This window comes from Heterocephalus glaber, unplaced genomic scaffold, assembly GCF_053883595.1.
Source record: "Heterocephalus glaber isolate CG9 unplaced genomic scaffold, H.glaber_assembly_v1.0 deba00001523, whole genome shotgun sequence".
Taxonomy (NCBI): domain Eukaryota; kingdom Metazoa; phylum Chordata; class Mammalia; order Rodentia; family Bathyergidae; genus Heterocephalus; species Heterocephalus glaber.
Window position 1 is genome coordinate 7,515,859 of NW_028258327.1, and position 65,460 is coordinate 7,581,318.

The 65,460-nt window shown below is 40.3% G+C and overlaps 2 protein-coding genes across 2 annotated transcripts; one reads left to right on the plus strand and one right to left on the minus strand.

Annotated features, from left to right (window-relative positions):
- Positions 1-31,417: 31,417 nt before the first annotated feature.
- On the minus strand, positions 31,418-39,230 carry Prdm13 (PR/SET domain 13). Its single transcript, XM_004862480.4, has 4 exons — positions 39,072-39,230; positions 37,472-37,603; positions 37,044-37,164; positions 31,418-33,649 (listed from the first exon to the last, which is right to left on the minus strand). The coding sequence occupies exons 1-4, from the start codon at positions 39,213-39,215 to the stop codon at positions 31,890-31,892; spliced, it is 2,157 nt and encodes a 718-aa protein (XP_004862537.1). The 5' UTR covers positions 39,216-39,230; the 3' UTR covers positions 31,418-31,889.
- Positions 39,231-53,165: 13,935 nt separating this feature from the next.
- Positions 53,166-53,913, plus strand: LOC101698324 (acyl-coenzyme A thioesterase 13-like). Its single transcript, XM_013078768.3, has 2 exons — positions 53,166-53,510; positions 53,596-53,913. Exons 1-2 carry the CDS (start codon positions 53,232-53,234, stop codon positions 53,752-53,754), a joined length of 438 nt encoding a protein of 145 aa, XP_012934222.3. The 5' UTR covers positions 53,166-53,231; the 3' UTR covers positions 53,755-53,913.
- The last annotated feature ends 11,547 nt before the right edge of the window (positions 53,914-65,460 follow it).

Consider the following 65,460-nt stretch of genomic DNA (forward strand, 5'->3'; position numbering starts at 1 on the left):
CAACTACCTTATGAGGTACATGGTATTATAATTCCCCCTATCAGTGTTACTGCCCATGTAACAGGGAAAGCATGGCATCGCCCAAGTCTTCCTGGAGGTCAGAGGGCACAGGGGAAAGTTCTAGAAGACATACCTTGTGCCGCGACCCAGAGGGTCAGTCAAAAGCCAATAGGTAGACATAGAATGGTCACATGGCATCCAGTCAAAAGGACAGAATGTTCCAGGCAGAGAAGTACAGCTGTAAGGTACTATGCATTGCTAGAGTTGAGAAGAGCCCTAGAGACAGTGACTACAAATAAGGTCGAAAAAAAATCACAAAAAGCTTGACCTACAGAGTTGATAAGTTTCAGCTTTATGTTTGGGGCACTGGTGAGCCATTGAGGGACTTTGCAAACAGATTATGAGATTTGTATCTTTAAAAGATCTCTCTGATGGTAGTTTAAAGGATAATAAATTCTTAGTAGACGTTAGCAGGTTATTGACTATAGTCTCTTGCTGGACACCGCATTTCTAGACTTAATCATTGTTGGCCCAGGATAGAAATTACAAGGGCTTGACCAAAGTTGTGCCTCAGCAAGCGTAGAAAACAGATTCTTAAGGAGAAGGAAGTTACAAACATTCCATGATTTTTCCAGCCCTGATGTACTCGTTGTATTTCAAATATGTTCACAATCATATATATATATATATATATATATATATATATATATATATATATATATCACAATCCTTACAACAACCCAGTGAAATAGAGAAGGTATTGTTCTCTCTATTCTACAGATGAGGAAACTGAGACTCAGAAGTTAAAGGGCTTGCCCACCACCATGGCCGCAGACAGCAGAGCCATGAATGAAATTTCCAGTCATTTTGTTCCAAGATTCCTATACATAAAACCAGTCCTTAGGAACAGGACCAAAGTCCAAAGAAGCAGGGAAACAGAAAAACACAAGGACTTAGGGTTAGCTTCCCTCTCTGCCTTAAAAAAAAACAATTACATAGAGCTATTTCACAAAATTTAGTATCCTTTAAAGGAAAAGTCCCACTGTAATGGGTGTTATAAGAATCACTAGTATTCCTTGAGCCACTAGAAGATGGACCTGAAAGAAATAGCCTCTAAGTCAAAAAATAAAAACTGGAGCACTTGCTACTCTACCCTTCCTCTGAGAAAGTCATATTTCACTTAAGAATAGTGTTTAATGATGTTTAGCTCAGTATTATCCAAAAGTATTTAACCACAGAAACATTTTTTCAAATAACATCTCTAACAACAATGCTCTACACTGAGTGGTTTATGAATAACAGAAAAATGTTTCCAGAGGCCGAAAGTTTGAAATTAGGGTGCCAGCATGGTCAGGTTCCTGTGAGAGATCTCTTCCGGGTTGCAGATTTCAGAGTTTTCATGTATTCTGGCAATGGCAGAAAGAGGCAAGAGAAATCTCTGAGGACCCTTTTAAAAGGCCACTTCGATTCATAAGGACTCTTCCTTTATGTGCTTAGTTCCCAAAGGCCCCACACTCTAACATTATCACCTTGGAGGTTCCTAGTAATCATTATTCAGGCAAATATTACTGAATATATGAACTGGGGGAAAACATTTAGAGCATTGCAGCATCTTTTAATATCCCTTAGACAATCAATTTCAATTTCTTCTTCTAGTAAATGTCATGTCATTCAGATCACCCAAATTAATCTTGTAAAACACAATTCAGTGCCATGTGCAAATGCTTTGAGTTACTAAAGTCATAAAAAGAATATATATCTAATTCAAAACTTATGCACCAGGACTAGATACTCATGGAAATTGATTTAGCTCCTGAACAGACCAGCAAAAACATCAAGTCTAAATCTGAGAGGTAGAATGAGATCTAGATCTCAGGTGATATTTGTGAAAAGGGAAATACCTCACTTTTCTTATATACAGGGCACCAATAATTAGGATAGGGTCCAAAGGAATTCTACAGACCCAAAAGAAAAGTCATATCAAAGCTGGACATGGTAGCACATATCTGTAATTCTAGCACTGTGGAGATTGAGGCAGGAGGATCACTGTGAGTTGCAAGCCAGCCTGGAATATATAGGCTGTCTCAAAAAACAAAAACAAACAAACCAAAAAAAAGTCATATCGATAAGACGATGCAAATAAAAACAGGGAGCTTGATATCAGGTTAAGGTTAAGAGTTGAGTTATAATTCTAACAAGGGAAGCCATATATGGTTTTATGGTATAAAACCATGATCAAAACTGGGAAGAAGAGAACTTCACTTAAGAGCTAATGTCAGCATTCAAAAGTCATGCCTGGGACACCAAGTTTCAGGTGAGACTAGCTGAAGTAGTGCTGAAGATGAGCAAAATAACCACTGAATCTAAAATCCATGAAAGTAGCCTAATTCTAAACTGTACAAGATGCCGGGCCAAAATTGTTGACACTTATTCCTCATCTCTAGAACAGCAACCAGGGATGGTTAAGACTCACAGTAAAAATGAGACGCATCAGTGGTTCTAACTGTAAAAGACAGAGAAAAGGAAATGAAGTAGAGGCTCACACTTTGAGAGTGCTATCTCTTAGAAAGAATTGGGGGAGGTTGCTCTGATCTCACAACCCTACTGAAAGATTAGCAGCCCTGTTTTTTCTTCCTTTCTTTCTTAACCACTCCTACTCTACCATCTCCATTGTTCCCATTCTGCTCTTAAAAGACAATGAAAAAGGAACCAAAACACAAGTTTCTCCAAAAGTATTCATACAAGGGAGTGGACCATCTCAAAAGCAATCTGACGTATACTATTTGAGCAAAAATCTCTACTCTGTGGATTCACTGGTATATTGTGTTTATCAGGTCTCCTGGCTCCACTGTCCTTCATCTAACTTAGTAATCATTATTACCTGCTTACTGTAATCTCAGCACTATAAAAGGCACATTAGGAGAACCAAAACAAGCATATAGCTCTAGAAAACTTAGTCTACTGAAGAGGCAAGAATATTTGGAAAGCAACATATAATCAAGTGCTAAATAATCTTACCATCATTGATTGTGAAGAACTAAGGAACTTTGTCATGAGAAGGAAACACATAAATCATAGAAGAGCCAGGGATTTAGCTCAGTGGTTCCAGCACCTGCCTCGAAAGCACAAGGTCCTGTGTTTGATCCCCAGTAACCCCCCAAAAAAAGAAATCATAGAAGTTACAAAAGAAACCCATTTCCTTTCTGCTGATGCATCTAGCTTTATGAAAAAAATGATAAAGCACCTTAGGTGACAAATATGGGAGAAATAATAAAAGGAAACAATCAGTTCATGCTAGCTTAATAGGAAAAAGGTTTCATGAAAGGGAGAGTTTGGGATAAGTCTTAGTGAAAAAGTAGAGGAAATTCCAACAGTGGGAGACTGACAGGGGAATTGCATGTGCATGGGACAGAAGAGATACAAGCCATTGTTTTAGAATTATAGAAATGGCAATAGATAAAACCAAAGTAGGCAGAACTATACATAGAAGCATAAGGAGCTAGGAATTGTGACGCTTCAAATTTATAAGTTCTTAAGGATAAACTCACAGAATCATTGAATCAGAGAATCTCAGGGTTATAAAAAACTTCAGAAATCATCTAACAATTTTCAACTCAATGCAATAACATTATCCACATATGGCCTCTACCAGAAAATTTCCAGAGAGAGAATGAAAATTCACCATCTAATTGTTAGAAATGTCTTATTTGCAAAGTTAAAATTGTGCTCTTATTGACCTATAGAAATATATAAAGATGTTAAAATATTATTATTTCCTACATGCCAAGCTGTAAGTGCACAAAATAAATCAGTGTTTATGGCATTACTATACAGAATACATTACAAAAAAAATGGTGACAGTCAGTTCCAAGATGATTCTAGCCCAAAACTCCAGATACACTTCAGATCAAAAGACTTCTAGAAATTGGGTCTCTTCAGTCTTTATTTTGCTGAGACAAATTTATATCCAAATCTATTCAAGTTGCTCTCAATGATACTGTGTTTGGTTTCAAGACTCTATTAATGTTTTCCCAAAATGGAACCTAACCTCAAGAAGCAAAATGTGCAGGCTTTAGCCAAAATCTACCTGATTCATAAACCATGTAATTTCTCTGTGCTAGTGAAAGAGCATGGTTCTCTTAGGAAATTTTTCAGTAACTCTGAAGCATGTCAGCACTTAGCATATTGCTTCCATTATGTTTCCCTTACAACAGTAAAAATAAATTTCTATGGTAATTTTATGGAAAAGATTTTTTAATTTTTTCCCCTTATCTCTTGTCTATAAGGAGTCCCCTTAACAGATGGAAAATCCATCTTCTCTGCAATGAATTCCAAGTTTCCTACTAACCCAATTGTTCCCAATTGTTCCCATATAAATTATTGACCTTTGGGGCAGGAATAAAATATGCCACTGTGTTGTTCCCTTTATATCAGATTGTGTTAGTCAGCTTTTCATCACTGACTCAAGTATGACAAAATACCTGAGATAAACAACTTAAAAGAAGAAAGATTTATTTTGGCTCACAGTTCAGATGTTTCAGTCCACAATAACTTGGTCCCATTGCCTGAGAGGCCGAACATCACAGCAAAGAACACGTGGTTAGTCAAAGCTATTCACCTCATAGTGGACCTGAGACAGAGAGACAGAGCTCACAAGGATGGGGCCAGGAACAAAATAGGGCCTTCAAGGCACTCCCCCAGTGACTCACTTCCTCCAGTCAGGCCCTGCTCCTAAAGTTTTCACCACCTCCCAGTAGTCCTATCAGCAGGGGACCAATACATGAGCCTTGGAGACACTCAAAATTCAAACTGTAAGACATACCAAGCAGTTTCACCATCTCAGCACTACTGACACTTTGGGCCAGATAACTCTATCATGCAGGACTGTCCTATGGATTGTACAATGCTTAGTAGCATCCCTGACCTCTGTCTGCTAGATACCAATAACAGCTTCCTCCTCCAGTCACAAAATCAAAAATGTCACCAGATATTGTCAAATATCCCCAAGGAGTCAAAATTGTCCTGGGTTGAGAATCACTGATGTAAGGATATAGTCATAGTTAAAACTTGCACTGGACTCTGCATTCCAGGCCCATCTGTAAAATGGTAGTGGCTGCCCTTTTGGCTTGCATCCACATAAAATCTGCTGTTTATTCCAGTCTCTTCAGAGGAAAGTGTGAATACCCTGTTTCTTGACAAATGACTTTGATTATTAGATTGTACCACAATGTGCATCATAGTAAAGGATGGAGCTTTATCTCCGCTGTCAAGACAACCGAAGCCTCTTCAAGCAAAAAGAAAATCAAAGACTTGTAGAATGCCAGTTGAGTAGGAACCTTAAGCCAAAGGCAAGTGCTGTGGCCATGGCTGAGCACCTGGCACTTCCCCATGAAAGCTGAATACTCAAGAAAATTGAGACTTCAAATGAGCTTCCCCCTAACAAGCTGTAATTTTGTTTCATTGGAGGGAGAGTAGAGGCTGAGTTGGGGAAGAAACCAGAGGAGAATTCAACATGACAGTCCATTTGTGAATTCAGCCAGGAGTTCAAGACAATCTTCAGAATGCCCCAAGACAAAAGCATCATTATCTGTAATTACTGCTTACCAGTAGCACAGATTGATAACAAGCTTCCTCCGCCAATCTTACCCCGCCATTATGAGAAGAGGCGATTAAACTAATTAACAAATCAACTTTTCTGTGCAACATTGGGCTCAATAGCAGAAAATAATGAGAAAAGACTAGCTTATTCTAAGAGATGAAATGAGACAAATTTAAAGCTACCGATATGGATAGGGAGCTCAAAAAACTGACAAATATACACATTTTGACTTTAGAAAATCTGATTGCACATCAGGAAATGTGAGGCTATTTGATCAAAGCTACAATTTGAATGGAAAGTGCTTTATTTGATCATGAAAAGCATCTGCAATCAATGATCGTGTATGACCCTGTATATGTGACAAATACAAATATAGAATAACGCCTTACCTATAGATAAGTCAAACTAACAATGCCTCAGTCATCTTCATGGTGGACACCAACTCAATAGGACACAAAAATTTCCTTTCAGCCATAAAGCCACTTTATAAGAAAAGAAAAACAGTTACCATTGCTACATCTGCACTCCTCTCAATTCTCCTTATGCCTAAAAAGAGGGTCGACACAGTATCTTTAACCTATCTCTAGTCTAAGGCGTTCTTCTGCATCATAAGTACTCCATATGCATCCTCAGCAGTGATAACCAGTACCCACAACCACAGGTAACCAATGAGCATGTGATATGTGGCTACTGAAATCGAGGAACTGGGCTTTTTAATCTAATTTTAATTTATTTTACTCTAAAAACTAATGTTTAATTCACTTATTAGAGAACTTTTAAATAACAACTTGGACATGTAAATCTATTTTTTCAACTGTAAATGTCATGAAATCTAACTAAATTATCTAATAAGAATTTATAATTCAGGTGCTATAAAAGTAAAATACCCACTAGATTTCAAAAAGCCATGGTATAAAAATATAAAATATATAATCAATACTTGTATAATGACTACATGTTCAAGTGAGAATATTTTTTACATATTGGGTTAAATATAATGTATCATCACAGACAATTTCACTTGTTCCTGTCTATTTTGTTTAATGTGACTACCAAAACACTTTAAATTTTATATTTGCTCTTAGACAGTGCTGGTCTATAGAGTGAATGAGGGACAAGCTACAGCAGCATATGAGAAAGCAGCAAGGAAAAACTGGCAAGGGCCCAAAATGGCATCTACAAGGCAGAGACAAAGAAAGTTAAAAACCACAACAATCCAGTCATTAAAGTATGAATGTAAAATGTACCAATAAAATACAAAAATGTAAAAAAAAAGTATGAATATATACTCCCACCCATGTTGGAGATATCTGAGTATACTTATTTATCTAACTCTTTAAATGCATATATTTATTATAACATTGTTGTGAAATATTATGGAATGGCTAAATTGAACTAATTAAAATATTTATTACCTCCCATACTTACCAATTTTGTGATAAGAACATTTCAAATCTACTCTTAAAAGTTTTTTCAATTTTCAAGAATGTAATATATTGTTATTAATGATAAACACCATGTTGTAACATGTAACTGAAATTGTATATACTTCCCATTCTCCCTACCTCCCTCAAGCCCACCCTTTCATAACCACCATTCTACTCTCTACTTTTATGAAGTCAACATCTTTAGACTCTGCATATAAGTGAAATGATGCAGTATTTGCCTGGTTTATTTCACTTTTAACATAACATCCTCCAGGTCATCCAGGTTTTTGCAAATAACAGGATTTCATTCTTTTCAAGACTGAATAGTATTCCATTGTGTACATATATCACATTTTCTTTACCTATTCATCTACTGTTGGACAGTTAGATTGAGTCTATACCTTAACTTCTCTGAGTAATACACAATGAACATGGTAGTGCAGATATCTCTTCAACATACAGATTTCATTTCCTTTGGATATATACCCACTAGTGAAATTGCTGGTAGTTTTATTTTTAAACTTTTGAAGAACCTCTGTGTTGTTTTCCAGAATGATTGTACTAATTTACCTTCCCACAAGTAGTATACGAGTGTTCCCTTTTCTCTGTATCCTTGCTAGAACTAGTTACCTTTCTTTTTTTTATTTTTATTAGTACATGTTTACAGTACAAGATTACCTCCAACATGAGAATTGGTAATGTACTTAACACAGCTTAATTCTTTTTACCTCTCCTTTCCCCTTTTCAGTCTTCCCTTCATCTCTTGGCTCCATTCCCATTTGCAAAAGATCTATCTCCCTGTTTCCTATTATCTATCTTGTATTGTGCACTTTATCATTTTTATAATAGCCATTCTAACAAGTGTAAGACAATATCTTGCTAAGATTTTAGTTTGCATTCCTCTAATGTTTAGTGAATTTTTTCACTTTTTTATTTACCTGTTTGTATGTCTTCTTTGAGATGACATACATATGTATTATAACACAAACACAAAGAAAGGCATAGTATAGATCTTGTCATTTTTAACAGTTAACAGTGAGTTCCATTTACCTTAATATTTCACTAATGAGTAACAACTCATTAGCAAAAATATCTTTAATCTTTGAGACTTCATTCAATATAAGAAAAAGTTTCAACAATGAAAGGTGAGAAGAATTAAGATGCGGTAAGACACCTAAAAAGATGAACGGTTGACTGAGAATGTGGAAAAGGATAATAATTAAGAAGGGTAAATAGGTAAGCAAACAGTTTGTTTTTGTTTTTGTTCTTGTTTTGGTACCAGGGATCAAACTCTCGGGACCTTGTGCTTGTGAGGCAGGCGGCGGAACCACTGAGCTAAATCCCCGGCCCAGTAAGCAAGCAGCTTGCATGAAGAGAATCACAAGGTAAGTAAGCAAATCAAGACAAAGATCAAATGATTTAAACCCTTTGTAAAACACAGGAGACTTGAAATTGAGCAGCTCAATGAGGAATCTATTTAGATGAGTAATAGCAACATGAATTTGAGAAAATTGGAAATTTTTAAGGGTAAGCATTAACAATTTAATAGCACAGAATGTGTACTTTGTGCTGAGCTGTTTGGTCTATTTCTATTCACTACCCTGATTTTTTTTCCTTTTTGATAGTTTATTTTCTTTTTTAAATAAAAATTAATAGACTCAGAGCCCAGGTATTATAATTGCAAGCCAGAAAAATTAAGCTTATAAAGTTAATAGCCTTTAGTTTTCATAAAAGAACAATTAAGCATCACAACTTGTTCAATCATTATCTGTTTTAACTTATTCAATAATATGAGGGTAGGAAATAGATATTAAAAAGTTTTGTGGACCAAAAAATAATAAGCATTTAATAGAGTGCTGTTCTGGGGTTTTCTGTGAGTACCTGGGCAAACATTATCCTGCATACATTAAATTATCTCCTGGTGGTTTCAGGATTACTTTCTGAGCTCTAGGGAATGAGCCCTTGTCAGGAGGGAGAAAGGAATCAAGGTTTTCTTTAATCTCATTAAGCCTCCACAGCACAGGCTGGCCTTCCCCAAAGCCCATTAGTAACTTTTGCCTTATTTTTCCAAACAGAAGATGCAAAGTAAAGAAGTCCTGGTGGCCTGTCAATTCTGGATACTCAGGCAAAGGCCCAGCTGTCACCGTGGGGATATAACTAACTTGCTTTGTAGGTCACCTAACCATGGGATATAGGCCAAGGTTCTGGACCAGAGTCACTAAAGAAGCCATGAGCTGAGAACCCTGCAAAGGCTGTGTCCTGGAGCAAGTTCTGATAGGACCAACAGTGTGTGCTTTATCAGACCCTTTGATAGCAAAGGCTAAAATCAGAAAGAATTGCTTATAGAAAATATAATGTAAAGGAATTTTAAACATTTAGCTGAATTCATCTTGAATGACATCTTTCTCAATATTATTTTATTATATAACATTTTATAGAACTCTTTATGGTTTACCCTTGGGAGACAACATATATCCTTAATATTAGATTTTTCCCAAGTCTGTTGTGTTTAAGTCCTAAGAACAAATTATTAGAGTCATGATAGAAACTACAATTCCAAACAACCATAATAAAAAAATCCACACATAGAGATGTATTTGCATTTGATTTATTTTTTAGTGCTTATAAATATTCTATCTCTTTTTCATCTTTATTTCTTGTGGATAAGATTTTGGACCTTCAAGAAGAATATACCTTTTTTGCATTCATTTAATCATCTTTTCTGGTTTAGAACTTGTTTCAAGGGAAAACCTTGAAAGAAAATTAAAACTTCTTTTGTAAAGCCCACAGCAATTTATTAATATTTTTGAGCTTTTCAATACCATTGTATACACAAATTGGATTTGTGCTGTTTGATAAAAAACAATTGTTTTATTCCCACTTCAAGTGCTCCACTGTTTTCAAGCTTGTTAATTAAATGTTTTATTTTTTAAAAATACTGTACAAGTTTCTCAAAACTTCATCTGCACCTGCTCCATTAATGAAAAGATGTCCTTGGAACAACTCCAGTTTATTAAGTGGAAAGCCATTTATTTCACCTAAGAATTCAGTCTTTTACCTGTAAGCTTTAACATGAATTAGTGTCCATTGTATTCTTTCACCTTTTATCTGCTGTCAATTAATACAAGCATTTTTAGTGTGTAGATAGAAAAAAGATATGTTGTTTGGAATTTCACTTCCATGGCTTGATGCTCCTGTGTGTGTGTTGAACTGACATCTCTGTAAAGCTATTTGGTGGTTTTCTCTTTTAGCCTGGCCCTTTTGGTCTTGCCCCACCATCCTTTTTCCCAATGAGATTGTGTAGTATGATCTGATGAGATATAGGGATGGTGTTGAGCGCAAAACTGCTACAATTTCTCAGGAATTTCAATAGCAGAGCCAAACTAGCAAACTGCTAACACAGAAAAATTAAAAATAAGGGGCATACTCATGGAGACCTTATTACTTATTGCCAAAAACATTTAAAATTAAGATTAAACACTCCTAAAGGTAAGACTTCAGTGAGTGAGTTTTGGCCATAGATCAATTTAACATGTTCATCCATCACAATTACAATATCTACTTACCTAACTAGCAAAGAAAGCTTACAGATTCTGCTAAAAGAACTGCCAGGGCTGAAAAATATTAATAATATATTGTTAAGTAAAACAAAACTAGGGCCAGGAGAGCCATCAGTGGTAGAGAATTCTTGTGTGCCATCCACAAGGGCCTGGGTTCAACCACTAGAATTAAAAAACAATTACAAAATTATGACATTAAACTCATATTTATATAAAAATCATATATGTCTATATACATGATAGAGAAGAACCTGAGAGATAACAGGGCAAAACAGGGGATTTTTTCATAAGATAAGTGGTATTTGGGGCATTTTTATGTAGTCTTTTTGTTTGTTTGAACTTTCTAATTTTTCTATAATAATTATGTTCTTCTTTCATGAATTGAAAGAATGAGTTTTTTAAAATATTGTTCTAAGGGCTGGGATTTAGCTCAGTGGGTCTGGTGCCTGCCTTGAAAGTGCAAGGTTCCAAGTTCGATCCCCAGTACCAAAATAATTAATTAATTAATTAATTAATTAAAATATTGTTTTAGGACCTGAGAGCATAACTCGTAGTAGTAAAATGGTTGATTAGTGTGATGAGGTCCTAGGTTCAATCTACACCATTGACAAAAAAATTGTTTTAAAAACTCTGAATTAGTTTCAAGAAGTGTCATGAAAAAAAAAAAAAACGGTCTATTAGTCATTAAACTGAATCAATGAAATCAATCAAGAAAATTCATTTTAGGAAGATATATATATAATTAAATAAGTACCTTTAAGGATATCCTGACAATTACAAGAAAACAAAATTTTTTAAGTATAAAAATATGTTTTATGTCTTCCTTTTCTTGATGTCATAAGTAACTAAATTTTTTTTACAACTGGACTTTTTGGTTTTTGGACTTCTACGATTTGCTAATCAAGACATCTGGTATCCCTAATACATCTTCATTTATTCTACCCTCTATATAACCCAAAGAAAATCAGGCTTCACTTTTTTTAATATTCTATCACAAAGATAGGTGCATCTTTTCAATTAATAAGGGAGGAACAGACTTCTTAAGTCAAGGGTGAAAAAACCGTGTGTGAGCTCCTTGAATTATAAACAGTAAGGTGGTACTCAAGGTAGTACTATTGATACAAGGTAGGGAACTGTACCAAGAATACACTTCAGGGAGAAAGGGAGGGGTGAGGCATCTGCATACATCACCCCTACCTCCACCCTCCCTATAGCTAGATATTATATCAGCTGCCCCTGGAACCCTCCCTCTTCCTGGTAAGAGCAGGAATAGAGCACACATTTTATGAATTATTGGCTGGCCCAGTTTGCAAGGCTAGAAGGAAGGACCAGGATAAGGTATCCCACAGCTTTATTTCTACCACATTGCCTGTGTAGTCCTACTATAAATCGTAGATGTGTATGGACAGAATAAAAATAGGCCACCTAAAGAAGTTTTATTTTTCCTCATCAAAGAAGGACATGTCTTGGCATAAGCAATTAGTACTGATTTGCCTCCTTAAATAACTATATTTGCTCCTCTGTCTGCCCAACACAGCCCATTCGGATAACCTTCAGGATGTAAATTAAGGTATGTTATATTAAGTTGGTCGAAATTATGAGAAATGGAAAAAATGGAAACAAAGACTTTGTAAATAGGGAGGGATGGAGGGAGTGAAGGGAGGGCTGGGAATGGGGAAAAAATAAGAACCAAGATACATCATGTAAAGGTACAAGTTCCAAATGAGAAATGCAAATGTATTGTATACCAGAATGTACCAATAAAAGAATTTAAAGGAAAAAAAAAGTTGGCCATGCTGACTGGTTGTTGAACTGGCAATAGATTATGCTAATCCTCAGAGATAAATATTGTTCTATGATTGATTTAATGTAATTTTTAAAATAGATTTAATTATCTTAAATAATTTAATAATTCTTTTGCTTAAAATAATTTAGATACTTTTCACGTTGATCACATCTTAAAAATCATGTCTGTATATTTAAATATTTGCTTTGTCTCTAAATATAGAGCTAGAGATATCATAAATATTTTGTAGAAATATAAAAATATAGGTATATATAGATATTGCTGAACCATTTGAATCAATTGCATACATTACAACATTTCATCCTTAGATACTTTGGCATGGATTTAGTAAGAAAAGGCATTCTTAAATAAAATTATCACTCAGAGATAATTGGACATTGATCCATTTTTATTGTCTTCTATATAATCCATATTCAGATTTCCTTAATTGTTCCAATAATGTCTTTTATAATTAGTTTTGGAGTTTTTTAATTGTTTTGTTTGTTTCTGGCTTCAATCAAAGATCAAACATTGAATTTGTTATCTCCTTAAGTTCTTCAGTCTAGAACAGTTTTTCAGCTTTTTGGTCCTTTTTAGTCTTTCATGACATAAACATTTGAGAAGACTCTAGATCAATTGATTTTTAAAATTCTGCTCAGTTCGAATTGGCCTGTTCCTCATGATTAGATTCAGGTTAAATATTTTGACAAGGTGCTACATGATTGCTGTTGGTTCCCTCTAAGTGCATCTTATTAGAGCAAGTCAGTTTGTCCATCACTGGTAGTGTGAAGTTTTTGATGTCTCTGATAGATTAGAGAGGTGCCTTAACAAGTAATCTGTGTTGCAGAACTAGGATTCTAATCCTACCAAGCTGGAACAAACCACTTTGCCCCAAAGTTTTATAATTCTATGCAGAAATTGCATGGCTCTTCTTACTGCTCCAACTTCAGTAGTCTGGTAGTCTAGCCTTTTGACATACTGTTCTGAGGTCTCCTTGAAATCCTTCATGACATCAGCAGCCCCTCACCCTCACCTCCTTATTCTTCTGCTTCTCTACTTAAACTGTCCTATTCTTCCCTTTGAGCCCACATTCCTTCACCACCAAGTTCCTCTACACCCTGAAGCTTTCATAGAGTGCTCCCAGCACTTTCAGACGTTAACTAAAATCTAGGACCCAGAACTCCTGAGGGCTGTCTCCATCAAGGACTAATCCATTTCCTTTTTCAAATGATCTAGGGCATTCTCCTATATCCTCCTGCATCCAGACAACTACACTTCCACACAAGTCTTTGAGGGCCATGCTATGCCTCTGTCCCATCTCATGATTATTATATACCAACCTCCATATCTTTCCTCTCATGCTCATCACTGATCTTGGCCCCTGATTATGTTCTTCACTTTGCACTGGTTTCTTCCATCATTCTTGGGACTTCGATTTTCTTTTTTAAAGAAACTTTTCCAATAGCGCCACATTTCTCTAACATTTTAAACCTTAAAGATTTTACTCTGCTCCATTTCAGCAGTTCACAACCATGACCACAGCTTACATCTAATCAACACCCAGAAAAGTTCCACATTTGAAATCTCAAACATCATATCCCTTCTTATACTTAAGCTGTCTCACACCTGACTATATTCTTGAATTTTTTTATTGCATCATGATCCAGCATGGCAACTCATTCTTCTTCATGACTTTGACAAACTTCTTATCTTTACAATTGCAAAACTCTCACCTCTATTTGCAGACTGAACTGTAGACTGATTGATTCATCCACTGTGACAGTTAATCTTAATTATCAAGAGTGTCAACTTCAGAGCCAGGGGTGGTGGCCCATGCCTGTAATCCCAGCCCTGGGGAGGCTGAGACAGGAGGATGGCAAGTTTGAGGCCAGCCTGGGCTACATAGTGAGTTTAGGTCCAGCCTGAACTACAAAGGGAGTCGCTGCCTCAAAAAACGAAAAAAAAAAAAAAAAGGATTATCAACTTCAGTAGATAATGAGACACCAGGAAGATTAATAAAGAATGTTTCTTGTCATTGTCTAGCTCCTCTGATCATTCAGATCTCATCTTAAATGTCAATTCTTTAAAACCCCCTCTTGGTAATCTGATTTCTAGAAGCACTCTAGTCTTTTCTGCCACATTGCTCAATTTTGCCAGCAAAACACTTAGCCTGAGTATCTTGCTCATCCACATGTTTGTTTCTGATTATTTTCTGCCACTAGAATGTAAGTTCTATGAGAGCAGGGACATTGTTTACCACATACCCACTAAAAAGTCACCTGGTACAAAGTGAACACTCAAATGTTTGCTGAATAAATGCAATGCGGATTGGAAACAAACCCAGATTTATGGCTTATTGTTTTTTCTCGTCTGTGAAGTGGATAATAATAGTATCACCCAACTCACAGAATTATGATGAAGATCAATAGATAACATATATAAATGGAGTAGAATAATTTTTGGTACACAGCTTTCTATTACTATTTGTTAAATGAAAGAAATATCAAAAATTAAAAGTGTAACCATCCAGGGAGTGCAGTAACCTTTGCCAGAATTACTACATAATGATTCATTTTAAAAATATGTATTAATTTCTTACTATTTTCCTGCAGCAATGAGTGACACTGCAGATATAAAAAACAAGACACGCCCGGGATTTAGCTCAGTGGTTCCACCACCTGCCTCACAAGTGCAAGGTCCTGAGTTTGATCCCTGGTACCAAAAAAAAAAAAAAGATAGCCTCAGTCCCAGAAGAGCTTACATTTTACTAAAGATGATATTCGTTAAAAAAGGTTTAAGAAAAAAAGAAAAGAAAAGATTTAAGGGCCAGGGATTTAGCTCAGTGGTGCCGCTGCCTGCCTCACAAGTGCAAGGTCCTGAGTTTGATCCCCAGCACCAAAAAAAAATGGTTTAAGATGTGTTCTAAATAGTATAATGTAGATATGTACAAAGTGCACTGGAAACAATTATTTCTTTTCAGGTTTTTTGTGGTCTTTGTATTTTGTTTGTGTGTTTTGAGACAAAGTCTCACTAGTTCAGAGTGGCCTTGAACTCACTGTGTAGCCCAGGCTAGCCCCAAACTTGCAGCGATCCTCTGCTTCAGCCTCCCAAGTGCTGGAATTACAAGCATGCACACCATATCTAGCTGGAAACAATTATACTGAAAGAAAATCCAGGAAGTTTTAACCAAAGAAATAACATTTAGATTCAACCACTCTTCTACACTGAGGAAATAAAGCACATTCTAAGCAAAGGCAACAGCATGAGCAAAAAGCAAAGAGCATGCCCTAGTCTCTCTGCACCCTCATCAGCCCACTCATCTTCTCACCTGTAAACCCAATTCTGCTCTAGCTCCAGTGATCACCTGGACATCAGAGACTCCATGACAGCATGATGTGTCCAAAGTCACAAGAGATGAAGCAGAGTTAAGGTTCCAGGTCGCCCACTCATTTCACGATGAATCAGGTATATGCATGTGTACCTGCCTTGGCCCCGGAGACACTGTTTGTAAAAGTATGCTGCTTCTCTGAGACCATATGTCCTGCCTTTCCACACATACACAGAACAAATGAAAACCTCCTCTATCTTACTCTGATAATAAGTCAACATCATCGCTGAGTTGAAATGGTTATCACTCCTTTTGCACTCTCTTGGGACTTTGTATTTCTGAAATACATGTTTACCTCCCAAATTGTGTGCTTCTTAGCCTCTCAGCTTGCCTTTCTGATTCTACTCTTGCCCCGTGCTGCCATACTTTCTCCATTCAGCAGCCAAAGTGATCTCTTGACCATCAGTGTATTTGCAGCTCTAAAGTCTACATGGTACCTGGCATTGATCAGGCACTCGATAAGTTTTGTGAGTGACAAATGAATAAACAAAAGAATCTACAACTGAATGAATGTGACTTTATAACATGTATCCAATTTTTATCAGTATAAGCAATACTGTCTGTACAGATGCAAAAGTATTATAGATATATATTATCCCCCAAATCTTCATCATTTCATATAAAATATTAAATAAGATTTCAACTTAGCAAAAATATTATGGTATATGACATACTGAACATACTAAATACAAATATTAATTATGTTAGCTATCTAACTATAGATAGAAGATAAAGAAAGCAAAAAGTTCATTTTTAATTCAGAGGGAAATTAGTTTTACTGCTCTTGAAATGTACAGAGAGGGTCAGAGATTTAGCTCAGCAGCACAGTGCCTGCCTGGCAAGCACAAGGTTCTGAGTTCAATCCCCAGTACCAAAAAGAAATGTATGAGACAGCAGACATACAGCCACCTGATCTTATCACTAAACAGGAAAACCAAGCTCTGTTTTATTTCGTTCTCTTCAATTTCTTGCCCTGTTTTCAAAGGACAAAGGAAGTCATAACCAATAAGCCCAAAGTAAATGGAGAAAGAAATCATGCATGTTTATATATTGTGTGTTATTATCTACCAGAGGAGTTGCAGATAATTAGAAATTGTGGGCTTAAAGCAGCCACATTTCTTTAACAAGAGCCACTTCTTTCTGTACTGCGGATTTCCACTGGTTTGCCCGACTTCTGTTTGCTTGCACTGGGTCTGCAGGCAAAGAACATGACCAGCTGGTTTCTAGAGCAATATGCTTGCTGGTCTGAAGAAGGCCTGTGAGATGTGTTATAAAACATCTGCCTCTATCTCCCCAACCAGCCAGAAATAACCTGAGTTGAACAAAACCTTGAATAAAAAAAATCTCAACTTTTCATAGAAGGACAAAAGGCAGCTATTAGGCATACCAGGAAGGTTCTTTTATAGCTGGTAATTACATATAAATTGGAAACATATAATAAGAAAAAATAATTTCCCTCTTCATTTACTTAAAATGTGATTTCTGCAATCATATAATTACTGGTAGTTTTCAGTAAGATTATTAGGAATAAATAGGCTTCTGTTTCTCAAATTATCATAATGATAAGTATACTGAAACTTCCTTATTAGAACTGGTTGTTGAGTATGTGGAAAGGAAAAATGGTCTCTCTCTTTCTCTCTCTCTCTCTCTCTCTCTCTCTCTCTCTCTCTCTCATCAATCTGAACCTTTTATGGCAAAAAGGATCAATCTTTTTCATCTCCAAAAATGTGATCCCTTCTATTTCCCACTTATTCTTACAAGTCCCCCACTTTGTTTAAAATCATCCTTCAAACTAACTCTGCTAGGACTTAATATCCCACCATTTCATGCTCCTAGAAAAACATGCCAGTGAAGGAAAAAAAAGAAAACAGATTCTTGTTTTTCCTTTGTATACTAATGTAAAAGCTTATGCAGACTTATTGTATTAATAAACTTGTTATTATAATTAAAAAATTAACTGAAAATAGAAAATATTTATTTTGGCTCAAGGCTGTGAAGGTTTCAGTGCAAGATCAGGTTGCCCCATTGCTTTGGGCCTGTGGTAAAAGCAGCACCTCAGGGAGAGACCACATGATACCTGTTGCATTGCTTACATTACACAAACCAGGAGCCAAAGAAGACAGTCCGGGGCCCTGTCTCTCCTTTGGAGACCATGCCTTCAATAACCTTTCACAAGGTCCCACCTCCTAAAAGTCTACAGTGCCTCCCAAAAGTGCCATCCTGGGGATCACGCCTTTATTGCATGGACCTTTGAGTTCATTCTTTCAAACCATAATAGAAATCCTCAACAAAAGTATAAAACAGGAAGATGGTTCTCTTTCTTCAGCCAACTGAATCCAACCATGTTGCATTCCTGGCTACAGATTCTAGTTACACATTACAGTCAACTACACTTGGTGGTATCAGCTAACAGTAAGACTTTAAAAATTGCTGTTATTATGTTCACTAATGTAATGGTCTTTGATCCTGCCATCCCTTCTCACAGATAATACCATACCTGGTTACAATTCACAAATTTTCTGAAGGCTCTAAAATAAAAATACAATTGTTGGGGGTGTCAGACATTATCACTGGAGAAGAGGGAAGTATTTTATAGGCTAACCTTTCAGCTCTTCTCAAAGCATATTACACAGACATCAAAAGTATGCCAAGGCAAAAAAATGACACTGTCTATAATTGTCATTACCTCAACAGTTTAAAGCTGAAAAAGAGAATAACCTCCCTTTAAAACTTTATGCCAGGCATTTCTCAAAGCAATGTCAGAATGAGAGCAACCAAATCCAAGCTGTGCTAAGAACTTACCCAGAACCCATTCCTGAGGGAAGTAGGAATGAAGTGAGAAATGTAACTAGCTACAGAGACCTGAGCTTTATAAGTAGACATGAAGAAATAACAAATACAAAAGGAAAGACAGAATTAGAAAACCACTATCTTGAATCCCTAATGAAAACCAAAACCACCCATCAAAAAGATGATTACACTTGAATCCAATAATTAATCATGTTCGAAAGAGGGATATTCACACATTACATGCCTCCTGAGATGATATATACAAAGTTTGAAGCCCCTCCTATGAAGTATTCCTGCCCTGACCCAAAATAAAACTAAAGCTCAATCTAATCAATCCTGTAGTTGTAACTACCAGTTTACAGATAATATGAGGGATAGAGGAATATGTTAACATCATCGAAATCAGGCAGATTAGGAAGGTGGGACATTCTAAAGGGCAAGTGACCTGGCTTCTTCAATAAATAAAAGTGAAATGGATGAAAAATATTTATAAATGGAAAAAAACTTTAGAAACATGAAGCAGTGCTATGAATGGACCTTGTTCAAATCTCAAACAATCTGAGTGTGGAGGTACATACTTGTAAACTAGCAATCTGAGAGCCTAAGGCAAGAGGATTCCAAATATGAAGTCCAGCTTGGGCAATTTAACAACTTATGAGGACATTGTATCAAACTGAAAAATTTTTAAAGGGCTGGATACCTACCTCAGTGCAATTCTGGGTTCAATCCCCAGAACTGCAGAAAAGTAACAAATTTAAAAATTAAACCCAAACAAATTCAACTGCAAAAAAGACATTTTGAAGATAACTGGAGAAACTCCAACAACACAGACTGAGTATTAAATGATATTAAAAAATAATTGTCCATTTTGTCAGATGTAAAATATTAATAGGTGAGGTGATACAAGGGTATAAAGTACTCTAAAACACTTAAGCAAAAGCAAATGGACCGGGGCTGGGGATTTAGCTCAGTGGTTCTGCTGCCTGCCGCGCAAGCACAAGATTCCAAGTTTGATTCCCAGTACCAAAAAAAAAGCAAATGAACCAAGATTAGTAAAGCATCAAGAGGTTCCTTTTATTATTTTTCCTGACTTTAGGGAATTTTGGAAACTTCATATTAAAATGTTTTTTGTTTGGCTTTTTATGTTTTGATTTGGTTTAGGAGTTTTTTGTTTGTTTGTTTGTCTGTTATTTTATAAATAAGTCAGAAAACAACATTGATAACTTTTTTAGGTTGTCCCATCCCTTGCTGTAGATTTTATTAAAGACCTGATTTAATACAGAAGATGCAGCTAGTTTAAAAAAGAGAAACAGTTCTTTGCAAAAACCAAAAGGAAGGTATACCAGCAACTCAGGGAGGTGTTTAGGAGCTGATAGCACCAAACAAAGTAGGAAGAGTTGTGTGAAATCTTGGGACGTTCCACAACTAGCTTAACAAAGACAACATTCCAAAGTTCCTCATTCCAATCACAGGCCTGCTGGCTGGTTTCCCACTCCATGCTGCCAGCTGGCTCCATGGGCCTAACAGCCTGTGCTCCCCCCAGCTCCCAGGAGCAGAGAGCAGGAAAAAAGAGACAGCTCTACTTGCAGATGGATCGCAGTATCTCTGAACATGCTGCCCTCCTTCTCCTAGGGCTCCACAACAAGAGGCCCAGAGGGCTGATGGCCAATGACTCCCAGCCCACCAGCCTGGGGACACTCACCACAACAGCACCAGGGGCCTGGGACCCAGTCACTCTCCACCCAGCAGTAAATGATCCCCCTCATCTGGGAGGATTTATTAAGTTATTTTATTTTGGGGAAGAAAATTAAATTGGGAAAATTTGACTGTGGGCTGGGTACTGGATGATATAGCAACTGCTGATTTTGTTTGATGGGATATTACAGTGCTGTGGTTATGGAGAAAACTGTCCTTCATGCACACAAAAATATTAAGGGATAATTTGTCATGGTAAATATAATGCACTCCAAAACTACTTCAGCAAAGAAAAGTAGAACAGTGTTAACAATTACTATACAATCGTAACAGCACTAGACTTGTTAAAGTAAAAACAAAGCAAAAAAAGAGCTATGTAGCCCATGAGACCATGTCTGAGCTTAGTACATCTACTCCCATGTTTTGCATGTTATTTTCCAGTCTTCATTTATGCAAATACATCTTTAAGTAACTGCAATCATAATAGAAAATCATTTTATTCAGCTTTTCTCAGTTCATATTTTCATTTTCCACTGTTTTATCTTAATAAGTATTTTATAAGTTGTTTTTTTGTTTGTTTGTTTGTTTTTTGGTACCCGGGATCAAACTCAGGATCTTGCACTTTCAAGGCAGCCACCAGAACCACTGAGCTAAATCCCTGGCCCTTAATAAGTATTTTAATATTACTTCACAGTGTACCATAAGATTCATACTCCCTAAATAACCCTAACTTAATTTTGAATACATAGAACATTGGGGTTTTTTTGGGGGGGTTGCTTTGTGATTTAATGCTGCTATGTGCATACAATTTTATCCCTTTGTTTTCCTAGAACACATCTTCAGAATATGAAAACTAAGTGTGTGTATGTCTGTGTGTGTATGTGTGCGTGTGTGTGTGTGTATCTTCCTGCCAAAAATTTTCTACATTGGATAAACATTTCAGTGAAAGCAGCAAAATGTATTTGTATCAATTTTGGATCATTATTAGCATTTTCTTAATTTTTTATGAAAAAATGCTTTGAGACAAGGATCTCACTGTGTTATCCAAAATGGCATTGAATCTTGGACTCAAGGGATCCTCCTGCCTCAGCCTGCCAAATAACTAGGACTACAGATGCACACCACTGCACTCAGCTCTAATTTTCATATGTAGAATGTTTCAATGTACATATCTTTGATTTCTATGAAAAAATGTTTGCATACCATTGTTTACCAGCAACTTGGTTAAGTCTTATCATTTGCTACTTAGCTCCTAGAATCATGAAGTTTTCTCAGAAATTTTAATGAGCTACTTGTATATCACTATCACTTTCTGCTGCCAATATTTTCCTTAGATTATAATTGTTATCTTTGTTTCAGTTTTGTTTTATTTTTATGGGGGATAACATAATCTTTTTACATATTCAAATGTATTGGGTTTGTTCTCTTTACATATTCAAATGTATTGGTCTGTGTTTCTCAACAAAATAGAACACCTCTAAGATCATCTTCACCTGAAGTACATCTGCCAACAGTGATCAACGAAGTGCCATGCTATGGAAACATCACAACTGTCCTATTGTTAGTATACAAGACTTCTTACTCTTTCTCACACATTCTTCCCATCAGTCACAAAATCTTATCAGTGTTTCTTCCTACATATTTAACTCTATCCTCTCCTCTACATTTGTATTACTCCTCTCCCTCATCATCTGTCACCTGAATTAGAGAATGCAATGGCCTCCTAAGTGATCTCCCTGCCTCCAAAATACTCCTCTGGCAATACAAAACTGGGTCTTGGTGCCAAATTAAACCTCCAAGAGCTCCCTTTCTCTATGGCCCCTACACAACTCCAGACTTTCAAAAACAGCCAACATGCTTTGTATATTTACCTTTGCTAAACATTTTGCAAAAAGCATTACTTCAATGAAGTTTCACAAGGCCCTTTAAATATAATGCCATTGCTATCTCCATTTTACTATGAGCAAGTTGAGACATGTAGAGGTTAAGTAATTTCATCAAGTCCTCAGAGCTTGGAAGGTGTAGAGAGAGATGCAAACTTGGTTCCACCTATATCCAAAGCTCACATAGGCTTTAGTCATTGCATTTCACTTTCTCACAGTTGGCCCCTCACCGCTTAGCAACATTGCCTGCCTGCCACTACCTCAGAACAGTGCTGCACTGCCTGGAATTCCTGATACACATCCATGCTGCTCATTCTGCTCATACTATCCTGTCTTTTGGAAATGTCCTTCCATGTCCCTTTACCTGTGACTTATATGGCTCTTACACATCTTTTAGGACTGAGCATAGGCTTCATGTTCTCTGGGAAAGGTCTTTTCTATGTAACTCCTTCCCTACCCTCACCCTCTTCTCTGACAGCAGGAACCCTTCTGTGCATAGCTCCATCACTACATCCACCACATGGTGTTACCAATTTCTATTCCTATCTTTGCCTTCTCTATTAAACCAGGAGTGACTTGAGACAGTCTTAATCATTCTTATGTCCCCAAGTGCAGTGCCTGACTGGTAACAGACTCTGCTTCATCAATGTTCCGAAGAATGAAAAATTAAGAGTATCAATTAATTCTCAAATATATGTTGAAATGCTTATTGCATCTAAAGTATTTTTCAGTATATGTGCTGCCAAAGCAAGCACACATCTAAAGTATTTTTCAAAGTGAATGACATAGTCCCTGCTTACTACATGCACTTAACAAAATAAGTGACTGAGTATCAGAGACCACCTGCTATGGCAGTTCATAGAAACAAATGACCACATGGATCTGGGACAGTTGGGGAAGCCTGCAAAGAAGAGGGGAGATTTTTAAAAGGTTTTGAAAATGAATAAGGCTCAGAAAGCAAAGCCACATATCAATTGTGTAAGTCTAATGTTTGAGCAAATGTTTAGCTGGGGACCACAATTAGCTGTAAATGGCAAAGCTAAGAACTTCGTCTTTTCCCTCTTGAACCTGAACTCTATCAGATCAATTGTTCTCTAATCCAAGAGCAAATTGTCAGATTCAAGTCTTATTCCAGGACATTTAACCATTCATTGATAAGCTTCTCACCCTAACTCTCAGACTGTCTCCTATGACAAAAAAATCATAAAATTACTCCTTTATAAATTTAAAACCTTGAGATTGTTAGATCATGAGATACACTCATAATGGTAAAATGTCAGAAACATGTGCAGTCCCATGTAATGTATTCAACAACTGTCCTAAGGTCATAGAGGTTTTCCTACAAAATACATGTCATTCTGTTTACATCAAACACAGAAAACTCATTTACAAGTGAATGTCATTTTTATCTTTGTTCCATGGCCAAGCACGTCTCATTTGCATTCGTTTGTTTCCCTACTGGAGTGCTCATCACTATTCTACAGCTGGTGTGGGGTTGTGCTCAGTACCTGCTACTTACCATAAGCCCAGAATCCAGTCATCCAGTTACAGGTTTGAATCATAATCCAAAAGATAGTTTTAATAAGGTGTTTTTAGATAGTAGGTATCATAAAGAAATCATAATTTGATGATAGTGTTCATAAGAACTTTAAGGGCCAAGGATTTAGCTCAGGGGCACCGCGCCTGCCTCGCAAGTGCAAGGTCCCGAGTTTGATCCCTGGTACCAAAAAAAAAAAAAGAAGGAACTTTAAAAATCATAATACAATCCCCGGTACAAAAAAAAAATCATAATACATATCCATACAAATATATTATTTCTCAATATTAGTCTAACATTAAAATTTCCATGTTGCTTGGCTTGGAGATGTATATTTCTATAGCTAAGGTCTTCCAAGATCCTTTGCCAAACTCTCAAGAGAATAAAAAAAGGGATGGAGGCCCTATTGTCTCACTCTGTGTAAAGCATGGTCAAGAGCTATAGGTGACTGAGTCTTCCATGTATGGAGAGGACCAAATTGAGCAGTCAGCCAATCATCTGTTTGATAGAGGCTGGTCTAATTCTGACACTGTCTGGCCAGCTCCATGTCATCAATGGCTCCCTCCCCCATGCAATCAAAGCAATAACACCTTCTAAAACCTGCCTGTACCCCACACAGGAAATCACAGGGCAAATCACTCATTGAAACATTGAAAACAACTCAAATATCCATCAACAGAACTGATTTAAATAATCTGTGTATATCTACCAAGTAGAATACTATGTAAATGAAAAAAATGAGGAAGCTCTCTTTGAACTTTCATGGAAAGATCTCCAAGATATATTATGCAAAGTAAGAATAATCCCAGCACTTGGGAGGTTGAGGGAGAAGGTTTGCCTGGAGAACAAGGCCAACATGAACTACATAGTGATACCCTGTCTCAAAATAAATAAATGGGGGGCCAGGAATTTAACTCAGAGGTTCCAGAGCCTGCCTCATAAGCACAAGGTCCCGAGTTCGATCTCCAGTACAAAAAATAGATAAGCACTACCAAACTTCACTTTTTAATATCCAAAGATTTAAAACTTGATCTTTAAGATAAGGAGAAAAATAAGACTATAAATATTCTTGGTTGTTTATACTTTTAAAAAAATTAGAAGTATACAAGAAATAAAAATCAGTTGTTAGCAAAATACAGATCCAGATTTTGTTGGTTCTAAAATTCATAAGGGGTTGGGGAGCATACTTCAGTGGTAGAGCTCTTGCCACTGGGCTCAGCATAGCACAAAAAAAGAAAAAAGGAAAAGAAGTTCATGTAATTTGGGAGGTTTCACATTAAGAAATAGAACACAAAATTAAGTACAGACCTTACCACATTCCCACACCCTTGAACCACCAGTGGTTCAGAGCCACCCAGCAGAGAGACATACAAACTATGGTCCTGTAGTGAACATGCTAAAAGGGTCTCTTGCCAGTGTGCTTCACAATATATTACCCGTGGCGGTACTCTTATAGGTTGACAGGAGTATTCAGAAATGAGATGGGATTAAGACTTCTGAATATGTACTCATAGTTTTGGACCTTTACTATTTATATACTATTATTTAAAATACAAAATTAACTTTTCAGACAAAACCTATATCTAGGCTTCATTGTTCAAGGTCTTATTCCTTCTCCATCTCCATTATTCCACAATCTTCTTGTTCTAATTTGGTTCCATTCTACCGGATTCTGCCTCACCCAGGCTCTTTCCAAGGGGATAATATGCCTGATACTCTATTTTGAGTTTGTCCCTGGATTTCTCTGTCCATCAGCTCACTCAACTCTGTCATGACTGGAGTAGCTTCAGGCCAATCAGCCCCACCTCTGCACCTGCCTGGCCCTGACTCCCAGGAATCCAGTCTGCTGCAAGTAAAAAGAGTTTGCAAATTAAGTTAACTACACCCCAAGGGATCTCTCATTCCATGGAATGCTAGGAGACTGGGAAAATTTTATGTCCTAACTTGGGAACTGAGTGATTGTTTAGTAGTCAACAGTGGTCCTGAAATTCTCAACAGAATCAAACTATCAGATCTTCCTATTCACATCTTTGTATTTAAGAAAACCAAACCAGGCTAGACTGGATGGAACTCAACCTTATTAGGGATATATATATATATCAGAAACAAATGATTTCAAGTACATACCAAGCCAAAGATGGTCCCTAAATTTGGTTGCAGCTGAAAAAGCCTGGAAAGTCACTGATCTTTCAGTTTAACTCATCTTCCTGTAAAAAAAATAAATAAATAAATAAATAACTCACTGGATCCAGTTAGAAAGGATTTGAACAATTTCTGGACACCTCCCACATTAGATGGTAGTGTCTTAAAGAGGACATAGAGCATGTTAAGAGGGATGCTGTGGAGTCAACAGGAATAAGAATAAATCTGGGGAATATTTCTAGCTAGCTGTGAAATAGAATTCTCATTTTCTTTATCTTCAAAATAGATTGTTATAAGGATTACATGAAATAATGAGCATTTAATGAAATGAATCCCATTACTTTTTTTTCTTTTTTTTTTTTTGGTATCTGGGATCAAACTCAGGCAGGACCTTGTGCTGTCAGGCAGGCGTTCGCACCACTGAGCTAAATGCCCAGCCCAAAATGAGTCCTATTAGAAAGGTTTAATACATGTTAATTTTTCTCATTTTATGCGAATACTGGCCAATATAACATCATGATGTCCCAAACTACCAATTCAATACAAAATACACCAACTCACTTTGGAAATGAATGCAGGTTATAGTTAGTATACATACAAATACCTGTATATAGCAAAGCAATCTGAGACCAGATTTCAGCATTTTTGCTCTAAATAATTCAGAAAGCCTGGCCAATAAGCTCCCTAATGTGTGTTCTCTTATGTCTTCTTGATGGCTAAGGCATTTTGTTTTGTTTTTTCTCCTGTTTTCTAAAAATCCACAAGCTTATAAAATGCGACATCCTACATTGACTCATTTCTCATTGGACTGACTTTTAGCGTACCTGAAAGCATTTTGTTGGTCACAGAATGCATTTGGCTATGGTTCAGTACCCTCGAGTAAGCTTGAATCTGACCTGGTCATGTCTTCATTTTCCTTAAGGTGATAATTTAGGAATCAACTGATCAGTGTCAAATATAGAATCTTATTTTTCTGCCTTTTTTTCAATGACTTAAAAAAGATTACACTATGACGTGCACTATGTTGTATGTAGAGCCATCTGCATCTCTCTTTTATTATTACACCTCCTGTCACATAAGACATTTCCACCTAAGGCTTTCTGTTCAGATTGCTGGATTTGAGTGTCGCCCATTCAAATACAACTTGCCATTGAACACTGGATTTTAAATAATTCTCTATTTAAAGTAACTTCCAGGAACATTGCTGTACTGCCAACATTTAAAATAAGAAATGTGGTATTTGCAGCCATTTCCTACAGTACTTGATTATGCAAAAGTGTATATGGATTGAAAATAAAAGTGGAGAACACTCAGAACATTTAGATAGCTGGTGTATTTTATTTTTAATAGTTCCTCAGTCTACATGAAAACATTTATCTTACTGTAATCACCAAATGTCTGTCTTTTATGTATTACTTTGATATTCTCTAATAAACTTGTTCTTTAGTTTTGTCTGCTGTTTATATGAAACGTTAAATTTAAATAATTGTATTGTACTCGAAATAAAATATTTTCAAAGGGATTAAACGCGTACATATATAGTCTACCCAAGTTTGGACAGTTTTGAAGGACCCTCGGATGGTTTCCAAACCAAAGCCTTTAACAAGTCTGTCCTACGACGTGTTCACCTAATTTGAATAAAACTATAGTCGCACGTGACAGAAGCGCCTCTTTCATCTTTTGTAGGAAGGTCACGCAGCCCAGAGCGAGCGCCACGCTCCTTCTGGAACTAAACACGTTGGCCCCGCCGTCTGTTGACTCCTCCGATTCACAACTCACACCTGGGTGGCCAAGGGTCACGTCCGACCTCCCAAAGGCGCCGGCACCTCTGCCCTCTTCTCCTTGGGGAAGCGGCAGATGGCGAGGGCGCGCCAGGACCTTAACTAGGACCAGTTCGGGCTGCGGCTCCTCCGGTCTCCTGCATGGCACCGCGGAACTCTCCGCTTCTCTCTCCGCTTCTCTCTCCGCTCCAGAACTTCCGAACTACCTTCCTAAACACTGTGAGACTCCTATGCCTTTGCCCCTACCCAGAATCCGGAAACCCGGGTTCTCGAGCAGCGTGAAACCGGGTCTCGGAAGCGTCGCGCACACCGAAAGCAGTTACGACGCTCGGGCCAGCGGGCGCCACGGCAACCTCTAGGACTCCGTCTCTCCGCACTCTGAGCGCGCAGCTCCAGGGCAGAGCTCCGCGCCGGCCAGTCGCCACCAATAGCAACCCAGGCTCCCAGGGCTGAGCCAATGGGAGCACACGGAGTGTCGAGACTTAGACCATCACAGTCTTCGCTCCTCAGTACCCACCCTTGCAGCATCGCCAGCTTTAGTTTCTCTGGCTCCAAAGACCTGCGATTGTAATTACTCACCTTTCCTCAGAGACACTTTCCCTAGAGTAGTTCAGGCCTTGCAGAATTGCACTTCTTGCTGGATTCTTGCTCTCTGCTCGGTTCGGGAAGGCAGGTGCAAACGTTTTCAACTCGACCGCAAGCTTGCGCGTAAGCTCAACACTTCACTGTTCAGCCAAGCATTTCAAAAATTCGTGAGGGAAGAGAAAACCTTCTTCCCACTCCACTAGCCATTATAAACCATTTGTATCGATATCTGAGCTTAAAAGAGAAAGAGAACCTGATAAGGGATTCTGAAGAAGTTTCTCCTTAACACGTTTGGAAGTCCTGTGTTCACCGACGTTGATCGGATTTGGGCAAGGGCTGGAAATGAATCAAAAGATGAGCGAATGCCCCGCAGAAAGATGTTAATGCTTATAAAAGGGCTTAGATCGTCATCTCCTTAAGTTGATGTTGCAATGAAAGCAGAAAGGGATACTAGTTATTTTATATTATTTGAGTTTACTATGCAGGTGTGGTTTTTAAAAAGCGCTTACTTGCATCAATTAATTTTCACAACTACCCTATTGCTTGTTTTACTCTGTTTAACAAATTATAAAATTAAGGCAATAGAGACACTGGCCCAAAATGCCAAGCTGGTACATTGCAGAGGCAAAACTAAAACCCAGAGAAGTCTGATATATTTAAGTTACCAAAACATTTTAATACCCAAATTAAGCAGGTCCAAACAATCTAGAGTGTTTCACTTCTTAAAAACATGAATCTTCTTCCTATCTTTTTAAAAATCTTTTGGTATATAATACTTGGCTAAAAATCTCAGAAATTTCCAGTGGCTTCCGCATTGCCCTCAAAGTTAGTTATGATCACCAGAATAAAAAGGATTGAGTGAAAAGGAGTGGAGAGAAAAGGACAGAAGACTGAAAGAAATAATCTGTGGAACACTAATCCAACTGAGGTTGAAATAATTAATGTTAAAATAATTAACATTGCTATTAACTGTACATCACTGATTTGACTTTGTCATGGCATTAACTATATATGACAATATGCACTTACATGAACAAATATAGGGATTATCTGAAGCAATCTATGGAGATTTACAAGCAACCTGTTATTAAAAGCCTTTAAAATCTTTGTTCGAGTTGGGCATGGTGGCACACAACTGTAATTCCAACACTGAGGCTGAAGCAGAAAAATCGCCAAGAGTTTGAGGCCACCTTGAACTACATAGTGAGATCCTGTCTCAAAAAAACAGAAACAAATGAAGAAGTAAATCTTTCCTTAGTTTTCATTATTTATATTGGCATCTATTCTAATAGTAGATACCAGGTTATGAAGGGAGAAACAGGATGCTGGGGATTTTGTTAGTTTTATTAAATTTTTATCAATTCTCAATGTATTCCTTTGACCAAGCTATTTTTAATGTACTATGAGTTAGTACTGTACTAGGAAATGGGATGGGGGTCAATACTTTATAGTGATAGGACTTTTCTGGGAGGCCTTTCTCACTTTCCCAAGAGCTGATTTCAGAAACAATTTTCCAGTATCCTACTACAAGCATTGATTTGATTCCAAGTAATAATTGTTTCAAAGGACAGGACTGTGGATACTAAGTAGATGATGAGAACCTCTGAGTTCTTGAAGCCCAGATTTAGGAAAAAGATGCCCAAGTTCATTTCCAGTCCTGGGTAGCAAGAACATCCCTGACCCATGGTCTTCTTTTTCCCAGAAGAAAGAACTACAAATAGTATAAGAATCTGGCAGAGAGTAGGTCCTCACTCAATGGTAGTATCTTTATCACCATATTTACATATGATGTAACTCCACACTTCCCCCATTTAGGCTTTCTTTTACAAAGCAAAATAGTTTATGGTCAACAGACACTATGAACCTATAGTTCCTAAAACAAGTCTTCTCAGTAGAAATTATTTTTCAAACAGCACCAATAGAAATTAGATGCCTTTCCCCCACTCAGGGTCCAGCTGTGAAGTATCAGAAAAAATGTCCTTGCCAACCACTGGGTGACTGAGGCAAGGTTCCCAACGGGGAGACAGCAGGGGAGACTTTCAAAGTTTTCAGGACTCAGAAATACTGGACGTACTTAAATGAGTTCATCAGGATCCTATCCAGACGTGTGGGTGAGCTTGCTGAGTCACTGAGCCAACCTCTAAGAAAACTGTTGCACACCTGGGCTCTTGAGTTACTGGCCCTGAGGGCCTAATTCTCCATTTCTACAGTGAAATCCTCTCCAGAGAGTATATAGGGAGGAGGGAGAGTGCCTTCCATTTGTAGCCCACAAAATTATATTCTTTATATCTTTCCATTAGCATTAATTTTTTAAAAAACACCAAATAGTCATTTCTTCTGACTTTGCTGTTCTAATTACAGGCTTCCCAGTGACCTTGAAGAATATGTTTTCTCCTCTGTTAAATGGGACTAATACTGAGAGTACAAGATTGTTAGGAGTACATGGGGTACATTGTTAGGAGTACATGAGTACATTATTAGATAAAGTATGTAGATCAGCACCTCCACAAAATACATACTTTAGTATTTGTTGAATGAACACTAAAGTGTATGGATCATAACCACTGAGCAAGCTTCTTTTTTACCTCCCAAGGAAAGTTCTGTCAAAATGAAATGTAATAAGAAATAGTGATTCTACAGTTCCATAATTCTTTCTGACAAGGGATTAAAATGCAAAAGTTTATCTTTTCCCTTGAAGGGCAGTAGCTAATTTCAGGAAGGCTGTTTTCCGAAACAATGTTTTCAGAAACCAATTGTTTTGCCTGCTGAGAACCTCTGAAATGTGTCTTTAAAATGGTGTATTTCCCTCTCATAACACCAATTAACATGTATTCTATGAATAATCAAAGTATTCAGAGACCTATGCTTTGTTTTATTATGAAGTTTCTTCAAACTTTTTTTTAAAAAGCTGTTTCCAATTAAACTACTTCTTTAAAGGATCTGAAATCGCTAAGTGAACAAACTTTCGTTTGCATTTTTATTTTTCTTAAAGATTGCACAAACTGGAACCAAGACCAAAATAATGTATCCACTGTACATAATTCCTTATAAAACAACATACACATTTGTACTCTACCAAATAGGATATTTTCTTTAAAATTATATATTGCATGCTCTTAGATTCATGCTTTAGATATTTCACATTTATCATTATTCTCTCATAAATAATTGCAACTTGACCAATTTGTACACCTGCTACCACTGTGTATTCAGTGTGGCAAGGAGTAGTCTTTGACATGAGAACGAGTGAAATAGAAACACGTGTATTGATGTCACATGACTGAATTGTGACTAGTGTTTTGCCTATACAGTAAAATGCTAATGTAAAATTCACACAAAACCTCGCTTCAAAAGGCACAATTTCCTTCACAGAAAAGTACAATTTAAAAATAGATGGCAGTTAAAGTCGGGGCCCTCCAGGACAGTAGGATGTTGGTATTAATGTAATTCTAAACCCCTAGAGAAGACCGCTCTGCCGGCGGCGTGAGGTGAGGTGGGGAAGCTATCCAAGGGGTCCTGGAGGCGAGAGACCCACCACCCGTGCTGCCCCGTGGTCAAATTTCTTTAAGCTGTCTCTGAACCCCTACTGAATTTCAGCTCTGTTTCTATCACCAGGTCCTTCTTCTCATCGCCAGATTTCCTCTTCTCCCAGAACGGACCTCACACACACTCCTCCCGACTGTGTTCGCGCCCCGGCCCCTTCCAGGCTAGACCTTTTACAAGTCTCGATCGCCACCGCCCTCAGCCTCCACGTCGCTCTGGTCGTCGGTGAAGCAGACGTCCACGTCGCTGTCCTCGCTTTTGGGATCCCTAGGCTCCAGGGGATAGGCCGGCTCGGTGCCAGGGCCGTCGTCCGCCTTGGCCAGCAGGCTCTGGCCGGGGTGGCGGGACTTGACATGGCGCTCCAGGTCCCTGCGGCGCACAAGCACCTTGCCGCAGAACTCGCAGCGATAGGGAGTGTTGCCCTCGGCGTGCAGTCGGATGTGCTTGTTGAGATTGCTGGGGTCGCCAAAGGGCCGCAGGCACACTTTGCACTTGAGTGGCTTGTAGCCCGTGTGCGTCCGCATGTGAATCTTGAGCCCATACTTGCGCGAGTACAGCTTGCCGCAGTAGAGGCACAGGTGGCCCGTCTTGGGCTTGCTCGCGCCGCCACCCCCGCTGCCGCCGCTCCCAGGGGCCCCAGCCGCCACCAGGGCGGGCGGCAGAGCCCCCGAGTCCAGGCGGCCGCGGCCCTTCCCGGCCAAGGCCATCTCAGACAGCTGCTGAGTGTGCATGGCGATCTCTCGGTCAATGCTGGCCAGGGAACCCAGCTCCGCGGGGCTCAGGCCAGCCGCGGCCGCAGCCGCTGCGGCCCCGCTCAAGTACGAGATGGACTCGGGGTACTTGAGCAGCCCCCCGAAGTGCAGTTTCAGCGGGTAATAGGCGGCCGCAGCCGGCGAGCCGTACAGCACCTCTCCGTTGTAGACCGTAAAGGCTGGCATGACAGCGGGCAGGTGGCTGCACTCGCCGCCCGGGTAGCCCTTGAGTCCGCCCGCGTCGAGAGGCGGGAGGGCGCAGCGCTCCAGGGGCAGCCGGGGCGCTGGGGGCAGCGGAGCATAACGCGCTCCCGGAAGAGCGGCGGCTGCAGGCGGGGTGCGCTCCACGTGTTTGAAGGCTGATGCCTCCTCCGGGTGACCCGGGAGGAGAGGAAAGCCGCGGAGGGCCCCGGAGCAAGGAAGGCCGGGCGGCGGCGGCGGAGGCGGGTCAGCTGCGAGCAGGCACTTGGGGTGGTGGTGGTGGTGGTGGTTGTGGTGGTGCGCGTGGTGGTAATGGTGGTGGCCCACGCCGCCAGCCGCCGGGCTCTCTCCACTCCCGGGGCGTCCGCCTCCCCGGCCCCCGCCCAGAAGCCTGCCCAACGCTTGGCCGGCTCCCTGCTTGCCGCTGCCCTCCTCCCGGTAGGGGTCGCCATGCGCAGCCGCCGCTACCCTGGCCAAGCCCGCGGGTTTGAAAGCCGAGCGCACCCCGGGATAGAAGGCCAGGCCACCGCCGCCAGCTTGGGAGCCGCCCATAATGCCGAGGAAGTGGCTATGTGCTCGGGCGGGCCCGCTCACGTCCAGTACAAGGTCTTGCTGCTCTTTGACCTTTTTAGGCGGCCCCCACTTGCCCGGGGTCGGCGAGGAGGCCGAGGGCGCAGAGGAGGCCTCGCGCTTGATGCTCTCCCGGGCGCCGCAGGCCTGCGGAGGCTGCAAAACCTGTGTTTGGGGCCGCAAAGTGCCTGTCTGGGCGGGCGCAGCGAAGTCTGGTGCTGCAGGTTTCGGGGAGAGGCCGAAGCCATCCGCTGGCGCCTGGGCAGCGCCTTGGCGAGCTGCGTGCTCGTGGTGCAGGAAGGCGCGGCCCCCGCCGCCGCTGAGGACGCAGTGGAAACGCAGGTGTGCTTTAAGGCTGTTGGGGTATCTAAAGGTCCTCCAGCAGTACCAGCAAATGTAGCGCTCCTCTCCTGGACAAGAAAAAGTAGGAAAGCGACCCCGTGAGAAGGCTGACAAACAAGGCGGAAAGAAAGTGCCCGAGCACCCAAAGAAAAGCTCAGGTTTTGACCGGCGGTATGGGAGTCTCAGGAGTATAAATTCTTGGGGCCAGACGAATAAATGAGCTTTGTAACTCCACTATATCAAGAACCTCGAAAAGTCCCAAATGGCCAACCCTTGTCACTTGCTCCATTCTCTAAGAATTCTAAGAGGGCAAGAGCTGTGACCTGGGCCTTTCCAACGAATACGTCCTCCAGGCTGTCCGAACGAATCTCCCTTGGAAGGGCTGCGCTCAGGCAGGCTAGCTGGGCAAGAGCAGAGAGCAGCTGTTGCTTTAAATCAAGTGTTGAGGGTGCGCTGTGCCTGGGCCCATCTGTTGGCGTTTGCAGAATAGGTGGCGTATGTCAAGGAGTTTGGATAAACTGAACAAAGGCCAATCTAATAGTCGTGAGCGTCTCATTACCAGGCGAGACAATATCCTGTATGTATGGGCCATATGTAATCATTCCTTTTCATAGAACAATGTCTTTTGTGTCCACTGCCCACTCTCTTTACCCCCTCCCAGCCTTAAACACTTTGCCTGAGGTTTTCCTGGAGCGTGACCAACTGAAGGACCACATAGGGACTATGATTTGCTATTCTTCTAAATTATTTGTATCTTTATTTCCTCTTTAACCCCATTTAATTTGATGGGAGAAAAAATTCTGGAAAGGATGATGATATTCTAAGCAGAGTGAAGTTGCATTGTCTTTTCAGTTGTCCCAGCTGATAATTAATAATTCCTAGATAACTGCACAAATCCAACTTAGTAAAAGTCCTTGGAGAAGATATATTAGCTTATGTTTTAATTCCATAAATATACATATATATGTGGAATAAATATATAGAAATAGATACTCAGCTTTTAATAAGTGCAAAATTCTCTACCAGATACTATGTACATGTGTGGTGTCAAATCAAATCTGTGCATGTGTATTTTGTATTATTAGCATTGTTTTTCATTTTAACAGAGTCTGTGAACACAGTCGAGAAACAGATTCTGGTTAAATGGTAAAAGTTAATTTTCACTCAAAAAGGTCACGCTATTTCTGTATGTAGAAAACTTATCTTGCAATTAGGGTTTTTTTTTAATGTGGTTCATTGATGATGTTGAGGGAAAGGGTACCCATGAGAAAGAAGTTAGTTGAGCCGCAAGGAAGTATACAAACTATATGTCAATCTCTTCAAAGTTAATGGAAAAGTAAAATCCTCCCTCCTTATATACAAGCAGTTCAAACTTTTTTAACATTACTACAGAAAAAAACAATGGGAGAAATCCCAGATCTCCTCTCCTTCAGGTATATTAGCTTTGGGCTTTGCACAAAGCAAGTAGCTACTCTAGATAACAAAGATAAAAGTTTGAGTAAGAAGCACTTTGTTCCAACACAGATCAATGGAAAACAGGAAGAAGAAAAGGAGAGAAGAGGGCTTGCCTATGAGACCCTATTCTAATTGTTTCTAGAAGACTTAGATAAAGCTATTTCAATATTCCTACTACTGAACATTTATGAAAAACAAATCAAAAGAAACAGGCAACCTCCTGGTGAATATATTGATTTAATATCTTAACATCCCTTCTCTTAAATTCAGAACCTCCCAGTCATCACCTCTTTTTACCAGTCTGCCCTAGAATGACTGAGCCAATGCAAAGCCTAGTAATCTTTGTTCTTATAACAAAGGGGCACTAATTTTCTACTAAAGTTAGCCAGTATTGGAAAAATAGAAGCCATCTTATTTCTTCCTCCTTCCAAGATTTAAGCAAAATGTGTATTTTCCAACTCAGTACATCTCTTTCAGTTCATTCTAATCAATATGTTCTATGAACTCTGAGATCCAGCTCATGTCAAGTGTATGAAACACACTTCATAAGTGACTTTGACTTCTCTCTTTCATGTGACCCTAAAATAGTCAAGATTTCGAGCATCTCTAAGCAAGAGATGTCAGATTCAAAATAACCTATACTTTTCTCAAAAGGAAAATGGTGGGGGGGTTTTCATGTTAACATGATGTTTATAAATTCAGTTGGCTGAAATAAAAACACAAGGGCTACTACTGAAACAAGTTGCTTTTGTACTACTTGGAAGTGCAGAAATGGCTGGCCTGATAGGCCAGTAGCCCCTCAAACTGTTCTATACTGGCAGATTTGAAAGTTCACCAAAATGAGTCTCTTATATTTCTCTTTTATTAGAAGAAGTTAACAAGAGAATTTGAAAATGTCACTCAAGGAGCAAACTACATGAGGATAATTTTCATAGATATTGTGCATTTAAATCTTCACAAATAGAGTTAATTTACAGAAGACAGAGATATTTTGAAGTGAAGTGATTCATCATTCTGAATAAACTTCTTTCCATCTTATTCATAAAGGGTTTCCTAATTCCCATATTTTTATTAATTTCTTTGTACCTTTTTCTAAAGGATAAAATTGAGCAGCAATTCCAGAAGAGATCATGTTAAAAATATTTTACAGCATTCGTTATTGTGACTCTAAATCATAAGTGGGCCTTTATAAGAAATTACAGACAAACTAAAACAATTGGCAAGGGGAAAAAAAAGCTACAGAAGCTTTGTATCTGAAAAGGGAGACTCAGAACCTTAACTATTTTAGCACCTCCCAGCCTTCTTTCCATGGAACTGTTCTTAGTGTTCCAGGGAAGGCTTGCAAATGCTTCTCTTTAGTTGCTGCACCTTGATTTGCATAAATCCACTCTTGGCTTTGAAGGGATCAAATAAATCTGAGAAGAAATTGGGATACATTCCAGATTCAATTTAAGTAGGGAGGGAGAAACAAATAAATACCATTTAGAGGGAAGGACCTTAGTACCTGCCAACTGTCCAGTGGTGAGTACCGTAATGTTTCTAAAATGCTGTAGCAATACATTGCTGTCCTCAAAAACCAGTGAAGAGACACTTTTCCATCTTAGAAAAGCATTTGAGGTTTGAGTTGTGCTCTCTGGAACTCATGTAATTACTGTAACAATATTTTAAGGCTCCTTTATTGATTCTTAATTGAGCAAGTAGTTGTCATTTTGGATGTGTGATAGGAAAGGGTGGTCCTATGTCGTTCATAAAGAGTAATTTACCAAGGCCATCATAAGCAAGATTGCTACTGTCACTTTTTTTTTAACCAGTGACTGCTGATTTTAAGGGGATAGTGGTAGATGTTCTTTGTGCCTAAGAAGGGAGCATGAATTCAGTTTTACACAGCTGGAAAGAAATACCCTTAAAATCTGGGGACACACCCCCCAGGACCCAGGCAGGATCCAGGCAGGAGGGCTGGAGTCTGACCCACCCACGCTGGCCTGGAAGCCTCCACGGAGGCGGTACCTTTCTCGTCGTGCGTGGGGGTCGCAGTTGTGGGGATGTCAAACCACTGAGCCAAGGAGTTGGAATACCACACAGTCAGCTCCTCCCCTGGCTGGACATCTCGCAGTGCTCGGTAGAAGATCTGGGACACAAGCAATAGGAAAGATCTCTGTCATTTCCTGGGTTATTGGTCAAAATGCAACTGGGAAGAAAGGTTCAGATGCCGATTCTGTTGATGTTTCGTGGCCCTGGAGAAGTTACAGAATCTCTCAGAACCTCACTTCCTTTATTCTTCAAATGGGAAAACAGTACAGTAGCACCTACTGTATAAGGTTGTGGGGACTTTAAATCAGACCTGTAGCTAATGCTCTTTGCTCTTAATATTGTTGGCCACCCTAGGTTATGTAAATAGAATTGGCAGGGGTGGGGGCGGGGAGAGCCCACAGTACCTGTCCTCCGGGTAAGTCTGCATAAGCTTCCAGAGTCTGCTCCTGGGGACTCCTGGCTGCCCGGATTAACCCTATCCACTCCAGAGGGGAGCCCCCCGACTCGTCCACCAGCTCCCCTCTCACCATGCGCACCTGCAACACAAGCAGTGGTCGTTCTCTCCTTCACCACGATGAGGCCCACACCCAGGAGGTAAAGTTTCTCCTCCACCCCACCGGACTCAGGAATATGTTTGTGTTCCCTTTGGTCAGACCCCTGTGGGCTGTAGGGAAGAGGGTAATTCCTTGGGGTGCTAGCTTGGAGGATGGAGACAGCGGGTGGCTGGCTGGTAGGACAACCTCTCCACCACCACCACCTTGGCAGCCCAGGGCGGGATGGGGGCGGACTTCCAGAGCAACTGGGCGCGTCTCCTACCGAGACCTTTCCCACCCCCGACCCGCCACTCCCACTGCTGTTCTGAAAGCAGCCCTGACGGGAGAGAGAGACCTTTGGAAATCAGTCCGTCCTTTCGTCTATCCCCCATTTCTCACTTCTCCCAAGTTCTCGCAGCACCGCGCCTAGGTGCAAGTGAGTGAAATTCTGGGAACGAAGGGGTTCCAAAGAAATTTTCCCCGAAGTTAACCGGCCTTTCAGAAGAAAATAAACTGCGCTTTAAGAGGAAGGCGTGCCGTTTTAAGAGGTTAGACCGGGACGTAGGGGGAAGAGAGTTGACTGCGAGAGGAGAGAGATGCGGGTCCGACGGCTGGACCCCAGAGCTACTTCTAACAAGAGAGCTTTAGGTAGCAGTAAAGCCAAAGTCCTTTTTTCCGCTAGACTTCTGCCTTCATTTGCTGCTCGCTGCGCCGCTGGGACGCCCCCAGAGCCGGTGAGAGCCTTTAAATCCTCTCTCTGGTTTGTGACGCTGTTTGGGGAATCAGAGCGGGCGGGTTCCCCCGGGGCCGGGGTTGTCCCCGGTTGGGACTGCGGTATCTCAAAGCCCGGCTTCAGGCGTGGGGACCCCGTGCCCCACGCGGGTGGGCGCCCTGCTCTTTGAGCCTGCTTCAGGGCCACCACCCGGTCTCCACTGACTCCTAACTCACAAGCAAACCGGTGAAAAGATAAACCTGGGGAGATCCCAGAAACTAAATCTCCCACGTATGATCTTTTCGGAAAAATTGGAATTAAACTAAAGACAAATTTAAGCCTCAAATTAACATCAATGAGGAAGACGGGAAGAAAAGTCCTCGACGCCCTGGGTCCCTACAGGAAGGATGCGTTTGCCTAGAGAGACAAGGACGGGGGGGGGGGGGGGGATCCTGGATGCCGTACTGAGAACACCCAGAGCTCTGGGGCAACCGCTGGTTCCCAATAGTCGTGGCATAGAAAGCCTGGTGCATCGCAATCGCGGGCTGTTTCCTCTCAGCCACGTCTTTACCCCTCCGCCCAGCCCACGCTCCAGCTCTCAGTGAAACTTGCTAGGAATAATCGGAATTCCCTTCTACTGGGCAGAATTAGCAGGTAAAAAGGCAGTAGCCCGTTCCTCCACTTCCCTACTCTACTCCTTCCCTGGGTCAGAGCAGAGGGAGGCGCACGGCGGGGGGCAGAGGTCGGAATGGCCAATACCTTTTTCTTGGGCCCGGGCTCTCTGCGATCTGACAGGTACTTGCCCAGCTTGAAGGTGCCAGGCACTGGCCCCAGGCGCAAGCCAGCCGGGATGCAGCAGTCGGCACTCACGCTGGTGGCCGGAGCGCGGGCGGCTCCTTGCATTGTTGCCGTCGCCGCCAGGCAGGCGCTGGGGCTCGCGGGGTCCTCCGTAAGGCGCTAGTGTCAGCGCCCGGGCCTTAAGCGAGCCAGGGAGCCGCGCCCCGACGTGCGTCCTCCGCCCGCGGAGTGACGCGGACGGGCAAGCACTGCGCCTTTTCAAGCAGGGCGGGCGCCTTTTGGCATCGCGAGCGCAAGGGCGCGGAGTTTGGTGAGAGAGTTGCGCTGCGAAGCAGCTGCAGGGTCCCACCCGAGAGGGTCACATGGAGTGGTTCCCTCAGCCCCCTGCATAATCGAGGCCTCTGAATGGCTAGCACACAATGGTCTAGGCGACCTTCCCATTCCTAAAAATCCAATTTGTCAAGGGCGAAGAAAAGGCTCTGGTGAATCAAAGGTCCGGCGGGACCATTAATCCTCAGCATGGGGTATTGTCCCCGAGACAGTTACGATATTTTAAGTGACAAATCCACTGTATAATTTCTCCATAAATTTTACTTCTTTTTATTGTTCGCGGACAAACCAGTTTTTGGAAATAAGTGACTACTTTAAGTCTACTTGGCTGATTCCTTTGAGCCTTGGTCTACTTCAAAGATTTTTAATTCTCTCCCCTTGGCTTTATTGTAAAGGAGATTAAACAAAGAGATGGGTACTGTTTGGAGGACTTGTTAACTTCTATTGATTTCTGGCGTGTGCCATACAGAAATTAGGCAGGTACTTGATGGGAAGACACCAGAAAATACCTACACTTTTTAAATAACGACCATATTACCATTTCAGGGGATTGGGTTCAGGCCAGTGTCTATTTAGAACAAGTTTATTTGTTCCTTCTGCCGTGTTTCGTCCTGAACTATGAAACCTCCGGACTATTTGAAGTCAATTGTGCAGTGCTGTTACACAGGTCCACTCTGGGGTCCGCACTTTCTCTGGAGAATAGGAAATGGCCACAGGACCAAAGGATTCACAGGGAATCCTGCGCCATCGACCCGCTGCACAGTTGAAGAGGTGGTTCTTTGGGTCAAGTTATTAATCACGAATCCTCCACATGCCAACCAATAATTTTGCTTTTAAATTTAAAATGGGAACAAAACCCTTCCCTAGAACCAACAAACTGAATTTTCTTATTTTAAAAAACAAGCAGAAAGCCAGCAGTTTTTCAAAGGCTTTGGAGACAAGGAGAGATATGTGTTTGGGTCAATTTCTGCCTATATGCAGCTGAAGCTAACAGGACAGATACTTCAGAGTTAAACTGGCCCCCACACAAACCCCTTTCTTTTAGGGAAGGCTATCTGTGAGAGAATATTTATTGACATAAAATAGCGCCTGGGTAATCGAGGTCATCAGATATTCGTGACAGTTATGTGGCACTTACTGTGTGCACTGCTAGTCCTGGGAGTCTTCCCCCAAATCCTAGGCAGCCAGCCCTGGAGCCCTCACACAGTCCCTGAGAGGCCTGAGTGGTGCTGGGTTTCCCAGTTAGGGTCAGAAAAGGTATAGAAGGGCAGAGGACCCACTCCCAGCAGCTCCCGCACTGCCTTTCTAGGTGGTTTTGCCCAAGGAGGGTGCAGTTGTCTCACCACCAGGAGTGACTATGGTTAACCACAGCGCAGGATGAAGGTGGAACATCTGTAACTTCACGGTTTGTCTCAGGAGAGCTCTCAAAGAAGCGGATGGCAACTGGTTTGAAACATGTGATTGCCACACTGGACATAGGAGGCTGCAGAGTCATTCAGTCTGTGTGTTGCCAACCCAAATGAATTACTTCAGAGCCTCAGTCTCTTAATCTATAAAACGGGACTGTTGGTTGGAGACAGACGTTTGAATCCATCTTCACTGTCTACCTCAATTGTTTTTGAAGATCTCTTACAGCACCTGTAGCATTTTGATAGCTCCAAAGGATTCAGTTTGGAGTCATGGGAGAATCTAGGCCAGGTCAAAGGTCTCCAGTCTGAGCATCTCAAGTCAGACCTTGCAGGGACACCTGGAGAACCAGACTTGGGGCCCAATCCAGTACCTATGTAGACATGGCTTCAAGGACACAGAATATCCCCTGTGAGGGTCTGAGCGGCCACCGTTCTGCCCTCTCTGCTTGTACAACCAGGCCATGCCCAGTGCCACTTTCTGAAGGAGCTACCACTGAGTTTCGTTCTTAAACTCCCAATAGCTCCACTGCAGCCCTCCTAGGCTGCCCTCCGGAGAGAGGAGGGAGCCTTTGATCCCTCAGCCTATGAATGGCAAAAGCCGGAGGAGGGGAGGAGGAGAGGAAGCTACTGGAAGAGTCGAGGGCAATAAATTTAAGCCATGAACATGTCCCTCTAACCTCTGGCCTGGCGACTCCGGGATGACTCCCAGTTTAAATTACCAGCACTGCAAGCGGGAAGGGGCGAGCATAGGGCCTGGGTTCGGGGCGCCTCCCTGGCCCTCCTTAATGAGTGAAAAAGCGTGAACGACACGCGAACAATTTTATCAATAGGACCATGTAAAGGCCGACTGTGAGGAAAGTTATTTATTAATATAGCCAATTGTGGCTGGTTCCCAGCTCCGCTAGAAGAAAGAGACAGCGCCAGAGGCATTCACACCAGCTCGCCGAGTTTTATTCTGTCCTGTGGCTCAGAGTTGAAGCTCCCCAAGTGAAATAAATTGTCCACAAAGGAGGAAAGGAACACATTTTCTTTTATTTTTCCTCTTCTAAAAAGCAAGGGTGAAACCAATCTAATGTGCCCAGTGGAGCAAGATGGGCCGTGAAAGGCTGGGTGTTAAAAAGTAAAAGCGGGCTGTGCAGCAAATGGGATGGAAAATTAAATGAAATTAAATAGCTTGAACGCCCGTATTGTCCCTTATTAAAAAGACACATTAATTACATGGTCTCAGCCTTATTCAAAGACAATGTTGAGACTCAATCAAAACATTCCACTCGGGCTTTTTTATCCACTTAAAATGGGCGTCCAGAAGCCCTGCTTAAGCGAAATCCCTCCTACACCGAGGTGTCTCGGTGCTGCTCCCCGCCGCGGAACCGCGCGCAAGGCTCCCTCCCCAGTAACAGGTTGCCCCAGACGAGGTGAGGCGCGGACGCTCTTAAGCAGTCGCCGGCTGCGGAGTCAGAGTGACGGGAGCTCCGCGCGCGCCAGGCGGCTTTCAGAACCGGATGCATTAGGGGGCGGCCCCGGCTCGCAAGTCGCCGCTTCCCAGCCCACCCCCCACTCCCGGCTAGAGCTGCTGCGGGCGCCGAGCAAGTGCGCCCTGCCTGGGCTCCGCCTAGAGGGAAGGAGCCTCCGCGGACTCTGGTTCTGAGATTAGTGGCTCCTTCACAGCACACTTTTCTGAGGCTACGGTTCTCCGCTGCGCAAAGACCTAGGACTTCTGGCTCCCGGGGAGACCACGTTGGCTGTTCCCAGGGGCCCCAGTTCTCGGCGCGGTGTTGCGGAGTCACGAGTAACGCTGCCACCCCGCCGCGCCCCGGATGGAGGGAGCGGCCAGGCTCGGCGGAGTCAGAGGCCTGGAGAGCCCGGTTCAGTGGCCCAGTGTGGGCCAGAGGTGGCCTGTGACGCGCCCCCCAGAGGGTGTCAGTGGCGGCCGGGCAGCCAGGTCAGAGCAGATCAGCTGCGCGGCCCCCGAGGCGCGGGTGGGACATTAAGGCAGGGTCTGAATAGGGCGGCGGCGGCGGGCTCTGGGAACGCCACCAGATGACACGCCGGAGACTGGGCCATTTTCCCCTTAATTACGTGGCCGGTGGAACCGCGGCGGCCGGGAGGCTCCAAACTCGCAGCCAAGGACACAGGCCGGACACCGCTGGTGGGTTTTGTGGTACTTTTTGTTGTTGTTGTTTTTTAAATCCTCCTTTGGAAACGGCTCAATAAAAGTATTCAGAGTCCCTCTCAAGTTGCCTTTTAACCGCAGTTCCCCAACTTATTTCTTGGCTCTTTCGGTTGACATGGTGCAAAGAAAAGTCAGCGAGCGTGTTGTTGAATTGCAATGTCTTGGGGCACCTCCACATTCAGCGCTTCTCCGCCGGCCTCCGCCGAATAAGCCCGCGCTCAATTCGATTTTCCTTGCTGTTGGGCACATTTAGGAGCGCCTCTATTTGTGAAGTTCATTTCTAGGCAAATGTATTCAAGAGCTGATGGGAATGAATAGGACCGTGTGTCAGCCGCCCCTAATTGGGATTAAAGCACTTAGGAGCATATGCAGAGAGTGACAGAAATTCTCAGGTTGCATTGTGTTCAGACTTCCACCCGCTCGGAGGCTCCTCCTCCAATGGAAATTTATAAAGATTGCAGGAGAAACTGAGGAAAGAAAAGCAAAACGGAAAGAACTGGACTAATGGCTCAGGATGGGGCTGCAGTTCAGCAAGTGGAGGTGACAGCTTCAGAGAAAAGATGCTGGGGATAATTGAATGCGGGAGGGGGAGCAGGTCTGAACTCTAATCAGAAAGGCGGGGAGTTAAAAGGCGAAATAAAGATGTTCTTGAGATTCCCAGACGCCCCCCTCTCCCCAACCCCAGTCTGGCATTATTTCTCTTTATCTGTGATCCCAGGTCCTCCCTGCTCAAGAACATATCCTTTCTGGAAGCAATAATGAGCACAACTTGGTACTTGAAATAGAGGAGAGGGAGAGTCATAAAAGAAACCAAAAAAGAAACAAAAATATCTTTTGCATGTTAAAAACTTCATGCTCAATAAATCAATGAAAATATTTCTTGATGTATGTATGTGAAATATATACACTATGTGAAAATACAAGTATGGTGATAAGTAACCATATATGTTCAGATTGTGTGCGTGTGTGTGTGCACGTGTGTGTGTGTGTGTGTGTGTGTGTGTGTGTGTAGATTTACATAGTCTGCTTGTAAATCTCACCCGAAAGTGGCTGCAGGGTATTTTGGGCTGAGGTGACAAGACCTTTTAAAAGCTGAAAATCAGCACGGAGCTGAAGCTGAGACAGTTGTCCAAGTAGAAAGCAATGACAGGCTCTCTTAGGCCCTGAGGAAGAGAGAAGACAGGAAAGACAGGTGAACACTGAACAAAAGAATGAAGGGAGAGTTGTTACTTGGATTTCCTCATTAGTTTTCTAGGTTGTTAAATCCCTCTGGAAACATGGGTTCCTTGGAAGAGGGACACTCTGGTGTCTTAGGGCAGCACAGAAAGACTTCTCACTGTGTTTTTTAGATCATTTTATGCTTAGTAAAAATATGTTCCCAATTCAGTTATCCTTGAAAAATTTTAAAACATTTGAATAAGGTCAAGAGGGAAAAGGGAAGACAAGGAAGGCTCTGGTGGGGATCTGGATTAAGGGTAACAGCCAATAGCTTCTGTAATAAATTCATACTCAGAGTTAGGCTGCCAAACTCACTCTAGGACCCTAGATTGACCACAGAAGTCAGAGGCCCCTACTTCAGATTTCAGTGTGGTGGGAGCTGTGTTCTGCATCTACAGAAGGGACTGGAGGGAGGGATGACTAAGTGATAGAGGGTCCAGATCCCCAGGGAAAGCTGAGTGAAATATTTTTTGTTTGTTTTGTTTTTTGGTACTCCGGATCAAACTCAGGACCTTGTTCTTGTGAGGCAGGTGGTGGCACCACTGAGCTAAATCCCCCACTGAGTGAAATATTTTTTAAAGATCTAAAAACTGCCTTTGTCTCCAGGAGAACCCACCTCATAATAAAAGAACTTGTACATCCTAAGAGTGTACACTCTTAGGAAGGTGGTGCATCGTGAGAGGAAACCAAAGTGGCAGACACTTCTGTGGCCCTTGGGACAATCTGTTAATGATGGAAGTTCATCAGATGGCCATAGGAAAAAGAAAACAATAAAAATTTCCAATATGGAAACAGCCCAATTGCCCATCAACTGGAGACAGGATAAAGAAGATGTTGTTTTAATAAAATGGAGTACTACTTAGCCATAAAAAATGAGAAACTAGAGACATTTACAGCTAAATGGATGCATATTGAGGCCATACTCATAAGAGAAATAAATAGACATATCTGTGTAAATACAGAATAGTTTCTCTGGTGTGAGAAACTGAAAGTGTAAATAAGGATCAAAATGTATAATTGATCATGTGAAAGGGGTAGGGGAAGTGGGAGGGGTAGGGGAAAGGAAAGAAGGGAAAGGAAAAAATATGAGAAAAGGAAAAAATGGAAACAAAGTCTTTGTAAATAGAGAAGGATGGAGGGGTTGAAAGGAGGGCAGGGGAATGGAGGAAAAATAAGAACCAAGATACATCATGTAAAGGTACAAACACTCAATGATAAATGTAACTGTATGGTATACCTAAAATGTACCAATAAACTTAATGAAAAAAAATTCCAAGTATGTCCAACTAAGAACCAAACTCAGGTTCATTCCCACCATTTCCAAATAATGATTAGTAAACTCACTAATAGGGTTTTGTGTACTCCTATTGTCACTCTGATCAGACGTGTTATTCATGCTCATGTTATTTGTGCCCATGAGCAGATGGTAATATATTTAGCTTCCTGAAATCATGTTGGAATTTTATATATTTTTCATCTTACAGTAGGAATTCACAATCAGGTAACATTTCAAACACATAATCATGAAATAAAACCTAAGCAAAGTTACAAAAAATGAATTATTATGCACATACACACATTTTTTAAAGCTCTGCTGAGATTTATTCCCATGCATACAATTCATTCACTTGAAATATATAACAATTTTTATTATATTTACAAGGATGTGGATCTAATCAGCATAATTTAATTTTAGAACATTTTCATTCCCCACCCCAAAGAAAACCCACACCCAGTAGCTGTCACTATATCCTTGCTATCCTCCCCAGTTCTAGTCAATCACTAATGTATATTTTAAATCTAAACCATTATGTATTCTGCACATTTTGCATAGTTGGAATCACACAATATATGGTCTGTCGTGACTTAATGATTTCACTTAGCATGTTTTCAGGGTTTATCTTAGTTTATCTCCTGTTGCTGAACAGAATGCCTAACACTGGGTGACTAATAAGGACAAGAGGTTAATTTGGGCTCATCATTCTGAAGGCTGGGGAGTTCAAGATCAGGTGGCTGCATCTGGTGAGGTTCTTCTGTACTGGGGGGACTCTTTGCAGAGTCCCAACAAGGTGTAGAACATAACATAGCAAAATAGAACAAGGTTGCTAGCTTAGGTCTTTCCTCCTCTTCTTTTAAAGTACAACTGCATCAGGAGATCCCTACCTTCATGACCTCATCTAATCTTAATTACCCCCAAAAAAGTTGTACCTCCAAGTACCGTTACCTATTGGCTTTGGGGATTGAGTTTCCAATACCTGACTTCAGGAGCAACATTATCCCCACCATCAGTGTATGAGGGTTCTGGTTTCTCTACATCCTCGCTATCACTTATCTGCATCTTTTATTATAGCCATCCTGGTAGATGAAGTGGTATAGCATTGTAGTTTTGATTTGTATTTCCCTAGTGATTAAATGAATAATGTTCAAACCTTTTATATGCTTCTTGCCATTTGTATAGCTTCTTTGGAGAAATACCTATTCAAATTATTTGCCCATGCTTTAATTAGTTAACTTTTCTTTCATTTATGAGTATGCATACATTTCTATAACTTTTTAAATGCACTATTCAAAACAGGCTGTTGCTCAGTGAGGTTAAGAAGCTTGCTTAGAGTTTCAGAGTAAATAATGGCAATAGAACCCCTCCCACATACCTCTAAACTCAAGCCATTTGTACATGATCCCATTGTATTTTGGAGATTTAATTGATATCACATACCTATGAGAATCATTATGCTATTGCAGGATGTTCTGATGATTGAGAGCGTGGGCTCTAGAGTCAGACCACCTGGATGAAAATGTTGCCTCTGACACTTTTTAACTATGTGAACTTGAGTAAGGGTAACCTTTCTATTCTCCAGTCTCACCTGTAAAGTATGAAGACTAAGAATACCTACTTCACAAGTTGCTTAGCATGGCATGGAAGATATAGAATCTACTCAGAAATGGTAATTACTAATATTTTTATGATGACTATTATATTTACCGTTTACTGAGCCTTGAAAAAAGACACTATACAGTTAGGCTGGGAAATACAAATCATAGATCAAATGGAGCAAGACTTTTGACACCAGTGGCTACTTGGGTAGTCACATAAAATACAGGCATGTATAACTCAGGGCAACAAATAATTGATGAGGGAAGACTCTTATTGATATATTCCATGTAATAAAGAATTCAAATATTATCCTTTTGTATCTTTTGGTGAAATAGTGAGTCAATAATGGCTAGCATCACAAAAAGCAAGGCAACTACATTGTATGTGCCTCTGACTAGAGGTATACAATAGTATTTATGAAATAGCTTTATTCAAATAAGCAAATAAACAAGCAAAATTAAACATGAACTTGATTGTTGTGATGACAGAAAATAGGACATATGAACTTGATAAGCATATCCATGGGAATTCAAGCATCAAAAACACAGCAAGTTTTTTAAAAAAAGAAACTATGGGAACTCTCTATTGATCAAATGACCAGTTTTTATTTTTAACTAATAGTCACAGTGGGTAGGGGAAGGAAAAGGAGAGGTAATCAATAGGTTTAGAGAGACTTAAAATTTTTATAGTTTAAAAATATGTCCACAGGCTGGGTGTGGTGGCCCATACCTATAATTACATCCCACAGGATGAGGCAGGAAGATCAATAGGAGTTCGAGGCCAGCCTGGGCTACATAGTGAGGTGAAGCCTAGCCTGAACTACATACAAAATCCTGTCTCAAATATATATATATAATATTATATCTAAACATATTTATATATAATTTTTGTATATTTATATATAAAAATATATATTCTTTAATAAACCTCAACTCAAAAAACAGAATCTTGAATGTGGGCATAATTTAATGACTTACTTGTAATGTGATATGTGACAGCAGTGTGATTTTCAAGACTAAGCTGTACAAATTCCTCCTTGATAGCTCTAGAATGCTGACTACATATATAATAGTATTAGAAAATAGTGTTAACCTCAAGTGGAATAATTGTAGTAAAGTTCTGTTTTTTCAATTCCTATTTTTCAGAGATATATGCTGAAATATTTATAGTTGAAATATGATGTCTGGGATTGGCTCCAAACAATTCTCAGATGGGAGGACAGTAGATACAGACATAGGTCAAGATTTTTCCACCACAGGAAAAAATATGAGAAAAGAAAAAAAAATGGAAATGAAATCTATGTAAATAGGGAAGGGCGGAGGGGTTGACGGGTGCACAGGTAATGGGGAAAAAAATAAGAACTAAGATACATCATGTACAGGTACAAGCACCCAATGATAAATGTAAACAAATTGTATACCTAAAATGTACGAATAAAAGAACAAAAAAAAAGATTTTTCAACCACAGCATATTGACATTTTGGCCTAGATACTTGATTGTGGGGCTGTCCTACCATTAGTTTGTATTTATCAGCATCCCTGTCTTCTTTACCCTCTAGATATCTGTTGTATCTTGTTTTTTTTTCTTTTTCTTTTTTTTTTTTTTTTGGTACCAGGGATCAAACTCAGGACCTTCCACTTGCAAGGAAGGTGGCAGAACCACTGAGCTAAATCCCCAGCCCTTGTGTTGTATCCCTTCTCATTGTGACCCCAGACACTGTGAAATATCCCCAGGGGACAAAATCACCCCATTGAGAACCAAATGAATGAAATAAATTGGCCATAAGTTGATAATTGTCTAATGTGAGTAATGAGTATATGGGTTCATTGCACTAGCCTCTCTATGTTTGTTTTGTATTCATCAAAATAAAATAAAAGGTTATTTAGAGATAAGATTTTTTTAAAATAGTAGAGAAGAAGAGATATGGAACAAGCAGGAGATATGAGTATATTATAATATTTCACTGAAATTGGAGAGAAACAATAAATAGGTTCATTTGTTCTGTGATCTTTTAAGAAGCTATGCTAGGGATGGGTCAGAAAGAATGTGCTGAGGCTACAGTCTTAAATAGATGTCTGAATCTTCACAGCTACAGTGATGTTCTACCACAGACATGGTGTACGAAGCTTTCACAATAAAAACTGCTAATCATGATATGTTAACTTGACTGGGTTAAGAAACATCTAGCAGATTAGTAAAGCACAGTTCTGAATGTGTCTGTGGAGATAATTGGCAATATACAGCAGCAAATTGGGGGTGGGGGAGACCCACCCTGATTGTGGGTGGCACCAACCCACAATTGATTGTGGAAATTGTCTGGAGTTATTTTAATCCCATAAGTTTATTGGTATACTTTAGGTATACATTATGATCACATTCATCATTGGGAATTTGTACCTGTACATGATATATCTTGGTTCTTGTTTTTCTCATTCCCCTTCCCTCCCTTCCACCCCTCCACCCCTCCCTACTTACAAAAGCTTTGTCTCCATTTTCCCCTTCTTTTCTCATATTTTTTTTCTTTCCCTACTTTCCTTTCCCCCACACCCCCTCCCTATTTCCCCTTCCCCTTTCTTATTCCCTTTCCCCTTCTTATTTCACATTATCTATTGGAAGTTGTCTGTCTTTTAAGAGCTCCAGTCTTCCTGAATGGTTGCACTTTTTGTTGCCGATTCCTTCGGATATAAGTCTCCAGTGAGTTTAGCTTTCCAGTGCAGGTCTCAAATCTTGGACTGGTGCTATATCTTTGACCCCTCTTATTCCTTGGCTTCCATCTTTTTGAGCTGAGCAGCTACTGAATTCTCTGTCTCTCCAGCACATAGATGGCCATTGTAGATGTTCCTACCTCTGATCCTGTGAGCCTACCTAATACTGTAGATCCCTGTCTTAGTCACTTTTCTGCTGCTGAGACAAAATACTCAACACCTAAAGTTAAAGGAGAAAAGATTTATTTCATCTCACAGTTTGCAGATGTTTCAGTCCATAGTCAGCTGGCTCCAAGGCATGGTAGAGGGGCATCGCAAAGGAGAAACAGTCCATGGTAGGGTAGGCAAAAAGTAGCAAGCCTGCCTTCCACCTTTCCTTTTAGTTTTTTGTTGTTGTTTGTTTTGGTACCGGGGATCAAACTCAGGTCCTTGTGCTTACACAGCAGGCGGTGAAACCACTGAGCTAAATCCCCAGCCCACCTTTCCTTTTGTATTCCAACCAGGCTAGTTCCACACACACCCAGGTTTGGGCTTCCTATTACCTACACCCAGAAAAATGCTAAACCAATCAGTGAACTAATTTAGTTATCACACACTCTCAATACATATTCACACACTCTAGATCCAGCTACCTCTGAAAAACCCCACCAATTAGCATGTGAGTCTTTGGAGGGACATCTAGATACAAGCCATAACAATACCCTGGCATAATTATACATGTATTTTCTATCAATTCTACTCCAATAGAAAATACTAATATCCTGTGGCATTCAATAAAAATTCTTTGTTCTCTTCTCAGTTGGAATAGGAGTCACCAATATGACCTGTATTTAGGTCAATTACCAATGGCCTAAATTAATTTTATTTGTACAAGACTGTGGTAGTTAATTGACTAATTGTCAATGTGAGTGGGAATACCCAGTTGATTTGAGTCACCATTTTGTTGGAACAGTATAAAAGGAGAACAGGAGGGAAGGATTTCAGCTGATCTTCCTTGAAGGAACTTCATTGCAGCTGCTTTTCTTTGGAAGAACTTCAGCATTTTTTCTTCAAAGGAGCTTTGGCTGCTTTCTTTCATCAGGGGAGCTTCAAGCCTCATCTTCATCTTGAATGCCATCTCCTGGCTTCCAATATAGATCCCTCAGCCTTCTGGCTCAGATTCTTCAGCCTTTTGGCACAGACACTTTAGCTTCTGACACTGGCCCTTGGGCCTTTCTGGCACAGTTCCTTCAGTCTCCCGTTGTGGATCCTTTAGCCTCCTGATACAGACTTGCATGGGACATTGCCATGGGCTCCAAGCCCTTGACTGGATCCTTCAGGTCTCCAGTGCACAAACAGACATCTTGCACTCTTTTACATCTGACTCTAGTAAGCACTGACTAATACAAATATCTGTTTTTTAAAAATCTGTGAAGTTATTCTACATTCATCTTTGTACCTTGAACTTATTTTTGGAAGGCAGGGGTGATGGGGAGAGTATTCTGTGCTATCATTGAATTTGGAGATTGTGACTCTAACTTGATGTCCCCATATATGCCCACCTCAGTGAGAGTTCTCAGATGCTGTTATAGGCTTAAATGTGAATTTCCCTAGAAACTCACATATTTAAGTCCTAACCATCAGTATTTCAGAATGTGACCTTTTTTAAAAATAGGGTCTTTATGCCTCACGAGCACAAGGTCCTGAGTTTTAAAAAAAAAAATAGGGTCTTTAAGAGGGAATCAAGTTAAAAGGACGTTATTAGTAGAGCCTCTAATGCAATAAACAAAAATCATGCCTTGAAGTCTACTCCCCCATGAAAACTGCCCAAATGAAAACACAGGATAGCTCCACTGGATACACTACAGCCACTGCTTAGGACTCAGTCCCCACAAATTTTACTGCCAACTCTGAGCATAGATCTTGGTGGCTGCTGCCTCAGGAAGTTTGATAGCTCTGCTGTGGTCCTCAGAAAATGGATCCAGATGGATATTTGCTTTTTCACATGACTTCCAAATCAAGACACGGGGTGATAGCCTGTAACTTCAGGCCAAGGCCACACTGCTATGTCTTGGATGAAGAAAGAAGGCTGGGAAAGTAACTTTCTGATTTAAAAATAGGGAAAAAAGAGAGCTACAAGGTACAATATTCCTACTTATAGTTGAAGGGTCTTCAAAGATTCTGGTGGTAAAAAAAAAAAAAGCACAATTCAATTTCATTATTGTCTTAGTACTGCAACTGTCTCCTTCTGTCAGCCTCCCTAGTACACATGGCTATGTAACTTCTGATCAATGTGATATAAGCAAAAGTGTTGTGTGAGATTCAAGAGACAATTCAGTCCTTTTTAGTATTTCTTCCTGAAATGCAGATATGATAATTGGGGCTGCAAAGCCATCTTGGTCCATGAAATGACCCTGGTATAGAACCTATGTGGTGAATATGAACAGACAGAAAGAGAACAGGATTGCAGATGACTTAAGGGAACCAATATACTAACCTGGATTACTTACATCTGCACTTCTTTAGGCGGAAATAAATCCTGAGGTCTTTAAACCCATTAACTTAGAGCAAGGAGGAGACAGTGTTATTGTCCACAACTGACAGCAATTTCCAAGTGGTCCTCCTAACAAATGAAAGATGTTTTGTTTCTTTGGGGGCTTTGGCTTTGTTTGTGTCTTATCAATGATTTGACTTTTTGTAATGTGTGTTGATTTTTACACTAGGAAGATTTATAAGTAAATAAACCTTTTAAATTGAGATACAATTGATTTTATTTTACCCAAAATATTTAGAAAGTAAAAACAAATTTTCAAGTTATACTTAAACTAGAAACCATTCTCCAGAAAACTGCCGCTTAATTTTTTGAATTCTTTTTTTTTTTTTTTTTTTTGGTACTGGGGATCGAACTCGGGTCCTTGAGCTTGCTAGGCAGATGGTGAAACCACTGAGCTAAATCCCCAGCCCATTGTGTATCATATGTATGTGTTGTTGTTGTTGTTGTTTTGGTACCGGGGATCGAACTCAGGACCTTGCGCTTTCAAGGCAGGCGCAGGAACCACTGAGCTAAATCCCCAGCCCTTCCGCTTAATTTTTTTTAATAAAGGTGTTCTGTGAAACCAGTACAACACTGTTATGCATTTATGGACTTGTGTTCTGTGATCTAAATTCTAGGCAGTGTCAATCAACCCTAAGGTTTAATTGTATTTTTATAGTTGCTTAATAAAGGAAATTAAGGGGGCTTGAGGGAGGGAATGGGATAAAATAAAATAAAATTTATTTTTAAAAATAAAATAAAGGAGGCGCGCGACTCCTGACCCTGAGCACTCCATGGGGTGGAGAGGGCGGCTGGACTCAGTCACCCTGTCTTTGTTCTGTCACAGACGTGTGGGCCTACGTTCTTCCAAGCTGACAGTCGGTTCACAGTGAGCAGCATGTCACAGAGTCTTTGGGAAGCAATGAAGTTCATGACCAGAGCTCCGGGCTTTGATAGAGTTTGGGAAAAGGTGACTCTTGTCTCTGCTGCTCCTGAGAAAGTAATTTGTGAAATGAAAGTAGAAGAAGAGCATACTAATAAACAAGGCACTCTCCATGGTGGTTTCACAGCCACCTTAACAGACAGCATATCAAGAATGGCTCTGCTATTCACGGAAAGAGGAGTACCAGGAGTTAGTGTTGACATGAACATAACAGGTAGATACCAACCCTCCATTGTCCCCCAAGGGATTGCAGTATATACAACTCATCACTAGGATTTTAAGAGCCTCATTCATTTCTTACGGTTCTTAGTCATTTTAGAGGTACATGTCACCTGCTAAAATAGGAGAAGAAATAGTAATTACAGCAAATATTCTGAAGCAAGGAAAGACACTTGCTTTTGCCTCTGTAGATATGACCAACAAGGCCACGGGAAAACTAATAGCACAAGGCAGACACACAAAACACCTGGGAAACTGAGAGAACAGCAGGATGAAAGGAACCCAGTGGTGAATATCAAGTGTAAATTTGAACAAATTTTCAAAATAAATAAGCAGAGTCACAAGTAAAAAAAATAAAATAAAATAAAATAAAGAAAATTAAACTTTTGACATAACATTTATCGTCTCATAATTGCTGAACTTATTCATTCCTAACCTTAAACTGTGAACTCTTTTAGGCTTCTAGGGAAAAGCAACAAATGCAAAATTGTGTTAAGTGCAAGGAGAAAAGGAGATTCCCATCATGGAACATGAACATTTATATCTCTTAGCCCAAACCTAAGGCTATAATCATATGGGTGGGTTATTTTTCCCTGTTTGGTTGGCTTTTTGTTTTTGTTTTGTTGTAGTTTTGAGACAAGGTCTCACTATGTAGTCCAGGCTGGGCTTAAACTCCTAATCCTCCTGTTTTTGCCTTCTAAGTGCTGAGATTACAAGTACATGCTACCACACCTGGCTAATCATGTGGTTCTTAATTCTAGCACTGATGGTGACAACAGAGGACTTTAAAAATTTTCAGCTGCTTTATACTGAGTGATGTGAAGAGTTTAGGTGATTTTAAAGAGAGAAATACTAAAACTAGAGAAATAGCAAGAGAGAAGCAAAGGATAAAGGTGGTGGGAGAGACAAAATATAAAGAGAAAAAAAGAGAAGCTGTTAGAATTCTTTATATTTGAGCAGAGAAAGATGGAATGATTTGCTGATTATATGATTACAAACATGGGCAGAGATAGAGTTTGCCAAGACAGGATCTGGATTAAACATACCATAAGGAAAAATATAATTCAGCAAAATATTTCCTCTTCTGTGATGACCCAACATACATTTCAGGGCCTACAGCCACAAAAGGAGGGGACTTGATAAAAGAACAACTAGAAACTATTTACTCCTTCCTCTTAAGCCCACAAAGGAAAGGAGATACCTTTTCAGGCTATGTGACAAAAAAATTAAAGAAGTTAACAAGTTGAAGATAGTTTTCTGGTTCTTGTTTCAATGACAATATAACTGTTTTTACAAACCCATGATGCTGAATAAAATAAAACCAATGGATAGAGAATATCAGAAAAGGGCATTGTTGCTTTTGTGTATGAAAAATATCTACAAAATTACTGCATTATTATCCTGGATCTGATTTAATGTCGCCCTCATACCATACCCAAATTTAGTTTTAGGTCATTAATTTGTTATTAATTTTTAAAATATATAATGACACAGCAAGAGTTTTATTCTGCCAAGTTAATATCCTCATTTTTAATAACGTATTATTAAATGCAAAGCTTTGGATTCAATCCTCAGCACGAAACAGAAAGAAAAAAGAAGCACCAAAAAAGGAGAAAATTTTCCATTTTTATATTTCACTCAGGCATAGCTTATAGAAGTTGTATAATATTCCTGAAAATAATGGTCTTTTTCTTCTTTTTTTGTTTTTTTAAATAGAGTTTCACTGTGTAGTTCAGGCTTTGCTTGTTTTTTGAGAGAGTCTCACTATGTAGGTCAGTCTGGCTTTGAACTATGTATCCCAGGTTGGCCTCAAACTGGCAGCAATCCCCCTGCTGCAGCTTTCCAAGTGCTGGAATTACAGGTGTGTGCCACTACATCCCAGAAAGAATGGTTCTTTTGACTTTTCACACAGTTTTCCAAGTGGTTTCTCCCCCTTCATTGGTTAATCTCTTGAGGTAAAGTGTTACATAATCATTCCTGATGGATCCAGTGTCCTGGTATTGATGTATACTACCCTCCCAGAATGACTTTGGCCTTTACCATATGACTTGTTCTAATCAATGAGACATCAGGAAGTGTGACAAGGAGAAACTTAAGTGTTCTCACACTTGGGGCTCACCCTTTTGATATGCCATTGGTCACCATGTGAAGTAGCTTGGTCCAATCTCCTTAACTGTCCACATGAAGGCAGAGGCCCAGGCCCCAGCTATCTACCAAAACCACAGCCACTTGAATCATCCTAGGTAGGACCAGCAAAGATCCATCCAAGTAAGATCAGTCTAAATTTCACAATTGGGCAAATAAACTGCTGTTAAGTTTTAGAGAAGTTAGTTATTCAGAAACAAATAATAGACCACTTACAAGTGAATCCAATTAATAAATACAATTTAATGAATATAACTAAATACAGAGGCACACTATAAAGGCAGGAGTGGTAGAAGACCTTCTTTCATCAGCTGTCTAGAAATGTGAGATTTGTCTTCCACATCTTTGTCTATTTAGATAAGTGATGACGAACAAAATGCAGTTGTGATCAATTAGTTACTGAAGGCACTTTTAAACTGTGCACCCAACACCCATTGTCCTCTACCTTTTTTTTTTTTTCTGGCAATGACCTGGAGATCAAACCAAGGACCTTACCACATGTTAGGCAGGTGCTGTACCACTGAACCATCTCCCCAGCCTCCCTACAAGTTTCTTGCTAACAGAATACTGACTTTGTTTAAGCGGTCAAGTGCTTTAAGAAATGCTAAGCGTGGGGCCAGGGATTTAGCTCAGTGGTTTCTCCGCCTGCTGCTCAAGAGCAAGGACTCGAGTTTGATCACCGGTACCAAAAAAAAACAAATGCTAAGGGCCTCCAAACCCCAAGAGGTGATCCTGATTAAGTCAAGAATAGAGGTTCCTTTCTTCTTGTTTCTGACTAGTTTAGCAGTGGGCATATGAGACTATTCTGGCCAAAAAGACATGAGGGAAACTTTTTTGGAGGTACATGTGAAACATGTCCCCCTCATCTTTAAAAATGAGTGTCCAGAGCCGCGGATTTAGCTCAGTGGTTCCGCCGCCTGCCTCTCAAGCACAAGGTCCCAAGTTGGATCCCCAGTACCAAAAAATAAAATAAGTGTCCAAAAGGAAAGAGTTCCAATTATTTCTGGTTTTGAATGTTATGTGAAAATTATATTCTTAGAATAGCATCAATCAATCCATCATGAAGGAACCAAAATGCCTCATGAGGCTAGAAATCAACATGCTAGTGACATCAGAGATGTGTCATCAAGCCATTCTGCACCACTAAATCAACCATCCTCAGACCAGTTACACCTTTAGATAAGTAATATGTCAGCAGTGATAACTGCTATGAAGAATATGTCAGCTAATAAGTAATAAGTCAGCAGCACATGCTATGAAGAATAAAGCTATATAAATGCTAAGATAAGAATAAAGATAAATGCTAAGATACCAGTGGAGGAAGTTGCTATTTTATATGGAATAGCTAAAGTCTCTAATACATGATGTATGACTCAAAGAAAGTGAAAGAGAAAGACATTTAAAATATCTAGGAAGTGTAAAAGCCCTGAGGAGGAAGTGTGTCTTGTGGTTTCAAAATTAAGCAAGGTGGCCAGGGTGGCTGGAACAGAGCTTGTGAGGGGAACAGTGCTAGTGTCCTGGAGGTCAAGTGCAGTTTCTAGAAAAAGGAAATGAAAATCATGGACGATGAGGGCTTGACTTGACTGTGGATTTGGTAACATGGTATGCAATGCTTTTATTGGCAGAAGTGTCCATAGGAGTGAAGGGTATGGAAATCTGATATGGCACGTTCAGTGGAAAAAAAAGGAAGTTAAGATGGTGACTTAGGAGGTCCTGAGTCACACAGAACATGCCAAATCAGCCCTCTGCAGACAGGCAGGTATGTGCATGCCCTACCGAGGTCCTGAGTCAGGTGGAAGAGACCGAATCACCCCACTGCAGACAGGCAGCCACCGGGTTCTACACTACAAACACGCAGAGGACACCAGACCACCAGACCAAGGTACTGAGTCCCAATGTTCCCGGCCCAGAGGCAGGGGCTTCTGAGCCGGAGTCCCACAGCTCCTGGTCCAGAGGAAGGGGTTTCCTGGTCACCATCCCTCCCGCTGCTCCCAGCGCAGAGGAAAGGGCTTTTGGGCCACCTTCTGTCCCACTGCTCCTGGCCCAGAAGAAGGGGCTTCCAGGACACCATCCCTCCCACCGCTCCCGGCCCAGAGGGAGGGGCTTCTGAGCCACCATCCCACTGCACCTGGTCCAGAGGAAGGGGTTTACCGGTCACCATCCCTCCCGCTGCTCCCAGCCCAAAGGAAAGGACTTTTGGGTCATCATCACTGCCGCTGCTCCCGGCCCCTGTCCCACATCACCCAGCTCAGAGGAGGTAATCAGTGCAGGCGCTAACAGCCCCCGCCCCAGTCCAAATGAGAAAACATGTAAATAAGTCTCAAAACCAGACTTCCACATCACCTACAGCAACCTCAAAGGGAAATGAGATGGAACACTCTGATACTCAACCACCTGGACCCACTGAACTGGCAACAAAAGGGGATCTGGAAAAAATGAAATCAGAAATAATTTCTCTGATAACAGGAGAAATTGTGCCCCTAGTGCAAGACATGATCAATAAATCTAGAGAAGAGCTCAGGAACATGATGGAATCCCAACATAAGAAACAAATGGAATCCATAAAACAGATGCAAATAGATTTCCAGGACATGAAAAACTCCATTAAAAGTCTACACAGCAGAATGAGCCAATGTGAGGACAGAATTTCAGATATAGAAGATAAGATTGCAATTAGTGAGGAGGAAAAGAAAAATTGCTTCAAAATTATAAGGGAAAATGAGAAATCAATCCAGCAGCTGCTAGATGATGCAAAGAAGAATAACATCAGACTGATTAGAATCAATGAAGAAACAGGAGAGAGTGCAGATGACATAAAAGATCTCTTCACAGAAATAATGGCAGAAAACTTCCCAAGCAGGGGAAAAGAGCTTGACATACAGATAAGTGAGGCATATAGGACTCCAAATAGCCTTGATCAAAAAAAATCTACACATAGGCATATAATTGTTAAAATTCCAGAGACACTACAGAAGAACAAAGTTCTCCAAGCAGTCAGAGAAAAGAAACAAATCACATACAAAGGAAATCCCATCAGAATCACAGCAGACTTCTCAACACAAACCATCAAGACAAAAAGAGCTTGGAGTGACATATTCCAAGCCCTGCAAGAACACAGCCTCCAACCCAGATTGATGTACCCTGCAAAACTGTCTTTCAAAATGGATGGAGAAATAAGATACTTTCATGACAAAATGCACCTTAGGAACTTCATGAATACCAAACCAGCACTCCAAAGAACTTTACACAATATCCTAGGAACAGACATTAAGGATCACAACCCCAGGAAGCAAAGCAGAATGAAGCCATCTGGCATGACAAGAAATTAAATGTAAAGGGGGAGAACCCAACAAAAAGAAAAAGTCATGGCAATGACAAGTCAATACATCTCAGTTATAACCATCAACGTTAATGGTCTCAATTCACCAATCAAAAGAAATAGACTGGCAGAATGGGTCAAGAAGCAAAATCCAACAATATGCTGCATACAAGAAACACACTTAATTCAAAAGGAAACTCATAGGCTGAAAGTTAAAGGGTGGAAAACAGTGCTCCATGTGACAGGAACCCGAAAAAAAGCAGGAGTAGCTATCCTCTTTGCAGACCAAGGAGATTTCAAACCAACACTGATTAAGAGAGATGAAAAAGGACACTACATCCTTGGTAAAGGGAAGAATCCAAGAGGAACAGGTGACAATCATAAATATCTATGCACCAAACACTAGTGCACCCAACTATATAAAACAAATACTAACGGACATGAAAAGTCATATATGCACTAATACAATTGTAGTGGGGGACCTCAACACCCCACTGCCACAAATAGATAGATCAACTAGACTAAAAATAAGTAATGAAATACTAGAACTCAATCAAACTCTTGAACAAATGAACTTAACAGATGTTTACAGAGTGTTCCACCCCACAAAATCAGAATACACATTCTTCTCAGCTGCACATGGGCCATTCTCCAAAATAGACCACGTACTCACACATAGAACATGTTTAAGTAAGTGCAAAGGAATTGAAGTTATCCCCTGTATATTATCAGACCATAGTGCGATGAAATTGGAGATCCATAGCAAAAGAAACTCAAAAAATTTGACAAACACGTGGAAATTGAACAACACACTTCTGAATAACCAATGAGTCACAGAGGAAATTAAAGAAGAAATCAGACAGTTCCTTCAATTAAATGACAATGACAATACAACATATCAGAATCTATGGGACACAATGAAAGCAGTGTTATGAGGGAAATTCATAGCAGTGAATAAGCATATTAGGAAAACACAACGAGCCCAATTAAACACCCTGATGCTGAACCTCAAGCTTCTAGAAAAAGAAGAGCAGGACAACCCCAGAGCTCATACAAAGGAGGAAATTATAAAGATCAGAAGAGAAATCAATGCAATGGAGACTAAGAGAACCATACAAAAAAATCAATGAAGCCAAGAGGTGGTTCTTCGAAAGAATCAACAAAGTTGACAAACCTTTAGCCAACCTTGTCAGAAGAAGGAAAGAAAAGGCCCAAATCCATGCAATTAGGAATGAAAAGGGTGAAATGACAACAGACTCAGCAGAAATCCAGAGGATCATCAATACCTACTTCCTGAACCTATACGCCAATAAGATGGACAACACAGAAGAAATGGACAGATTTCTAGATACATATGAACTACCAAAGTTGAACGAAGAAGACCTAAAAATTCTGAACAACCCAATATCAACCAATGAAATTGAAAATGTAATTAAAAACTTATCAACTAAGAAAAGCCCAGGCCCTGATGGCTTCACTGCTGAATTCTACAAGACATTTGGAGAGGAACTGCTGTCACTACTGTTTAAACTCTTCAATGAAATTGAAAGGGAAGCAATACTCCCAAATTCATTCCTGGAAGCAAGCATCACCTTGATCCCCAAAGCAGAGAAAGACCCAACCGAAAAAGAGAACTATAGGCCAATCTCACTAATGAACATAGATGCAAAAATCCTTAATAGGATACTGGCAAACAGAATGCAGAAGATCATCAAGAAGATCATACACCCTGATCAAGTGGGATTCATCCCAGGGATGCAGGGATGGTTCAGTATACGAAAATCAATTAACGTAATACACTATATGAATAGAGCCAAGGACAAAAACCATATGATTATCTCCATAGACGCAGAAAAAGCATTTGACAAAACCCAACATGCATTTATGATAAAAACCCTACAAAAAATTGGAATAGATGGTCTCTACCTCAAACTGATAGAAGCCATCTATGAAAAACCAACAGCCAATATCATACTACATGGTCAAAAACTGAAATCCTTCACACTAAAATCAGGAACAAGACAAGGATGTCCACGATCACCACTCTTGTTCAATATAGTTCTGGAAACATTAGCCACGGCAATTAGACAAGAGAAAGAAAGAAAAGGAATAAAGATAGGTAATGAAGAAGTCAAATTGTCATTATTTGCAGATGACATGATCCTCTATATAGAAGACCCCAAGAACTCCACCAAAAGTCTTCTAGACTTAATAACCAAATTCAGTCAAGTAGCTGGTTACAAGGTCAACACACAAAAATCAATAGCTTTCCTCTACACCAAGGACAGACTCACTGAGAGAGAAATAGGGCAAATAATTCCTGTCACAATAGCATCCAAAAAACTGAAATACCTAGGAATCATCCTAACGAAAGAAATCAAAGACCTCTTCTCTGAATACTATGGCACTCTGAAAAGAGAGATTGAAGATGATATCAGAAAATGGACAGACATCCCCTGCTCCTGGGTAGGAAGGATTAATATAGTGAAAATGGCCATACTTCCAAAACTGCTATATAGATTTAATGCAATTCCAATTGAGATCCCAGCAGCATACTTCATGGACCTTGAGAAAACAATCCAAAAATTCATTTGGAGCAAGAAGAGACCCAGAATAGCAACAGCAATTCTAGGCAACAGAGACATGGCAGGGGGTATCACAATCCCCAACCTGCAACTATACTACAAAGCTACTGTGATAAAAACAGCATAGTACTGGCAAAAAAAGTAGACATGAGGACCGGTGGAACAGATTAGAAGATGCAGAAACAATGCCAGACACACTCAGCCATCTCATCTTCGACAAAGGAGCCAAACACCCTCACTGGAGGAAAGATAGCCTCTTTAATAAATGGTGCTGGAAAAATTGGGCTTCAACTTGCCAAAGATTAAAACTAGACCTGTATCTCTCACCATGCACTAAACTAAAATCAAAATGGATTAAAGATCTAAATATTAAAATAGAAACTCTGAACCAGTTGGAACAGAGGTTAGGTAGAACCCTTGAAGACATTGGTGTAGGAAAAGATTTTATGAACAAAACCTCAGTTGCCCGTGAACTAGCACAAACAATCAACAAATGGGATCTCTTCTTATTAAAAAGCTTCTGCACAACAAGAGAAACCACCAGCAGTGTGAAGAGACAACCCACAATGTGGGAAAAAATCTTCACCTGCTCTTCCTCAAACCAAGGTCTACTATCTCGAATCTATAAAGAACTTCAAAAGATCAGACCTCCCAAATTTAAAGACCCAATCTGAAAATGGGCATCTGAAATGAACAGACATTTCTCACACAAAGAAGTAGAAATAGCAAATAAATACATGAAAAAATGTTCAACATCACTAGTCATTCGAGAGATGCAAATGAAAACAATGCTGAGATTCCACTTCACTCCAGAAAGAATGGCTGCTATCATGAAATCAACCAATAACAAATGCTGGTGGGGCTGTGGGGAAAGAGGAACCCTGCTCCACTGCTGGTGGGAGTGTAGACTGGTGCAACCACTGTGGAAATCAGTATGGAGATACCTCAAAGAACTAGGACTGGAAGTCCCATTTGACCCCACTATTCCACTGCTGGGGATCTTCCCCAAAGAATTAAAAGAATCATACCACAGTGATATATGTGCACCCACGTTCATAGCAGTGCAGTTTGTTATAGCTAAAACTTGGAAACAGCCCAAATGTCCATCAACTGGAGACTGGATCAAGAAAATGTGGATTTTTTATAAAATGGAGTACTACTCAGCCATAAAAAATGAGAAATTAGAGACATTTATAGCTAAGTGGATGCACATTGAGGCAATACTCTTAAGTGAAATAAATAGGACATACATGAAAAAATACCAAATACTTTCTCTGGTGTGAGAAACTGAAAGTGTAAATAAGGACTAAATGTATAATAGGTCATGTGAAATAGGAAGAAAAGGGGCAAAGGGGAAGGAAGTGGGAGGGCTAGAGGAAAGGATAGAAGTGAATGGGATTAATATGAGAAAATGGAAAAATAGGAACAAAATCTTTGTAAATAGGGAGGACTGGAGGGGTTGAAGGGAGGGCTGGGCAAGGGTGAAAAATAAGAACCAAGAGAGACTATGTAAAGGTGCAAATTTCCAATGATGAATATCATTATATTGTATACCTAAAATGTACCAATGATTAGAATGAATAATCGATAATGTAAAATAGGAAGAAAAGGTCCAAAGGGGTAGGGGTAGTGGGAGGGGCCGGGGAAAGGAAAGAAGGGAAAGGAAAAAATGATGAGAAATGGAAAAAAATGGAAATAAAGTCTTTGTAAATAGGGAAGGGTGGAGGGCGTGAAGGAAGGGCTAGGAATGGGGAAAAAATAAGAACCAAGATGCATTATATAAAGGTACAATTCCCAATGAGAAATGTAATTGTGTTGTATACCTACAATGTACCAATAAAAGAATTTAATACAAAAAAAGAAAAAAAACGAAAAAGAAGTCTCCAGTAACATTTCAGGAGTTGCCAGTACACTTTAATTAATATTATGTGAATGTGGTCTCTCTTGAAAGAGTCAAGACAAATACTATTTTTGGGTTACAGTTGAACACAGGAAACTGAAACCATGGAAAGTGAAACAGTGGACAAGGGGGGACTAGTGTTCATGTATTGTTTGGAATTTTTTACTAAGAAAAATTTATCTCTTTCACCTATTTACTTATTCAAGAAATTAAGGTATTTGTATACTTATATCAGCATTGATTTTGGTGTATTTATTTTATTATTGAGTTATAATCCTATACTTTTTTGTTATTGTGATGGTTAATTTTATGTGTCAACTTGACTGGGCTAAAGGACACCCTAGTAACTGGTAAAACATTATTCCTGATGTGTCTGTGAGAATGCATCTGGAAGAGATTAGCATTTTAATCATTAGACTGAGTAAAGAAAATCACCCTCACCAGTGTGTGGGCATTAAGCAATCTGTTTAGGGCTCAGACAGAACAAGAAAGCAAAGGAAGGGCAAATACACCCTTGCTTCTGGAGCTGAGCATCCATCTTCTCCTGCTTTTGGACATCAATAAATCTGCTTCTCAGAACTCGACCTGCTTTCCTGAGTCTCTAGCTTGCAGATAATAGATTATGAGTCTTTTCAGCCTCTGTAACTGAGTGAGCACACATAAATTTTCTGTTGGTTCTGTCTCCTGAAGAACCTTGACTAACACAGTTGTTATTGCTCAAATGTTCTAGGTTAAGCCATTGCAATCTCTTTTGGGTTGATTCCTGTGTCCTCTTGACATATTCTCATTGGTTTATGTTTTGAGCAGTTCCTTTCCTTACTTGCTGTCAGTATAAGAAATACAAAATTCATCTTATATTTTCTCTGCCCAGCCTTAGAGTTAACATTTCTTCAAAGACTCTGAGCTACTTTATAATGAAGGATGGTGTTATGGCTTGTGTTCAGAAGTCCCCCCAAAACCTCATGGGGTCATAGGTGGGGCTTTGCAGAGGTGGCTGGATCTAGAGTGTGTGATGCTAGGATTAAGGGTGTGTGATTACTAAATTAGTCCACTGATTGGTTTGACATAGTTCTGGTTGTAGATAATGGGAAGGCCCACCCTGGGTGTGTGTGGCACCACCCAAAGGGTGGATAGGCCAGAAGGGATAAAAAGGAGAGTCAGGCAGCTGCTGCCATTGCTTGCTCTTAGCTTGCTGCTACTTCACTGCTTTTGCTGCCTTCTGCCCACCATGAACTGTTTCTCCTCTTTGATTCCCCTCTGCCATGCTGCCCTTCCTTGGAGTTAGCCAACTATGAACTGAAACCTCTACAAACTGTGAGCTACAATAAATCTTTCCTCCTTCAACTTTGTGTGTCAGGTATTTTGTCTCAGCAATGAGAAAAGTAACTAAGACAAGTGGTATTCAGAAACTAAGATTTGGACGTGAGTGCCCTCATTGCTATTGGTGTGTCACTGCATCTAGCCCCTCTCAGCAGAGAGAAGTAAAAATATATGTGTGTATACTAACTCATGTATATAAACATGCCTGTAATTATTTCTATATCTGTGTATATGCTCTGAATATTTGTGTCCCTCAAAAATGGACGTGTGAGAATGTAATCCCCAATGCCGTATTAAGAGGTTGGGCCCTTGGGAAATGATTAGGTCATGGGGGCTCTATCCTCATACATGAGATTAGTGCCTTATAAAAGAGGCCTGAGGGAGCTGGTTCACCCCTTCCATCACGAGAGGACATGCCTAGAAGTATCTGTCAATGAAGCAGAGTGAGCTCTCATCAGACATTGAATCTGCTGGCACCTTGATCTTGTACTTCCCAGCCCCTAGACCTGTGAGCAATAAATTTCTGTTGCTCATAAATTATTCATTCTAAGGTGTTTTGTTATAGCAGGCAGAACTAAGATAATATAGTTTAAATCAAAACTACTTTATTATGTAATTCAACTCTAATCCATTTCCAAAGAGTTTTTTCTAGCCTTCCTCTCTTGGTTATTTGCAACTTCTTTCTACAATAGTGAG

Coding starts and splice junctions, on each gene's coding strand:
- Prdm13 (XM_004862480.4), bottom strand. CDS start 39,215: ATGCAAGGAGCCGCCCGCGCTCCGGCCACCAGCGTGAGTGCCGACTGC. Junction 37,604..39,071: donor AGCCCGGGCCCAAGAAAAAG/GTATTGGCCATT, acceptor CTTGTGTTGCAG/GTGCGCATGGTGAGAGGGGA. Junction 33,650..37,043: donor CCCCACGCACGACGAGAAAG/GTACCGCCTCCG, acceptor TTTCTTGTCCAG/GAGAGGAGCGCTACATTTGC.
- LOC101698324 (XM_013078768.3), top strand. CDS start 53,232: ATGTCACAGAGTCTTTGGGAAGCAATGAAGTTCATGACCAGAGCTCCG. Junction 53,511..53,595: donor GTAGATACCAACCCTCCATT/GTCCCCCAAGGG, acceptor TAGTCATTTTAG/AGGTACATGTCACCTGCTAA.